Source organism: Oncorhynchus gorbuscha, linkage group LG18 (assembly GCF_021184085.1).
Source record: "Oncorhynchus gorbuscha isolate QuinsamMale2020 ecotype Even-year linkage group LG18, OgorEven_v1.0, whole genome shotgun sequence".
Classification (NCBI taxonomy): domain Eukaryota; kingdom Metazoa; phylum Chordata; class Actinopteri; order Salmoniformes; family Salmonidae; genus Oncorhynchus; species Oncorhynchus gorbuscha.
This window is the reverse complement of record NC_060190.1, coordinates 26,134,269-26,206,357: the sequence shown is the minus strand read 5'-3', so window position 1 is coordinate 26,206,357 and position 72,089 is coordinate 26,134,269. Positions and strand designations below refer to the sequence as shown.

General features: G+C 42.1%; 1 protein-coding gene across 8 annotated transcripts; it reads right to left on the bottom strand.

Annotated features, from left to right (window-relative positions):
• Positions 1–20,855: 20,855 nt before the first annotated feature.
• On the bottom strand, positions 20,856–71,615 carry LOC124002902 (eukaryotic translation initiation factor 4B-like). 8 transcript variants are annotated; one of them, XM_046310724.1, is made up of 13 exons: positions 71,505–71,615; positions 62,750–62,902; positions 62,292–62,497; positions 60,729–60,845; positions 53,432–53,486; positions 52,971–53,123; positions 50,856–51,026; positions 45,510–45,689; positions 44,984–45,236; positions 41,506–41,597; positions 34,556–34,808; positions 22,408–22,480; positions 20,856–21,221 (listed from the first exon to the last, which is right to left on the bottom strand). In XM_046310724.1, exons 1-13 carry the CDS (start codon positions 71,515–71,517, stop codon positions 21,141–21,143), a joined length of 1,800 nt encoding a protein of 599 aa, XP_046166680.1. In that variant the 5' UTR covers positions 71,518–71,615; the 3' UTR covers positions 20,856–21,140. The 8 variants fall into 8 exon arrangements, with proteins under 8 accessions (XP_046166680.1, XP_046166683.1, XP_046166684.1 ...); XM_046310727.1 differs by having other exon boundaries at positions 50,904–51,026; XM_046310728.1 differs by having other exon boundaries at positions 50,916–51,026.
• Between the last annotated feature and the right edge of the window lie 474 nt (positions 71,616–72,089).

Genomic DNA, 72,089 nt, shown 5'->3' with positions numbered 1-72,089 from the left:
CCTCGGAGAGCCAGCTGGCATTCCGCCAAGCCATCAGGAATAACACCCCACAGCAGAGCAGGAAAACAAACACAGTTAACACACGATCAGCCAGCCCCCCCCCCCCCCCCCCCCACTCACTGACTTGAATCTGCTGCAGTAGAGAACTACTCAAACTGTGAGATACACAAACAGACTAGTCTCAAATTAGTCCAATAAACACCCATACACACACACGCAGGGTACGGAGCAACAAGAGGTTGAAATACAAAATGATTGCATCCGACTGCAAGAGAACATACAAAACACACACACACACACACACTCCCCTGGAGTGATGATACACACACAACCTATTGCCTGTCAGCATTCCTAAGGTAAAACATAAACACGCTGAAGGTTGTTTTTAGCAGAGGGGTCTGGGACCCTCCTGTCACTGTCGAGACAGGCCAGAGGGAAGGGGACGGGGACACAGCAGGACCCTCCACACCTGCCACCAAGAGTCCTGTACACAGCAGGGGGCGAAAAGTGTTCTCCACAAAATAAAAATCATATTCAGGACTAGAGGTCGACCGATTATGATTTTTCAATGCGGATACCGATACCAATTATTGGAGGACCAAAAAAAAGCAGATACCGATTAAATTGGCAGCTTTTTTTCATTTATTTGTGTTAATGACAATTACAACAATACTGAATGAACACTTATTTTAACTTAATATAATACATCAATAACATCAATTTAGCCTCAAATAAAATGAAACCTGTTCAATTTGGTTTAAATAATGCAAAAACAAAGTGTTGAAGAAGAAAGTAAAAGTGCAATATGTGCCATGTAAGAAGGCTAACGTTTAAGTTCCTTGCTTAGAACATGAGAACATATGAAAGCTGGTGGTTCATTTTAACATCAGTCTTCAATATTCCCAGGTAAGAAGTTTTAGGTTGTAGTTATTTTATAGGACTATTTTTCTCTATACCATTTGTATTTCATTAACCTTTGACTATTGGATGTTCTTATAGGCACTTTAGTATTGCCAGTGTAACAGTATAGCTTCCGTCCCTCTCCACGCTCCGACCTGGGCTCAAACCAGAAACACATCGACAACAGCCACCCCCGAAGCAGCGTTACCCATGCAGTGCAAGGGGAACAACCACTCCAAGTCTCAGAGCGAGTGACGTTTCAAACGCTATTAGCGCACATCGGTTCACATCGGTTACACCAGCCTAATCTCAGGAGTTGATAGGCTTGAAGTCATAAAAAGCTGCTGGCAAATGCACAAAAGTGCTGTTTGAATGAATGCTTACGAGCCTGCTGCTGCCTACCAGCGCTCAGTCAGCCTGCTCTATCAAATCATAGACTTAGTTATAACATAACACACAGAAATACAAGCCTTAGGTTATTAATATGGTCGAATCCGGAAACTCATCTCGAAAACAAGACATTTATTCTTTCAGTGAAATACGGAACCGTTCTGTATTTTATCTAACGGGTGGCGTCCATAAGTCTAAATATTCCTGTTACATTGTACAACCTTCAATGTTATGTTATAATTACGTAAAATTCTGGCAAATTAGGCGGCCCAAACTGTTGCATATACCCCGACTCTGCGTGCAATGAACGCAAGAGAAGTGACAATTTCACCTGGTTAATATTGCCTGCTAACCTTTCTTTTAGCTAAATATGCAGGTTTAAAAATATATACTTCTGTGTATTGATTTTAAGAAAGGTATTTATTGATGTATATGGTAAGGTACACTTTGGAGCAACGATACGCACCGCATCGATTATATGCAACGCAGGACACGCTAGATAAACTAGTAATATCATCAACCATGTGTAGTTAACTAGTGATTATGATTGATTGATTGTTTTTATTAAGATAAGTTTAATGCTAGCTAGCAACTTTCCATGGCTTACTGCATTCGCGTAACAGGCAGTCTCCTCGTGGAGTGCAATGTAATCAGGTTGTTAGAGCATTGGACTAGTTAACTGTAAGGTTGCAAGATTGAATCCCCGAGCTGACAAGGTAAAAAAAAAAATCTGTCGTTCTGCCCCTGAACGAGGCAGTTAATCCACCTTTCCTAGGCCGTCATTGAAAATAAGAATGTGTTCTGACTTGCCTAGTTAAATAAAGATTAAATAATGGTGTAAAAAAAAAACGGCCAAATCGGTGTCCAAAAATACCGATTTTCGATTGTTATGAAAACTTGAAATCGACCCTAATTAATCGGCCATTCCGATTAATCGGTCAACCTCTGTTCAGGACCACACCTGAGGGGTAGCTAGCTAATTTTGATAAGTAACTAGAGGGTTATTCTACAAATCAGGTTTAAGGAGCTCTAGCGAGGCAACTTTGGTCAACCCTGAGTTCAACTCGGGATAACCAGTCATACAAATGTGGTTCACTTTTTAGTCAGGTAAATTTCTTCAGAACTAACCTGCTCCCGAGCAGGCTCAGCCAACACTAACTCCATTTATTCTGAGTCTGACCTGCAAGTTGAGAACAAATTAAATCAGATTCCCTCTCTCTCGCAACGATTGCATCACTATCCCCTTCATTTCAGGAATACCGATTAAATATTTGATTAATATTATTATTATTTTTAATTAAAATGTTTAAAATACCTAGTACATTATTTATCAATAACAGAATGCATTTGAAACTTCATACAGGTAACACTTAACAATATTCTCTAGGAGCAGTAGTGTCTGGGCTAGAATCTATTGTAGGTTCGCTAAAGTAGAATTTGACACAGGCACAAGGGTTGTATTAAAACATTTTTTTTTAAACTGCACATTTACTGCATAGACATAAATTCATCAACACACATACAGTATAATGGCACAGTAAAAAATGGTCTCAGTCCTAAATTGAAAAGTATCTGTGTGTGTCCAGTTTGTAGGCCTACTACCCGGGTAGAGCACATGTGCATGTTGGAGCTCTTATAGATACCAAGATTGATCCAATTAATAAGTGTGTCCTCAATGAGATGGATTGAAGGAAATACATGCTAGCTCAATGGCTTCAAAAACAAATAAAACTTGGCTTCGCACTCAAGGGCAGATAAATGATATAATATACAATATATTACGCCCTCTAGGGGAATTACAATATATTGAATCAGGAATACCCAAATTCTATACGGGTGGAAATTGTCTGGGTTATATCCTCTCCTTCCGAATCTGAATGCGTCCCTGCATGTACTAGACGTCTTAAGTCGGATTCAACTGGCTTATGTCGGGGGAATGTGTAAAATCAAGGGCTTGGGAGAAAGCTTTGTCTAAACCATTTCGAATAGAATTCATAACTAAGAGTAAGGGGTTACCAAGGGATATGTAAGTCAGCTCTTCGAGAGGATTCATCTCAGCATGGTCATCTTCTGGAGTAGGGTTGACTCTTGCTCGAGGAATTTCATGGACAATGAAGATTGTCGGGTAGCTGATCCCTTTCTGAGCAGACTGAGGGTTGTAGTACTCCACCTCTTCGTAATTTCCACATTGTTGTTCTGCTCATCTTCCTCTTCAGATACTGGACTTTGCAGAGGAGTTGTTAGTTTGGGTCTCTGTTCCAGGTCTTGGTCCTCTTCAACTTAAGCAGACGGTGCAAAGAATCCACAGGGCAAGAGCAGATTGCAGTGTAGCTTCCTCTCCGCAACAGCTTTTCATACCAGACCTGCTGGCTTTCTGTCCTACTCCTACCCGCATGAACTGGTCCTGAACCCAACTGCAGTCCCGCAATGTTATTTTCGGGCGTATGTGAACATTTTTTAAATAGTCTGGGTGGCCATTTGATGAATTCTTCAGCAGTCTCATGGCTTATGGCTGTTAAGGATCCTTTTGAACCTAGACTTGGCACACTGGTACAGCTTGCCGTGCGGTAGCAAAGAGAACAGTCTTTGACTTGGGTAACTCGTCTTTTACAATTTTTTGGGCCTTCCTCTGACACCGCCTAGTATATTGATCCTTGATGTCAAGACGCTTGGCCCCAGTGACGTACTGGGCTTTACGCACTACCCTCTGTAGCACCTTCAGATCGGATGCCGAGCAGTTGCCATACCAGGCGGTGATGCAATCGGTCAGGATACTCTCGATGGTGCAGCTGTAGAACTCTGAGGATCTGGGGATGCATGCCAAATATTTTCAGTCTCTTAAGGGGGAAAAGGTGTTGTAGTCATATCTATAGCCAAGCATAGGCTATAGCCTAGTCTATTTAATTGAGACCACACCTGATCTCGCACATATGGCGACAAGAATGATGAGAGCAGACACTTGTACTTCCTCTTAGGCTATATCCTGTATGCAAAACATAGCACATCTTTAAGCATGACAATTTGCAGGCAGAAACAAATAAATGGGTAATCAATACTTATTCAAAATGAAAAGGTGCAACGCTCGCTCACCATGGTAGCCTATGTGCACATTGCGGATTTTTCTTACAATGATCACATTTTCTAAATGCACCTCGACTCATTGGTTAAGTGCCCTCCACTTCTTTCCATTACCAATATTTATTTAGGGACACTGTAGCCAACAATAGTCTAATCATAATTAATTACATTTCCTTGGAAAGATAACTGCCACGTGACTCTCCTCCCACGCATTTCCAGCCTACATTATTTCATTGAGACTACACATATACCAGGCACACTTGATCTTGCACGCCCAACTAGGAGAGGTAGGCTACTTAGCTTGAAGCAACTAATTGTGTGTGTGTGAATAATGCGCCAAAGATCTGCTTTTAATACAATATGTAGGCTAAAGCATACAAAGCAGAAAAGACTACCGTTTCCAAATAATCTGTTGGACAAAAATATTTTCACCCCAAAATTGTTTATCTGACTGAACACTCCCAACTGCAGCATGAAAAATGCAGTTTTCCCCACAAAAAGGGCTTTATTAGAGACAGAAATACTCAGTTTCATCAGCTGTCTGGTTGGCTGGTCTCAGACAATCCCGCAGGCGAAGAAGCCGGATGTGGAGGTCCTGGGCTGGCATGGTTACACTTGGTCTGCGGTTGTGAGGCCGGTTGGAAGTACTGCTAAATTCTCTAAAATTACGTTTGAGGCGGCTCATGGTAAAGAAATGAACATAAAATGCTCAGGCAACAGCACTGGTGGCCATTCATGCAGTGAGCATGCCAATTGCTCCCTCAACTTGAGACATCTGACATTGCGGTGTGACAAAACGTCACATTTTAGAGTGGCCTTTTAATGTCCCCAAGCACAAAGTGCACCTTGGCAAAGGAGAAAATGCTCACAAACAGGGTTGTAAACAAGTGTGTGTTTAACATTTGAGAGAAATAAAGCTTTTTCTGCGTATGGAACATTTCTGGGAACTTTTACTTCAGCTCATGGAACCAACACCTTACGTGTATATATTTTTTCAGTATACTTCTCCATGACATGCTGAAAAGTGCTGGGCGCATTTGTGACTCCTTGAGGCATCTGATTGAACCCCCAGAATCCAATGGATGCGAAAAGAAGTGTTTGCCTTGCTCCTCCATTTCAACTTGATAGTGTCCCGACTGCAAGCCCATGACAGAGAATCACTTCGAGCCCGTCAGAGCTGATAGGTTTTCCTCTATGTTTGGTAAGGTGAATACATCTGATGGTCTGGTTGTTCAACCTGTAGTTGATGTCAAGAGCTCTTTCAGGGGAAGTCGTACGGCTTGGTAGTCAGACGGAAGGATCTGGGTCTCTGCTTGAAGTTGGATTAGAGAGACCAAGGCGGTGCCTGACTGCAGTTGTGTGACTATAGTCAAGGTCACCCATGGCAAACAATTCAAGGATGGAGCTCAGCTTGCTTGTCGAAAGTGATGGTGCTCTCAGAACCTGTCAGATGCAGTGTTGCACTCAGCAGTGGTGGGAGTGTGAGACACTGTTCTTGAGCTTCGTTTCTGGGTGTTGACAGTGAGGCGAGGGACAAGGGGATGGAGAATTCTGCAATGTTGCGGTTTGCTGACACTGATGTCATGAGCAGTCTCGTTCTTGAGTAGGATTGGTACTTTAAACAATGACGTCCTTGGACTTGACAGGATGTAGCTACAGAAGAGCAGACCACCTGGCATGAGTGGGAGGCTCCACCAGCAGTGGGTACTTTTCTTGTGCAGTCATTCAACACCATCTTCTGTGCTGTTGGAACAGTGACACTCTTCTTGCATTGCAATTTGACTTTACCCACTTCGCTGTTGTCTTTCATCTTCTGTACAGGCTGTTGGAGTGGCGCGCGTATGTGCTCGTCTCTGGCTTGGTACGAGCTCTGCCATCTTTGTCTGCTGTACATGCTTGTACAGGATGTTGGGATGACTAGAGCTAATGTGTTGGTTTTTCCAGGGATGTTCTCGGAAAGAGGATGTTGACCTCGACGTAGCCTAGGTAGGGCACAGCTTGACCTCTGTCCAGGGGGAGAATAGGCTGGGATGGAAGGACTTAGTGAATGTTGTCACTTGTAAGCCTGAATCGAGAAGGGAATTGCTCTGGTTTCCTTTGATAATGACGACAGCCGTCTATCTTGGCCCTACTAAGCCAATGAATTTGTCAGTGTTGTCAGCCTCAGTATGTCCCTCTACTAAAACCTTGTCCCGTTTAAAGAAAGTCATTTATACTTTCATTTATACTGCTTAGCTCGTAGCTTCTTTACTTCTAATCGATAGCAACTGTCATGTCTTTGTCTATGTCGGATTAAGTGATATGACATGCTATTCTATAAAATAATTTATCCGTAATTAATATTACAGGATTGAGCTAATCATGTAAATGTAATTAACTAGAGTCAGGGCACCAAAAAATAATATTTATAGAGCTGTTATCTTACGAACAAACTTAAAGACCTAGTAATATTTTACATCAATAGCAGTCTATATTAATCGTCATCTTAACTCAGTCTCATCTGAAAGTTGTAAATTTGTAGTTATCTGCACAAACCCTGGCTCACAAGTTGAATCAGCAATACAAAATTGGGTTTAATTATTTATTTACTAAATATCTAACTAATCACACAGAATTACACATACTCATAATTAAATCATAACTTGATTGCAAATTACGTCATAAAGGAAAATGTCCCTAGCGGGTGGAACAGATATGACAGCTTGTTACACAAAAGAAAAGGGGCTGAGTTTGAGTGAAAGAGCGGGAAGACTGAGGAACAAAGGGAAGAAGCTGTGCTATCGTAAATACAGTATCTTATGCATTCTAAATTACCGCCCAATTGGAAAAGGAAAATGCAATAAATATTTACTCTGAATAAATATTTACTTTGGTAGGTTGGTGGTAGATGGAAGGCAGTGTTGCCCAACAGAGTCCTTTGAAGAATGTCTCTGCTGGTAAATTGGATACGTTGTAGTAACGTCGTTGTGTGGTAGACTGGACACTGTCTGTTCCTTCCTAACCTGCGTTTGCAGCTGCGGTTGCTAACTCAACGGCTAGGAGGTATCACTTCTGTAGTGAATAAGAGTTCAAAGTTCATACTATTCGCAACCAAAGCTCACGCTGATGTTGGCTTCGTTCTGTAATTATTATCTGAACCATTCTGACAAAGGACCATCGTCCTCACATCCTCAGAACAGAAGGTTATATTGTTGTCCAGGGCTTATATAGGAAGGGAGAGAAGGGCGTGTTTGAAAATATTTATATCCCATGTCCTTCACAGGGGCGGGCCACTGATTGAGCAGAGCCCTATATTATGAAAACTCAAATCTCACATTTCATCCAATCACAAATAATTTCATATTTAAACATTTAAATTGAACAATTCCATGTGAATCTGATAACTCTGATGTTTAGACTTTCCACTGTAGAGTTTGTCATCTTATCATTGATGAGAATGTCTCAGATGACAACCGAACTGACATCATATTCATTAAGTACCACCGCATATGTTCAATTGTTCGGATTACCAGAATATAGTTCATTCCCCCCCACCTTCTGATGTTCCCAGTATCTCTATGTTAACCAAGGGTTTTGCAAATGTAACATCAGTAGGGTAGAGAGAGGGGAAAAAAGGGGGGGAAAGAGGTATTTATGATTGTCATAAACCTACCCCCCAGGCCAACGTCATGACACAACTTTGTTGATGGGGTTGTCACATCTTGGATATGCGGCCAATCTTCACTACACCTGAAGCAAAACCATGCTTTTGGCCGGAGCGTTATGTGGTGTGCCTTAGTCCCTGCTCTTGGCTTTTGGGCTACTCTGGGCTCACAGCTGCTCTACATTTTCAAATCAGCCACCTCACGCTCTCAGTCTCAGAGACATAGGCTTCCAAAACCTCCGAACCCGTGTCTGTAGTGATGCCTCTAGCACTGTGATGCTGTGCCTTACAGGGAACCCAAACCAGCTGCGTGCATGCGCACCATCGTGTATAAATGTATTTTGTCCCCCCACACCAAATGCGATCACGACAAGTAGGTTAAAATATCAAAAACCAATTCTGAACCAATTACATTAATATGGAGAGGTCGAAAAGCATAAAAAATTTACGGCAAGCTAGCTAACTTGCTGCTGCTGCTAGTTAAATTTGTCCTGGGATATAAACATAGAGTTGTTTTACCTGAAACGCACAAGGTCCTCTACTCCGACAATTAATCCACACATAAAACGGTCAACTGAATTGTGTCTAGACATCCCTCCTCCTGCTAGGCTTTTTCTTCTCTTGACTTTATATTGCAATTTGCAACTTTCATAAATTAGGTGCATTACTGCCACTGACCTCGTTTGTCTTTCAGTCATCCACATTGGTATAACCAATGAGGAGATGGCACGTGGGTAGCTGTTTCTATAAACCAATGGGGAGATGGGAAAGGCAGGCCTTGCAGTGCGAAATGCTTGTTGGCGCGTGCAAGCAGTGTGGGTGCAATAATTGAATAAAATATATTTCTACATTTATTTTGTAGTCAGCCTGTTAGACCGCTGCGCCACTTGGGAGGTGTCCTCTTCCATTCTTAACTATAGGAGGAGCTCTGCAAAGTCAGGGGGTGTCTCTGTCTTGATGTCCAGCCGCAGACTAATGAGGAGTGGTCCCAGCAGCCTTGTGTGAACAGTTTCCCCAGCTCAGGGTCAGCCCGTTTCACTTACGTTCTCTTCACAGCAGCACTGAGGAGTACCTGCAGCCTCTGTAAGTGTTTAGACACACTCTCACCTGAGTTCTGGTGGGTTTTCAGGAATCTGGAATATATTTCACTGCTGTCCTCCGAGGCCATAAGTGGACTCCAGTAGCTTCAAATAGGCTCTTGGGGATGCAGAGGAAAACTGCCTCACCAGGTCCAAGGCTGGGGGAAGCAGCATCTCCAGGACCCTCCACTGCTGTATTTAGAGGTGCAATCTTGTAACATCAGTTTGACATGACACCATGTTCCATAGTCAGGTTCAACTGGGGGCTTTGGGTGCTTTGTCTGAGAAGGAACATAGCCATTTGAGTTGGTTCCGTGTTATGGAGGTGTTGTTCGTCATGACATGCTTTACCACAATGCGATGGACTTCAGGTGAGTTGATGACATAATGCAGCTGCACATCAGTCCTGGTTGGGGTTGTTCACCTCCTACCGTGGACTTCATGTCTGAATGAGGGGGTAGCTGGAATGGGGTGGTCTGGGTTTGATCATACCTCTTCTCAGCAGATCATTTCAGTAAGAGTGTGTCGCTATCATGTGGACACTGTCATTGTCAGATGTAGTTAAGTCATAAGAGGTAACTAGGGGCTGGTCAGTGGGCTGTAACTCTACCCATACTGCTTGTAAATAAATATAATTTCAATGTCTGAAATATGTCTGTACCAAACCCCAAAACACCAGCTAAATATGTGCTCTGCTTTCAATTATCCTGGCTAGCTTGCCACAAAATGATGTAACACTTATCACACTATGCTGTAGTGTCTGGGCTAGAATCGATCGTAGTTGACTTTGACAGGCACAAGGGTTGTATTAAAAATGATTTTAAAAATGTCATTTATTAGACACAATCACAAATTCATCAATGCACAAATATAAACAGTAAAAACAGTCTCTGTCCCAAATAGAAAAGTATCAGTGTGTGTTCAGTTTGTAGGCCTACTATCCGGGTAGTGCGTGTGTGAGTGCAGGTTGAAGTGCTTATCTGTATCCAAGATGGATCCAACGAAGAAGTGCACCCTCAAAGTGCTGGGTTGAAGAAGCAAATACAGTGGTGCAGCCTGCATGCGCCAGTCGAGTCAAATGGGTCGTTGGTGGTTAGTTCGCCATTCTTCTTTGAGATCACTGAATCACCTTCGTTCTGGTCTTAGAATCAACCCATACAAACATAAAAATCTGCAGAGAGCACAGGTCTCAGTCAGAATCTCCATAGTTAGTGGTAAAACTTCTCAATTCAATACAAACATTACAATGACTGCCATAAAAACTGGTAGCAACAGTATTGTACAAAAGTCATCAAGTAAATGCTAAAGTAAAGAGCTTAGCACAACATATTTACATACAATAGCATCTCCATTTAAAAATATATATTTTTCAAAATTCACAACATTAATAATAGCATCTCTAATTTAAACACCATTTCAATCAAATTAGCTTAGTTCCATGAGCGAGAAAAAATGACAACACATTCTAGAATGATCACTCAAGAGCTAGCCCCATCAGCAATACAAGTAACTAGACATAATTAACACTTCATATGAGTTAAAAACTACACTTTCTCATTTACACATTTAACTCCAATTGGTTTAAAGTTACAAAACTCAAAATGAACATGACAGTAATATAATTATTCTACAAAACCCTGCTAATGACATGCTAGTGCAATGGATTCTCAGTTAGCATGCTAGTAGAAAACAAGCTCAGTAACTCACCGGAGTACATGATTTTGACAATATTAATAAATCTTCAAACACTGTTCTTGATAAGCACACACTGTGTCTTGAAACAAAACAAACTTAAAAAGTAATATCACTCAAAATTAAATCAAATTGATTTATATAGCCCTTCGTACATCAGCTGATATCTCAAAGTGCTGTACAGAAACCCAGCCTAAAACCCCAAACAGCAAGCAATGCAGGTGTAGAAAACACTTGAGAATTCAGTTTTCGCTCTGGTTAACTCTATGGTATATTACTCTTGCTAGCTCGTGATGGTATCTGACTGGCGCGGTTTCTCACTCACCGCCTGATTGAACATTCTATGATCATTTACAATACTATAGCGCCCCCTAGGGGAATTACAATATTTTGACTAAAGAAAAACCCAAATTTAACACAAGTGGAAATTGTGGGTTTTACAACACAGTAAAACTTTTGTATGGACAAATACAATTATTATTACTACTATGTTCAAATTAGTTTATTGATAGGAGTTGGAAAAAAGGTGTTCATGCATTGATAAGCACACCAGAGATGGCATTAACGATAAGTAATAAAATAGAGATGGTACTATTTCACACCATAGCCTGCTTTATTAGCAATCTAACTTTTCCTTCATTTTGATTTCGGCACAAATGAAAAAAATGTGGCACTGACTTGCCCATTGATTGATGTTTCAGCATTGTAAACAGTGAGGGAAAAAGTATTTGTACGTTTGCCCACTGACAAAGAAATGATCAGTCTATAATTTTAATGGTAGGTTTATTTGAACAGTGAGACAGAATAACAAAAAAATCCAGAAAAACAAATGTCAAAAATGTTAGAAATTGATTTGCACATTAATGAGGTAAATAAGTATTTGACCCCCTCTCGATCAGAAAGATTTCTGGCTCCCAGGAGTCTTTTATACAGATAACGGGCTGAGATTAGGAGCACACTTAAAGGGAGTGCTCCTAATCTCAGTTTGTTACCTGTATAAAAGACCTGTCCACAGAAGCAATCAATCAGATTCCAAACTCTCCACCATGGCCAAGACCAAAGAGCTCTCCAAGGATGTCAGGGACAAGATTGTAGACCTACACAAGGCTGGAATGGGCTACAAGACCATCGTCAAGCAGCTTTGTGAGAAGGTGACAACAGTTGGTGCGATTATTCACAAAAGAACTGTCAATCACCCTCGGCCTGGGGCTCCATGCAAGATCTCAAGAAGTGGCTCAAGAAGAAGCACATTTAGGTCCCGGAGTGGCCTAGCCAGTCTCCAGACCTTAATCCCATAGAAAATCTGTAGGAGCTGAAGGTTTAAGTTGCCAAACGTCACCCTCGAAACCTTAATGACTTGGAGAAGATCTGCAAAGAGGAGTGGGACAAAATTCCTCCTGAGATGTGTGCAAACCAGGTGACCAACTACAAGAAACGTCTGACCTCTGTGATTGCCAACAAGGGTTTTGCCACCAAGTACTAAGTAATGTTTTGCAGAGGGGTCAAATACTTATTTCCCTCATTAAAATGCAAATCAATTTATAACATTTTTGACATGCGTATTTCTGGATTTTTGTGTTGTTATTCTGTCTCTCACTGTTCAAATAAACGTACCATTAAAATTATAGACGGATAATTTGTCAGTGGGCAAACGTACAAAATCAGCAGGGGATCAAATACTTTTCCACCTCACTGTAAATGAAGAATTCAGTGTTTGTCTAGACACATTCGCCATATGCATGCGCAGTTATCCACCGTCTTACTACGGATGAAGACTGAGCTGGAACGTGAAGCTAACTGAAGCTGGTAAACTTTAGAAAACCCTGAGTAGATCAAGCGGTCTTCATAATATAGGATGCCCCACAGAAATGTTAGATTTTCTGGTTAATATATTATTTTAAAAGCTAAACAGATGTGTTTTTCGTTTGTTGAATCAATTAGACCATGCCAATTTCAAACTTACAAAAGAAAAAAGTTATCAAAATATTTAGGCAAGTTAGCTGTCCAAATTATTCTCTTTGTCGTATACAAAAAAAAGGTGAAACAATGGTTTGAGAAATATTTTGAACAATTCCCTACATTCTGCATGAGAATGACCTGTTCTACATAATTTATATCGTTTTAACTGTGGCACAATGCAAACTATGACATCTGTTTATTGTTGATTAATAACAATGGTGTATCGCAGTTTCGCGGCCCACCACAAGGTCCGAGCAAAGCGCCACCCAACCGCTCAAAATTATAAATAAGTCCATGAACAAATGTTGTGCCATGGGGCAGTTTTAAAGCTAATCTCATGCTATGTTACACGTTTTGCCATGAACCAGAGAGACAATTTGCCGTTTTAGAGTTCATGGATACATTGATAGACAACATCAACTTTTCCCCCCACTAATATTTGTCTTAAAATTTACATTTGAACTATATATTTTGATAGACCAAAGTATCCCCAATCACACTGTGTAAAGGAAAAATTGAATTAATTTGTTTTCCATAAAAAGCATTTCATTTTAAACTGTTGTTGAACAATTTTAGAAAGGCCTTTGTTTAATTCTAACATTTGGTTATTCAAATATGTAATACAAATCTCCAAACATATTATTTTGTTTTATAACACACTCCAGGGCTAATTTATTTAGCATTTTGGCATGTTTTACTAGATTTAGAACATTAAACATTTATAAAGCAAACAATCCATCAGCACAGCAAATACTTTAAATTGTTTAAGAGTATGTTGCAGAACAGGGATTAAAATACTTTTTCAGAATAATTAGATCTTAAGGGGGTTAGAGATCAGTGACGGAGTTGACAGATAATGTTTTTTGAGGCAAAAACTTCTAAGTTAAACACAAACATTTGTAAAACATGAATTTGAATATCCCCAATAAAATAAAATAAACATTCCCAGATCTTTCAGCACTCTGACAGAGAGATCATGTTTTACAGAGTTGACAATTTGAATTTCTCTTCATTCAAGTTGTATACACAGAAGCAATGTTGTTTTTCCTCAGTTATTTTACGACTAAACCCTAATTAAATAGAATATGAATTTTGGTTAAAATATTACATCTTGGTGCCTTCTTTGCAAGGCAGTGGAAAACCTGCTTTTTGTGGTTCTGTGTTTGAAGGGGGGGGGGGGGGGTGTACAGAGATGAGTCAGTCACTATTACTACACAGTGAGTGCATGTAACCTATGCGACTTGAGTAGAGTTTTACTCCTGAATTTATTTAGGCTTGCCATAAAAGTATTGAATTCTTAATTTGATGTATTTGTAATACAATTACAGACATTATGGGGTTGTGTGTAGGCAAATTAATATCCATGATTACCTGTTTTTTGAATTTGACAATTGGGATCCTTTGCTCAGTACAAGGGCATTTCCAGGCATACAGTGCTTTTGGAAAGTATTCAGACTCACTTTTTCCACATTTTTTAGACTTACTCTAGAATGGATTAAAATATTGTTTTTCCTCAATCTACAAACAATACAACATAATGACAAAGAAATGTTTGCAAAAGTATTAAATAAAAAAACAGTAATTACATAAGTAGTCAGACCCTTTGCTATGAGACTCTGAAATTGAGTTCAGACGCATCCTGTTTCCATTGATCATCCTTGATGTTTCGACAACTTCATTGGAGTCCACCTTGGGTAAATTTAATTGATTGGACATGATTTGGAAAGGCACACACGTCCATATAAAAAAGGTCCCACAGTTGACAGTGCATCTCAGAGCCATGAGGTCAAAGGAAATGTCCATAGAGCTCCGAGACAGGATTGTGTCGAGGCACAGATCTGGGGAAGGGTACAAAAACATTTCTGCAGCCTTGAAGGTCTCCAAAAACACAGTGACCTCCATCATTCTTAACTGGAAGAAGTTTGGAACCACCAAGACTCTTCCTAGAGCTGGCCGCCTGTCCAAACTGAGCAATCAGGAGAAGGGCCTTGGTCAGGGAGGTGACCAAGAACCAAAATGGTCACTGACAGAGCTCCAGAATTCCTCTGTGTAGAGGGGAGAACCTTCCATTAGTACAACCATCTCTGCAACACTACACCAAATCAGGCCTTTATGGTAGAGTGGTCAGACGGAAGTCATTCCTCTGGAAAAGGCCCATTACAGCCCACTTGGAGTTTGCCAAAAGGCACCTAAAGACTCTCAGACCATGAGAAACAAGATTCTCTGGTCTGTTGAAACAAAGATTACTCTTTGGCTTGATTGCCAAGCGTCACATCTGGAGGAAACCTGGCACAGTCCCTATGGTGAAGCGTGGTTGTGGCAGCATCATGCTGTAGGGATGTTTTTCAGCAGCAGACAGACTAGTCAGGATTAACAGAAAGATGTAGAGAGATCCTTGATGAAAACCTGCTCTAGAGCGCTCAAGACCTCAGACTGGGGCAAAGGTTCACCTTCCAACAGGAACGACCCTAAGCACACAGCCAAGACAATGCAGGAGTGGCTTGAGGACAAGTCTCTGCATGCCCTTAAGTGCCCCAGCCAGAGCCCTGACTTGAACCCGATCAAACATCTCTGGAGAGACCTGAAAATAGCTGTGTAGCAACGCTCCCCATCCAACCTGACAGAGCTTGAGAGGATCTTTAGAGAATGGGAGAAACTCCCCAAATACAGGTGTGGTAAGTTTGTAGTGTCACACCCAAGAAGACTCGAAGGGGGTAATCGCTGCCAAAAGGTGCTTCAACAAAAGTACAAAGTAAAGGATCTGAATTATACAATCATTTGTAAATGTGTTTTTGCTTTGTCATTAAGTGGTATTGTGTGTAGATTTGTTTTCCCCCAAAATCACTTATCAATTTTAGAATAAGGCTGTAACGTAGTCAAGGGGTCTGAATACTTTCTGAATGCACTGTAGACCCAAAAATATAATATAATTATTATTTAAAATATTTTAGAAAATTCCAAAAACAAAATTTCCCTGAAAGTAAATGTTAATCTCAAATAACACAACTATATATAAAGTTTCCCTGTCAGACAAGGATTGTCCCGACTATCAAGAATCCCGAGCTAGTTTCCTGCTAGAAAATGTTGCAGTTTTAAAGCTAATTTCATGTAATAAAAAAACAAAAACACCCAATGTACATGTCAACACAATTAAATATTGAGTATTTAAGTATTTTAAGTATCAATTAAGTACATCCACCAGATGTACTGTAAATACATGACCACATATGTACTGTCATGCACAGGCCCAATTAATCAATCACTTCAAAATGAGAAAATGTCATCTCAGAGTAATCCTTAAATCCTGTCTTGAGCAACAGCTGGACGAAATGTGTTTAACTCGATGGCTTTTAATTGATGTCAATATTGCATCACTGTGTTGAAAAACAAACATCTGCACTGTGATAGGGGATAACGGTGACGAGATTTAGTTCGGTTTAGTGAGTCATTGTTGCCGTTGGCTGCCAAATTCTGTCAGGATTAAGACCCACCTAAAGATCCCTGTTGAATAAGTGATGTGCAAGCATCTTCACGGCTTTGAGTTACATGGAAAATTATCAAAATATGGGAGAAATATTCATTTCTGATTAAATTGGGAATTAGGATGCAGTTTATGAAAACCTTCACACCACATCAACTCTGGTATAAGCAAAAGCTCAAATAACATTTTCAGCCAATTTATTATTCCAAGTAGTTAAGTTAAAAAGGCTCAAAGATTGCAAGTTAAGGTTTCCACTGACACGGCCTGCAACGAAAACATGCGGTATCTCCTTCACTGCAGCCGAGGTGAGTAAGACATTTAAACGTGTTAACCCTCGCAAGGCTGCAGGCCCAGACGGCATCCGTAGGCCGCGCCCTCAGAGCATGCGCAGACCAGCTGGCCGGTGTGTTTACGGACATATTCAATCAATCCCTATACCAGTCTGCTGTTCCCACATGCTTCAAGAGGGCCACCATTGTTCCTGTTCCCAAGAAAGCTAAGGTAACTGAGCTAAACGACTACCGCCCCGTAGCACTCACTTCCGTCATCATGAAGTGCTTTGAGAGACTAGTCAAGGACCATATCACCTCCACCCTACCTGACACCCTAGACCCACTCCAATTTGCTTACCGCCCAAATAGGTCCACAGACGATGCAATCTCAACCACACTGCACACTGCCCTAACCCACCTGGACAAGAGGAATACCTATGTGAGAATGCTGTTCATCGACTACAGCTCGGCATTCAACACCATAGTACCCTCCAAGCTCGTCATCAAGCTCGAGACCCTGGGTCTCGACCCCGCCCTGTGCAACTGGGTACTGGACTTCCTGACGGGCCGCCCCCAGGTGGTAGGGGTAGGCAACAACATCTCCTCCCCGCTGATCCTGTACTCCCTGTTCACCCACGACTGCGTGGCCACGCACGCCTCCAACTCAATCATCAAGTTTGCGGACGACACAACAGTGGTAGGCTTGATTACCAACAACGACGAGACGGCCTACAGGGAGGAGGTGAGGGCCCTCGGAGTGTGGTGTCAGGAAAATAACCTCACACTCAACGTCAACAAAACTAAGGAGATGATTGTGGACTTCAGGAAACAGCAGAGGGAACACCCCCCTATCCACATCGATGGAACAGTAGTGGAGAGGGTAGCAAGTTTTAAGTTCCTCGGCATACACATCACAGACAAACTGAATTGGTCCACTCACACTGACAGCGTCGTGAAGAAGGCGCAGCAGCGCCTCTTCAACCTCAGGAGGCTGAAGAAATTCGGCTTGTCACCAACAGCACTCATAAACTTCTACAGATGCACAATCGAGAGCATCCTGTCGGGCTGTATCACCGCCTGGTACGGCAACTGCTCCGCCCTCAACCGTAAGGCTCTCCAGAGGGTAGTGAGGTCTGCACAATGCATCACCGGGGGCAAACTACCTTCCCTCCAGGACACCTACACCACCCGATGTTACAGGAAGGCCATAAAGATCATCAAGGACATCAACCACCCGAACCACTGCCTGTTCACCCTGCTATCATCCAGAAGGCGAGGTCAGTACAGGTGCATCAAAGCTGGGACCGAGAGACTGAAAAACAGGTTCTATCTCAAGGCCATCAGACTGTTAAACAGCCACCACTAACATTGAGTGGCTGCTGCCAACACACTGTCATTGACACTGACCCAACTCCAGCCACTTTAATAATGGGAATTGATGGCAAATGTAAAGATATCACTAGCCACTTTAAACAATGCTACCTTATATAATGTTACTTACCCTACATTATTCATCTCATATGCATACGTATATACTGTACTCTACATCATCGACTGCATCCTTATGTAATACATGTATCACTAGCCACTAACTATGCCACTTTGTTTACTTTGTCTACATACTCATCTCATATGTATATACTGTACTCGATACCATCTACTGTATGCTGCTCTGTACCATCACTCATTCATATATCCTTATGTACATATTCTTTATCCCCTTACACTGTGTATAAGACAGTAGTTTTGGAATTGTTAGTTAGATTACTTGTTGGTTATCACTGCATTGTCGGAACTAGAAGCACAAGCATTTCGCTACACTCGCATTAACATCTGCTAACCATGTGTATGTGACAAATAAAATTTGATTTGATTACACTGCGAAGACAATAATTAATTGTCATTCCTTATGGACAGTCAGTATGGGCCTTTTTCCAAAGGGATTAAACAAGTATTCTCCCCAAAGCCTATGCATACAACCTCAGAAATCAAAACCCCTTTATGAATAAGAAATATAAAAGCTACTTCTCAAAAACACTACCATGGAAACCCCTCCCAATACATCAACAGATCAGTAGCATTGTATGCTAGCTAAAATTAGCTATGCTACACTTGTAGTAGCATCCTTCGACATCACATCGCCCCATAGCAATGCTAGATTTCCATTGGGGGGCGCTTGTTTTGCGGGGGACACCTGGTTATTGGCCGGTTGGGCGGAGTTCGCACTCGATTTGCAATTGGCAAACACCCCACTCCAAACAGACGGGTCAAAAACAAAATTGCAGGTGGAGAACTTCTGATAATTGATCAACAATGAGGAAAATGGCAGTGTCATGGTGCCATCTGAAAAACTATTCATCATATTTTGATCAGTCTGAATCTCTCCTCTGTCACGCTGTACTTCGTGATGACATTCACAGCTCCCAGGCTCTACAGTACTCAAATACAACAGCAAACTCCTCCTCTGCCGCTTTTGTGGTTCACCATGAGCTAGCTGTGCAAAACAGGCACACCCATTGAGAACCATGTCATCGTTAGTGTTGGCTGTACCAATCAGGGTATTCTGTGACAATATGTACAGTGCATTCGGAAAGTACTCAGAGCTAGATTTTCCCCCCCACATTGTTAAATTACAGTTTATTCTAAAATGTATCAAATCGCCCCCCCCCCCCCCCCTCTCAATCTACACATACCACATAATGACAAAGAAAAGAGTGTTAGAAATGTTCGCAAATTTATTACAAATAAAAAACAAATATTCAATTGACAAATATTTTGATATTTTCCCAGTACTTTGTTGAAGCACCTTTGGCAGCGATTAGACTCAAGTCTTCTTGGATATGACGCTACAAGCTTGGCACACCTTTATTTGGGGAGCTTCTCCCATTCTTCTATGCAGATCTTCTCAAGCGCTGTCAGTTTGGATGGGGAGCGTTACTGCACATCTATTTTCAGGTCTCTCCAGAGATGTTCGATCGGGTTCAAGTCCATGCTCTAGCTGGGCTTCTCAAGGACATTGAGACTTGTCCTGAAGCCACTCCTGCGTTGTCTTGGCTGTGTGCTTAGGGTCGTTGTCCTGTTGGAAGGTGAACCTTAACCCCAGTCTGATGTCCTGAGCGCTCTGGAGCAGGTTTTCATCAAGGATCTCTGTACTTTGCTCTGTTTATCTTTACCTCCATCTTCACTAGCCTCCCAGTCCCTACCGCTGAAAAACATCCCCACAGCCACCACGCTTCACCATAGGGATGGTGCCAGGTTTCCTCCAGACGTGACACTTGGCATTCAGGCAAAACAGTTCAATCTTGGTTTCATCAGACCAGAGAAACTTAAACACTTAACATTAAAACAGTATATTCAGTTAAACGTTAGCCTTCGATGAGTTATTGTTCTCTACTAGTCAGGCAAACATGATATAAAACAAGAACCTTCAAGAAGGCTGTCATGTGCCTTTTATTGAGTGGCTTTTGGCTGGCCACTAATATAAAGGCCTGATTGGTAGAGTGCTGCAGAGATGGTTGGCCTCATGGAAGGTTCTCCCATCTCCACAGAGGAACTCTGGAGCTCTGTCAAGAACCATCAGGTTCTTGGTCACCTCTCTGGCCAAGGCTACTCAATTTGGCAAGGTAGCCTGCTCTAGGAAGTCTTGGTGATGCCAAATGTCTTCCATTTAAGAATGGAGAATGGAGGCCACTGTGTTCTTGGGGACCATTAGTGCTGCAGATATTTTTTGGTACCCTTCCCCAGATCTGTTCCTTGAAACAATCCTGTCTGAGCTTTATGGACAATTCCTTTGACCTCATGGCTTGGTTTTTGTACTGACATGCACTGTCCACTGTGGGACCATTATATAGACAGGTGTGTGCCTTTCCAAATCATGTCCAATCATTATAATTTTTCCACAGGTGAACTCTAAATCAAGTTGTATAAATATCAAGGATGATCAATGGAAACAGGATGCACCTGAGCTAAATTTCAAGTCTCTCAGCAAAGGGTCTGAATACTTACATAAATAAGGTATGGTTTTTATTTTTAATAAATACTAATACGCAAAGATTTCCTAAAAACCTGTTTTTGAATCGTCATTGTGGGCTAGTGTAGATAGCTGAGGACTTGTTATTTATTTAATCCATTTTAGAATAAGGCTGCAACGTAACAAAATGTGGAAAAAGTGAAGGGGTCTGAATACTTTCCGAAGACACTGTACTGTACCTTTATCCTATTCTGTCAGTTAAATACTGGCTTTTTTTTACTGCATATAAGGTCAGGTAGGTCAGCCTGGAAAGTCAGGATCCAGTAACAAACTTCTTCCTATTCCGCTGGGGAGAGGGATGAAACCGAACGAATACCATAAACATAAGCAATCATTTTTTACACCACTTTATTTATTTATTACAATTAATTAAATTATCTTTTCTTGAGTGTCGACTACTCCCCTTACCTTTTCCATTTAAAACAAGTCCAGTATGTGACTACTCTTTTTAGAAACTGAAAAGTCCTGAAGAGAGGGGGTAGGGAAGGGGTCTGGGATGGGTTTTGAGTAAAGAATGAAGGAGTGATGACTTTCCCAGGTGCCTCTACTCCAGGTGAGGAGATGTTCATATTTAATGTGATATTCTGGATTTCCTCTTCTTTCTCCCCTTCTGGTTTTATTCCACACCATTCTCTGAGTCATCTCCTTGCTCTCTGTCCATTAGCAGAGCAGCGTATTTACCGGGTGAGCTGAATTTCTGAAACAAAAAACAAAATAGAGCAGGAGAGATCCTAACATTGCTCACTTGGTCCCACTTTACAATAAAAGTTCTAAATACTTATGCATTTACATGGTACAGTGCAACTACAGGTAACGGATATAACAGTTGTCGTAACATGCTGACCACACCGCTCACGTCGCAAAATAAATTTAAACATACATGCTATTCAATTATAGCGCCAACAAGCGTCTGTGTTGCTAAATTGGAAGTCAGTTCTATTTGTGACGCTGAACGCTGTGCAAGTCCTGCCTCTCCCATCTCCTCGGTTTATAGAAGCAGATACCCACATGCCATCTCCTCATTGGTTATACCCACATGGGTGATGGAAAGATGAACCAAGTTCAGTCAGTCATGGTAACTATGAAAGTTATATGCCAATCGCAATATAAAGTACAAAGAAGAAAAAGCGTGGGAGGAGAGATGACTAGAAACTATTCCGTTGACTGTTTTATGTGTGGATTTATTGTCGGAGTAGAGGACCTTGTGCATTTCAGGTAAAATAAAAACTCAATGTTTATATCCCAGGACAAATTAGCTTGAAACAGTAAGCTAGCTAGCTAAATTGCCATAAATGTTTAATGCTTTTCGACCTGTCCCCAAAGTGATGTAATTGCTTTAGAGTTTGTTTTGATATTTCAACCTACGTTTCGTGATTGCATTTGGTGTGGGGGGACAAAATCAATTTGCACACAATGGCGCTCGGACGGTTTGGGTACAGTCTTAGAACTATATCACACTGCACCTAAACTGTAATTACACTGTACCTGCTATGCATTATATGTATGCATAACTCTTTTGTATATATATACATATTTTAGAAAACGTGTCAAAATGTGACCCATGTTTTTCCTGTTATATGACTTTGCAATAAAAGCCAAAAAGACAGAAGAACAAAAAAGGAAACTGAGGAAAAAGGCTGGTGACGATGAGGGACACTGAAAGGGCGGTTACACGGGCAGTTTCAGTAGAGGACTGAAGCCAATGTGAAGGGATAAATGCGGTAAAGGACTGAAGACTTTCAGTGGAAGATTGATTATTCAGAAACTGAAACTACCCCTGTATCATCAAAACTTTACATGGGAGGTGGGAATTGTGTGTGGGGGTTTGGGGAAAATACACTATGGGGTGTGTCAAGACCACTTTATGTGGCACCAGAACTCACAAGGGTGGGGGACTCTTCGTATTTCTTTGGCTCTGGTGCAGGTCTTGAGTCTCGGCCTCTTCTTTTAGACTTTCTACAAACAGAATAAAGACCAAGATAAACTTCACTGTCCAGCTAAGTCTTGCAGCGGGTCAGAGCCTGTGAGTGCACAAACTGGCACTAGCACACTGCTCAACAGTAGGACACTAAATAATTCCAATTGATCCAATATGATCCACTCATAAGTGGATATGCAGGAGACAACTAATAATATTCACCCTCCCAATCTCTTGAATAACCTCTAAAGGCTGGTTAACAGGTAACACTCGTGTTGGTGACTTAGACTTATGTCCTCAACATGACACATTTCTGTTTAAGGCCCAAACAAGCATTCCTGATTTAACTACTCAACTAAGTCAAGCTCAGGTGTGCTTGTGCGGGGCTAGAACACAAATGTTATAAGTTGGGGATACTGACCAACATCTGTGACAACACCATGAGAACGTATGCAATCTTAACTAGTTCCATCCAGTTTAAAGAAGTGGACAAAAACGTTTCCTCTTGCAACGACACATGCAAGAAAACACCCACATGAACGCACACCTCCATGTCACAAACCTCTATTTCAGTGAGATTTCTTTTTCATGAGGAAAACCAAGGCGAAATCAGCCAGTACTATTACCAAAGATATTTTGGATCGCCAAGTTAGGCACCTTGCAAGCAAATACTAGAATACTAGTGAAATATTTCTAATCATATTTATTATTTGCATGGCGAGCCAACAAGCTAGCAAGAATGCAGAGTGTTGCTGGCAAGGTAACAAGTGAGCTAGCTGCTGCCTCCCGAGTGGCGCAATGGTCTAAGCCACTGCATTGCAGTGCAAGCTGTGCCAGCCACTAGAGATTATGGGTTCGTGTCCAGACTCTGTCGCAGCCGGCCGCGACCGGGAGACCCATGGGGCGGCGCACAATTGGGCCAGCGTCGTCCGGGTTAGGCCGGCAGGGATGTCCTTGTCCCATCACACACTAGCGACTCCTGTGGCGGCCCGGGCGCAGTGCACGCTGACAAGGGCGCCAGGTGTACGGTGTTTCCTCCGACACATTGGTGCGGCTGGTTTCCGGGTTAAGTGGGCATTGTGCCAAGAATCAGTGCGGCTTGGTTGGGTTGTGTTTCGGAGGACGCACGGCTCTCCACCTTCGCCGAGTCCTACCAATTGGATACCACAAAATTGGGGAGAAAAAAAAAGGGAGAAAAGAAATGAACAATTCTCACTAATTAGTCAAACGCACACAAGGTCCTGGAACAAAACTAGTTTGCTAGCTTGCGACCACAGTCAGCATTTTTACATTTTCTTACATTTACACTGACATCGCCAACTACTGTTCTGGAGTGTAAGATGTATACAGTGCATAAAATGCGCTGAGAGTTCGTTGAGTCCCACACTGGAATTAGCGATCTAAACAAAGTCTAAAAGTGTGAATTCTACTCCCCACAAGCATTCACTACAACCCTTACGCGGTTGTTATTTTATCATTAATATTTACATAATACAGTCATGGTAAATTAATGTTCAAAACTTCCAAATGATCATGTTGTGCTTTTGTAGTGAAGACAAGCTAGCCCTGGCTTCTTGTCTCATGCTGTGCAGTCACCTTTGGGAAAGCCATGAGTCGAGGAATAGGCGGTTGCATCCACATTCTCCTCACCGAGAACAGTATTGGGCCCTGGTGAAGGCGCTTCCACTTAGCTAGCAAGCATTTGAGGACCTTTGTTTTGAAGGATAAGGGTAGCAATTGCATTTCTTTTAACTTTCTTCTTTCCCAACAACGGTTGACGCACCAACCATAAACCAACCTTTAGAGGTGCCCTGGCTGCAATACCCTGTCTATTCCACTAATGCCACTCGTTTTGGGCTGACCTGTCTTCCTCCCTTCGTCGGTCTCTGTTGTCCCCCTCTCCTCGGCCATCTGGACTGGGGCTCGCCCTCTCCCCCATGGTGGGCCCCAGTCCAGATGCACACCGTCCACTTTATTCTCGTCTGGAAGGGAGAGCCCAGACAAAATCTGTCAACAGCTTGATAACACCAGGGGTGTGTACATAAGGAACAAAGAGACACATTTTATGGAAAAGAGTGTTATTTCTACTGGATTCAGGTCCTTTGGTGCCTTTTAAATACTACTCTGGGAAAGTAGCAGACACTGCACCCGTACAAGACCAAGCGTTCCCCACTTTGCGTTACAACAGGGCTGCCCAGTTTTGTTCCTGCCGTCTCCTCTTTCCTGGGTTTTGTTTCAACTGACAATTCAGTAAATTAGAGTGATTCCAATTATTCAAAGTTACTTCCGTTGTCCCATCTCATCATCCACATTCATTTGAAATTATTGTGTGTGAGTGAAGTACTGGTGGGCGAGCTTCCACATTGCTTGTCGTCAAACCTCCAGACCAGCTAGCCAATGAAACAAGACAAGAGAACCAACAGGAGAGATTATCCAGGACCAGAATTGGGCAGTGCTACTCTTCAATTCATTTCAGTCAAGACGTGGCCTCCTCGTCCAAATCCACCCAATCGCTCCCATATCCTCTGCTTTAGCTAATCATTATAATAATAATAATATAATAATATGCCATTTAGCAGACGCTTTTATCCAAAGCGACTTACAGTCATGTGTGCATACATTCTACGTATGGGTGGTCCCGGGGATCGAACCCACTACCCTGGCGTTACAAGCGCCATGCTCTACCAACTGAGCTACAGAAGGACCATTAAACTCTAGAAGGGTAGAAGAGCTAGAAGGGGAAACAATCACCAATTTATACGGAACAAAAAAATAAAACGCAACATGTAAAGTATTTCATGAGCTGAAATAAGATCCCAGAAATGTTCAATACGCACAAAAAGCTTATTGTGAACACATTTATTTACATCGCTGTTAGTGAGCATTTCTCTATTGCCAAGATAATCCATCGACCTGACAGGTGTGGCATATCAAGAAACTGATTAAACCGCATGGCAGCTAGCCTAGTGGTTGGAGCGTTGGACTAGTCAGGGAAAGGTTGCAAGATCGAATCCCCGAGCTGACATGGTACAAATCTGTCGTTCTGCCCCTGAACAAGGCAGTTCTTGGTGACAGGGGGGCAGTATTGAGAAGGTTGGATGAATAAGGTGCCCAGAGTAAACTGTTTGCTATTCTGTCCCAGATTCTAATATATGCATATGATTAGTAGTATTGGATAGAAAACTCTGAAGTTTCTAAAACTGTTTGAATGATGTCTGAGTATAACAGAACTCATATGGCATGCGAAAACCTGAGACAAATCCAACCAGGAAGTGGGAAATCTGAGGTTTGTAGTTTCATTTAAGTGATTGTCTATCCAATATGCTGTGTCTATGGGGCCAGATTGCACTTCCCAAGGCTTCCAGCAGATGTCAACAGTCTTTATAAAGTTGTTTGAGGCTTCTATTGTGGAAGGGTGTCGAATAAGAGCGGTTTCAACAAGTGGACTAGGCTGAGGCCAATCAGTTGTTTACCGAGCGGTCACGCGAGCGCACCGTTCCTTCCATTTCCTCTGTAATGAATACGCTATTGTCCGGTTGGAATATTATTGAAGATTTATTATAAAAAGACCCTAAGGATTGATTGTAAACATCTTTTGACAGGTTTCTACAAACTGTAACGGAACTCGTTACTTCTCGTCTGGATTTTGCGCTCGCGCATTGTGCCTTTGGAAACGTGAACAAAACTGAGGTATTTGGACATAAATATGGACGTAATCGAACATTTCTTGTGGAAGTCCTGGGAGTGCATTCCGACGAAGATCAGCAAAGGGAAGTGAAGATTTATAATGCTATTTATGACTTTTGTTGACTCCACAATTTGGCGGATAACTGTATGGCTTGCTTTTGTGGCTGAACGCTGTTCTCAGATTATTGAATATTATGCTTTTGCCATAAAGCTTTTTTGAAATCTTACACAGCAGTTGCATTAAGAACAAGTTTATCTTTAATTCTATGTAAAACATGAATCTTTCAAAGTTTATGAGTATTTCTGTTATTTGCAATTTCTCCGGATGTTTTGGAGGCATTTCTGAACATGGCGCCAATGTAAACTGAGGTTTTTGGATATAAATATGAACTTGATCGAACAAAACATACATGTATTGTGTAACATTGAGTCCTGGGAGTGTCATCTGATGAAGATCGTCAAAGGTTAGTGATTCATTTTATCTATATTTCTGCTTTTTGTGACACCTCTCTTTGGTTGGAAAATGGCTGAATGCTTTCTGTGACTAGTTGCAGACCTAACATAATAATATGTTCTGCTTTCGCCAAAAAGCCTTTTTCAAATCGGACACTGTGGTTGGATTAAAGAGAAGTGTATCTTTAAAATGGTGTAAAATACTTGTATGGTTGAGGAATTGTAGTTATGAGATTTGTTTTGAATTTGGCACCCTGCAATTTCACTGGCTATTGGTGAGGTGGGAAACTAGCGTCCCGAACGATCCCAGAGAGGTTAACCCACTGTTCCAAGGCAGTCATTGAAAATAGGAATTTGTGACTTGCCTAGTTAAATAAAGGTATATATATATATAATTACACAGGTGCACCTTGTGTTGGGGACAATAAAATACCACTAAAATGTACTGTTTTGTCACACAACAGAATGCCACAGATGTTTCAAGTTGAGGGAGAGTGCAATTGTCATGCTGACTGCAGGAATGTCCACCAGAGCTGTTACCGGAGAATTGAATGTTGCTTATGGTAGAGAAATTCTCTTCCATTTGTAAGAATTTGTCAGTACGTCCAACCGGCCTCAACCACGCCAGCCCAAGACTTCCACATGTGGCTTCTTTCACCTGAGGGATCGTCTGAGGAGAGGGGTTTTGATTTGAAATATTACGTTCCCCATTAGCGACAGCTAGTCTTACTGGGGTCGGAAGGGAACGTTGCTGAGGAGTATTTCTGTCTGTAATAAAGCCATTTTGTGGCTGGGTCTGGCTCCCAAGTAGTTGACTTAAATGGGTGTGCCTCTGCACCTACCCAGTCATATGTTCCTTATATAAACTCTTGAACGTGCCGTCCTTGGTCAGCTCTCCCGCTATCTCTCTCAGAATGACCTTCTTGATCCAAATCAGTCAGGTTTCAAGACTAGTCATTCAACTGAGACTGCTCTTCTCTGTATCACGGAGGCGCTCCACACCGCTAAAGCTAACTCTCCTCTGCTCTCATCCTTCTAGACCTATCGGCTGCCTTCGATACTGTGAACCATCAGATCCTCCTCTCCACCCTCTCAGAGTTGGGCATCTCCGGCGCGGCCCACGCTTGGATTGCGTCCTACCCGACAGGTCGCTCCTACCAGGTGGCGTGGCGAGAATCTGTCTCCTCACCACGCGCTCTCACCACTGGTGTCCCCCAGGGCTCTGTTCTAGGCCCTCTCCTATTCTCGCTATACACCAAGTCACTTGGCTCTGTCATAACCTCACATGGTCTCTCCTATCATTGCTATGCAGACGACACACAATTAATCTTCTCCTTTCCCCCTTCTGATGACCAGGTGGCGAATCGCATCTCTGCATGTCTGGCAGACATATCAGTGTGGATGACGGATCACCACCTCAAGCTGAACTTCGGCAAGACGGAGCTGCTCTTCCTCCCGGGGAAGGACTGCCCGTTCCATGATCTCGCCATCACGGTTGACAATTCCATTGTGTCCTCCTCCCAGAGCGCTAAGAACCTTGGCGTGATCCTGGACAACACCCTGTCGTTCTCAACTAACATCAAGGCGGTGGCCCGTTCCTGTAGGTTCATGCTCTACAACATCCGCAGAGTACGACCCTGCCTCACACAGGAAGCGGCGCAGGTCCTAATCCAGGCACTTGTCATCTCCCGTCTGGATTACTGCAACTCGCTGTTGGCTGGGCTCCCTGCCTGTGCCATTAAACCCCTACAACTCATCCAGAACGCCGCAGCCCGTCTAGTATTCAACCTTCCCAAGTTCTCTCACGTCACCCCGCTCCTCCGCTCTCTCCACTGGCTTCCAGTTGAAGCTCGCATCCGCTACAAGACCATGGTGTTTGCCTACGGAGCTGTGAGGGGAACGGCACCTCAGTACCTCCAGGCTCTGATCAGGCCCTACACCCAAATAAGGGCACTGCATTCATCCACCTCTGGCCTGCTCGCCTCCCTACCACTGAGGAAGTACAGTTCCCGCTCAGCCCAGTCAAAACTGTTCGCTGCTCTGGCTCCCCAATGGTGGAACAAACTCCCTCACGACGCCAGGACAGCGGAGTCAATCACCACCTTCCGGAGACACCTGAAACCCCACCTCTTTAAGGAATACCTAGGATAGGATAAAGTAATCCTTCTCACCCCCCTTAAAATATTTAGATGCACTATTGTAAAGTGGCTGTTCCACTGGATGTCATAAGGTGAATGCACCAATTTGTAAGTCGCTCTGGATAAGAGCATCTGCTAAATGACTTAAATGTAATGTAAATGTAAATGTAAACTGTAACTCAGAGAAAAGGTGCAATTGTTGCATGGTGCGTTTATATTTTTGTTCAGTATATTTTAGAATTGGAACATGATCAGGGCTAGACATTAACGCTTGTCCCGGACAAGGGTTAAAACTATTTCTTGACAATAAGAATATAGATTTAAGTTGTCCAAATGGACAATTAAAGAAAATTAAAAAATTACCTAGATCAGAAATGGATCAGAGGCCAACATTGGAATAAAACTCAAATCTATTGTTCATGTATATAAATAAAAAAGCCTACACAGAGTGTAGGTGATATGCATATTGGCTACTTTAATGAGACTTAACATAACTATAGGCAAGTTTGACAAATATATAGGACAATTAACATTAATGTCTAAAGGCTTGATTCTGTCAACATAAACATTTACTACATTTTGTTACAGCCTTATTCTAAAATGGATTAAAGTTTTTCCCCCTCATCACTACACACAATAACCCATAATGACAAAGCATAAACAGGTTTAAAGAAATATTCTCAAATGTTTGCTTTGGCAGCAATTAAAGCCTCAAGTCTTCTTGGGTATGATGCTACAATCTTGGCACAACTATATTTGGAGAGTTACTCCCATTCTCCTCTGAAGATCCTCTCAAGCGCTGTCAGGTTAGATGGGGTGCATTGCTGCACAAATTCTCTCAGGTCTCTCCAGAGATGTTCGATCGGTCTTCAAGTCCGGGCTCTGGCTGGGCCACTCAAGGTCATTGAGACTTGTCCCCAAGCCACCCCTGCGTTGTCTTGGCTGTGTGCTTAGGATGGTTGTCCTGTTGGAAGGTGAATATTTGCCTCAGTCTGAGGTCCTGAGCAGGTTTTCGTCAAGGATCTATGTACTTTGCTCAGTTCATCTTTCCCTCAATTCTGACTAGTCTCCCAGTCCCTGCCGCTGAAAAACACACACAAAATGATGCTGCCAACATTATGCTTCACCGTAGGGATGGTGCCAGGTTTCCAGACGTGACGCTTGGCATTCGGGCGAAAGAGTTCAATCTTGGTTTCATCAGACCAGAGAATCTCGTTTCTCATAGTTAAGATTCCTTCAGAAAAACTCTAAGCGGGCTGTCATGTGCTTTTTACTGAGGAATGGCTTCCATCTGGCCACTCTACTATAAAGACCTGATTGGAGAGATGGTTGTCCTTCTGGAATGTTCTCCCATCTCCACAGAGGAACTCTGGAGCGTGCCCCGATTGCTAAGCTTAGCCAGGCAGCCAGCTCTAGGAAGTCTGGTTCCAAACTTCTTTGGAAGTTTGAGCTCTACAGACAATTCCCTTGACCTTATAGCTTGGTTTTTGCTCTGACAGGCAATGCTTATGTAAATAAGGTGTTTTCTATTTTTATACATTTGCAAAAATGTTTACACCCGTTTTCGTTTCACCATTATTGGGTGTTGTGGAGATGGAGGAAAAACATGTATTCAATCCATTTTAGAATAAGACTGACATAACAAAATGTGGAAAAGGTGAAGGGGTCTGAATACTTTCCGAATGCACCGTATAACGCACATTTCTATGATAATTTTGTTGGATCACCAAAAAAGTTACATATTCCAGCTTAATTTTTTTTTAAGCCTGGAGGTTTATGTCATTTTTATTAAGCACGTCTTAGCTTGGTTCAATCAAAGTAGCCTAGCCTAAGCAAAACAACCACAGAAATGAGGGAATTATTTTAACACTAAATATGACATTGTAACGAGCATTTTTCTCATGTTCTATCAGTTTTCAAAAATCAATGTTTATTTGTCCAGCAGCCAAAGGCATAATCCTAAACTGTATTTGAATACTCATACTAACCGCGCTAACCGTACTATTTGTGACGTGAATTGAGTATATAGTATGCTTATTGGTCATAGTGTGGATATAGTTAGTATGCCATAAGTTCCCAGATGTCGTACAAAATGTCCCCCAAAAATAAATTATACATGTAGCGGACAATATTTCCATGCCTTTAGGGTCCATAATGCAATTCTTCCGAAAATGGCGTGGCTTCAAAACATTTTCAGATTTGAAGAAAATGGTGGAAAATATGCAGCTGAAGTCTGAAGAGATCGAATACAAATTAATTGCTTTAACTAATTATGACAAATGTTAAGAACATGTTGAGCAATGTAATTAAGTAATGACATCAAATAAGTTACATGATATGTTGGCTGACAATTTGTTCGCTACGCTATCCTTACGAACCGTATAGAATTACAGCAGTATGTACCGTTAGCTAGTTTGTATGTTAGCTAGTTCCCTAACGTTAGTTGGCTACTAACACATTGAACTTGCTAGGCAGTATATTAACTAACCCAACGTTTATGGACTTAATTATTCACAGCTAAGTGGTAGTCGTCCTGCGTGTCAATGGATATTGTTCATTTTGGCTATCCACTCCGATTTCAGAGCACTCTCGCGCAGAATACCTGATGAATTTACCAACGCTCAACACCCATTGAATACAGCCGGTGTCAGTAAAAGTTGGACTTTTTAATAAAAAATGAAAAAAATTGTTGCCAGCAGCACAGTTAGTCACCTACGATCTGTATAACATGAACACAGCCTAATCAGCTCTGCTAGGGCGAGTAAAACTGTCAGTGAGGTGTTCTCTCATTTGTGTCTGGAAGTAGCTAGCTAACGTTAGACAGTTCACTTGGGTGCTTTACTGCCGTTGAATGCTTTACTCCAGTGTCCAGTGTGAACACCCCGAGAGTGAATCACTGAATTTACAGACAATCTGACAACGCTCTGGATTTACGAACGCCCAGAACGCACGCCGGCACTCCAGATTGAATTTATGAACACACCCAAAATCGTAACATTTTTAGCTTTTCATTTGTTATGCTAGCAAGCTAGCAAGTGCTTGCAGAGCAAAATCATCCATTTCCAGTAGACAGGCGAAGCACTAGTACACAACTGAAAAGATGCCGTTTATTTACAGTATTCTAAAATGTACTAATAGTATATAGTATATACTCATTAAGTATGCAGTATGTTAGTAAGGGTATTCGAAATCAGCTCGTCATTGTCGCAATGCATGCTAGTTGATGCATCTTTAGATCTCCTTTCTAATTTCTAACGGGTATTTTCATCTGTCACCTGAAACCGCTAAGGCATATGCGGTGGGCTTTTGATTAGTGTTTTCCCGTTAATAGCATTTTGGAACATTCATGCATAGCCCAAAGCCATGTGCGTATTGTTGAGCTTATAATATGAAGAAATAAAACTAACATTTTAGCGTTCCATCAGCCTCATTGCTTTTTAAATGTTTTAATGTGCTCCCAGAACTGTCCCAGAGAGTTATGAACCGTAGACATATTTATAGAGACGACCTTAATTTTCAGCCGTGGAAGGAATTATTTTATAAAGACAAAAACGATCTGGTTGTGCTTATGTTACAATATTTTATAGGCCACCAAGGCTACGTTTTACTTTAGTCCAATTCTGATATTTTTTTCCACCAATTGGTCTTTGGCTAATCAGTTCAGCTCTGAAAAATATCAGATGTTAAAAGATCTGATATGAATGGTCAAAAGATCAATTGGTGGTAAAAATATCAGAATTGGGCTGCCTGTGTAAACGCAACCAATGAGTGGCGAACCATTGCCTGGCTACCCAAGACTCCTTGCTCTGGCTAAACGCTAAACCCATAGACGTTTGTTTCTTCTCCTTAATGAGTCTAGATCTGAGAACATCCCCGGCCAGTCACCGAATGTGAACATATTCGTGGCTGTCTGATTGGTCCAGTAAACAATGGGTTGGGCCAGACCCAGAACACACTTGGGCAAAGCGGTAGTTTGAACATTCGGCTTTGATACTCTGATTGGTTAGAGCAGATCCAATAGCTGACGCCCCTCGTTAGCGTCACCAGAAACAGCTTCAATGATGGCAGTCTCAGACCAAAGTATGTAGCGAACGACAGAGCAGCAGAATAATTTAATGTACGTTGTCAGGCTATGCCAACCATTCTCCAGGAGAGCCTTAGAGGCAGTGTTGTATTTTGAGACAGGCTTGAATATGCCAAGAAGCCAATAGGTCGAGTGTAGCCTACATTTTTGTCTGATTCTGTGTTAAATCTTATTGTTGTTGAAACAAGTGACTAGGGCTTTTGGACAAGAAAAACAAAAACAAAAATATATATATATAAAATAATTCCTACTTGTCCAAAGGACAAGTGCATATAAAAGTCAATGTCAAGTCCTGGTGATGTTGTAAAATATAATTATCCAGCAGTGATTGAACGGTGAGGGGGTGAATAGAACCCAAAAGTGTCAATCACACTCAGAATCTCTTAGAGTAGGACCGAAAGGCCTAGTCGGTCCCCTCTGGGATTTGATTAGGACAAAGTCTCCATTTCTCCTTTGGAAGGAACTTCTAATACAACACACAAGCACAAGGTCTTTGATGTCTCTGAGAGTCTTACCCTTATTCGATCCTTTCATTTGTAGAACGCAAGCTGAAAAGAGATGGGTCATTGAGACGTTTAACTAACTAGCTTGCAACAAAACAATCCTAAACTACTCTTAGACACACCTCTGGCGAAAAGCAATCCCGTATCCAGGAGCGTAATCATAGCCTCAAGTGCATTACCATAACGCACATTTTCCTATTCATGAAAATCGCAAATGAAATGAAATAAATATATTCAAACACAAGCTTAGCCTTTTGTTAACAACACTGTCATCTCAGATTTTCAAAATAGTCGTTACAGCCAACGCTAGACAAGCATTTGTGTAAGTTTATCATGGCATAATGCTCTGCACTGCTGGCAGCAGGCAACATTTTCACGTAAATAAGAAAAGCAACCAAATTAAATCATTTACCTTTGAAGAACTTCAGATGCTTTCACTCAGGAGACTCCCAGTTAGATAGTAAAATGTTCCTTTTTTCCTAAAATAATATTTTTGTAGGCGGAAAAGGTCCCGTTTGTTAATCAGTTTTGGCTGAGAAATCGACCGAAAAATAACTATAATGGCAAACTTTTTTCAAAATTTGCTCCATAATATCGACAGAAACACGGCAAACATTGTTTAGGATCCATCCTCAAGGTGTTTTTAACATATCTATTCGATAATATATCCGTCGAGGCAGTTGGTTTCTCATAAGAAGCGATTGGAAAAATGGCTACCTCAGTATTTTATGCAAGGTTTTCTGCGGGAGACAACATGCCATATATGGTTCCTTACAGCCATTGTTCAAGGGAAATGCCTAAAAAGACATCACAATGCTGTAGACACCTTGGGGAATGCGTGGAAAACGGAAGGTCATTCATAGCTCATTCACAGTCATATTAGGAGTCATTGGCATGAGGCGGTTTCAAAAAATGTGGCACTTCCTGATTGGATTTTTATCTGGGTTTCGCCTGTAACATCAGTTCTGTGGCATTCACAGACAATATCTTTGCAGTTTTGGAAAAGTCATAGTTTTCTTTACAAAGCTGTCAATTATATGCATAGTCGAGCATCTTTTCGTGACAAAATATCTTGTTTAAAACGGGAAAGTTTTTCATCCAAAAATTAAAATAGCACCCCCTATAGCGAAGAGGTTAAAATAGACAGGCTTTTGGTAATGGATGTGACATCAATATGAGACATAATTGGCCACTTCATTATCTAGAGATACTATACAATATAGAAGACGTATAAGAACATGTTCTGACCTCAGTTTGGGAGGTGCCGTGTCACTGGTAGAGAAAGGGGCGCATCCCTCGCTGGACCCGGTACTCAATGCAGGCCGCTTGGCCCAGACACTATCCTTAGGTGGCGGTGCAGGCATCACCTTGAGGGGCTCCTTGGATGAGAAGGTGGAAGAGTTGGCAGAAGAGGGGCGAGCCACAGGAGAGGGAGGGTCGTCCTCCTTACCGCTGAATACTTCGTTCTCCACTGAGCGCTCGCTCTCTCTGCGCCGTGAGGCTGTGGTAAAGATGGGATGCTGTGATTTTAGTTTGGTGAAGAGACATGCAAAGCAAGACCATACACAGTATTCAAATACAGTTGAAGTTTACATGCACTTAGGTTAGAGTCATTTCAACTACTCCACAAATTTCTTGCTAAACTATAGTTTTGGCAAGTCGGTTAGGACTTTGTGCATGACAAGTTATTTTTCCAACAATTGTTTACAGACAGATTATTTAACTTATAAAACTCACTGTATCACAATTCCAGTGGGTCAGAAGTTTACATACACTAAGTTGACTGTGCCTTTAAACAGCTTTTAGAAGCTTCTGATAGGCTAATTGACATCATTTGAGTCAATTGGAGGTGTACCTGCGGATGTATTTCAAGGCCTTACCTTCAAACTCAGTGCCTCTTTGCTTGACATCATGGGAAAATAAAAATAAATCAGCCAAGACCTCAGAAAACAAATTGTAGACCCCTACAAATCTGGTTCATCCTTGGGAGCAATTTCCAAACGCCTGAAGGTACCACGTCCATCTGTATAAACAATAGTATGCAAGTATAAACACTATGGGACCAAGCAGTCATACACTGTTCAGGAAGGAGAAGCGTTCTGTCTCCTAGAGATGAACGTGCTTTGATGCAAAAAGTACAAATCGATTCCAGAACAGCAGCAAAGGCCTTTGTGAAGATGCTGGAGTTAAGATACAAAAGTATCTATATCGACATAACCTGAAAGGCCGCATAGCAAGAAAGAAGCCACTGATCCTAAATCGCCATTAAAAAGCTAGACTACGGGTTGCAACTGCATACGGGGACAAAGATGGTACTTTTCCTCTGGTCTGATGAAACGAAAATAGATCCGTTTGGCCATAATGACCATTGTTATGTTTGTAGGAAAAAGGGGGTGGCTTGCAAGCTGAAGAACACCATTCCAACCGTGAAGCACGGGGGTGGCAGCATCATGTTGTGGGGGTGCTTTGCTGCAGGAGGAACTGGTGCACTTCAAAATAGATGGCATCATGAGGGAAATTATGTGGATATATTGAAGCAACATCTCATGACATCAGTCAGGAAGTTTAAGCTTGGTCGCAAATGGGTCTTCCAAATGAACAATGACCCCAAGCATACTTCCAAAGTTGTGGCAAAATGGCTTAAGGACAACAAAGTGAAGGTATTGGAGTGGCCATAACAAAGCCCTGACTTCAATCCCATAGAACATTTGTAGGCAGAACTGAAAAAGCGTGTGCGAGCAAGGAGGCCTACAGTTACCCCGATTCAGTTACACCAGCTCTGTCAGGAGGAAATGGGCCAAAATTCCCCAACTTATTATTTTACTAGGATTAAATGTTAGGAATTGTGAAAAACTGAGTTTAAATGTATTTGGCTAAGTTGTATGTAAACTTCCGACTTCCAACTGTATATACACAGTATGCATATATATGGGTATACACACTCACAGTACACACAGCATACACACAACCATTCAAAAGTTTGGGTTCACTTAGAAATGTACTTGTTTTTGAAAGGAAAACACTTTTTTGTCCATTAAAATAACATCAAATTGCTCAGAAATACAGTGTAGACATTGTTATTGTAGCTGGAAATGGCAGATTTTTTAATGGAATATCGACATTTGCGTAGAGGCCCATTATCAGCAACCATCACTCCTGTGTTCCAATGGCACATTGTGTTAGCTAATCCAAGTTGATCATTTTAAAAAGGCGAATTGATCATTACAAAGCCCTTTTGCAATTATGTTAGCACAGCTGAAAAATCTGTTGTAATAAAGCAACAAAACTGGTCTTCTTTAGAATAGTTGAATATCTGGAGCATCAGCATGTGTGGGTTCGATTACAGGCTCAAAATGGCCAGAAACAAAGACCTTTCTCCTAAAACTCATTAGTCTATCCTTGTTCTGAGAAATGAAGGGTATTCCATGCGAGAAATTGCCAATAAACATAAGATCTCGTACAACGCTGTGTACTACTCCCTTCACAGTGCAAACTGGCTCTTATTCAGACATTTGGAACACAAATCATAACATTTGAAACTATATAAATATAATATATACAAAAATAACCAAAATATCAAAAAGTAGTAACAAAGCCAAATAGAAACAAATTGTATATAAATACATATAATGAGAATCAAATGACAATATTACCCTATTGCTAACAAATAAAACTAAATTGTACAAATCCTATATCACACAAATAGAATAACACATTTAAGAGAACCTGATTATTACACTATTGCACTTCAAACAAGAAACAAACTAAATTGCACAACTAATTGCATTAGTACTATACAAAGTTAGAGGTGCTCTATTTGATAGATTCCCCCGCTCCCCCTACCTCGGGCTTCCAGTGGGGAGACCGTAGGTCAACCTACCCCACCCCCTCCCCATCTCATACTTCTGAGTGGGAGACCTTCCCAGGCAGTAGCCTGCCTAGATCACAACTTAGAATCAGGGCGCCCACTCCGATAAGGTTAATTGACCCACATTCCCACACTGTGACATGATATCATTAACGCGACGTGCAAATATCTCCATTCTGAATAAAAAAGAATCATTGTGTGAGGGTGCCCCCATGCCGCCTATGCCTAAATCCACCACTGGTATGTGTAACTTTAACTGTCTTGTCCAGAAGGGCCCGTACAGATCCAAACGAGACAACGGCAGTCAAGAGAGCCATTTGATCATTTTCACCAGAGTTGAGCGTGGCGTTCAGCTTGGTGTGGGCCAATCAGAAGTCATCAAAGCGGCTAATAGGCTAGTCATGGAAATAAAATGACAAATAAAAATTTGTGAAGGATAGGCAACGAACAAGAGCCAACAGGTAGGCTGCTACTTAGTGGATTCAGAAAGTACTCAACCCTAGACTTTTTGCAAATTTTTTGTGTTAAAGCATGAATTACAAATGGATACAATTTTGATTTTTGGTCACTGACCTACACACAATACCCCATATTTTCAAAGTGGAATTATTTAAAAATGTAAAGCTGAAATGTCTTGAGTCAATTAGTATTCAACTCCTTTTATGACAAGCCTAAATAAGTTCAGGAGTAAAAATGTGCTTAACAAATCAAATATGCAATAATAGTATTTAACATAGATAATTGTAAGGTACCTCAGCCGAGCAGTGAATTTCAAACCCGTATTCAACCACAAAGACCAGTGAGGTTTTCCAATGCCTCGCAAAGGGCACCTATTGGCAAAAATTTAAAAAGCAGACATTGAAAAATATATTTAATTCCTTTTGAATTCAAGCTGTAACAACAAAATGTGGAATAGGTGAAGGGGTATGAATACTTTCTGAAGGCATTAATATTCTGAAGAGTTATTTATAACTGTACAATGAGAAAACACATGCACTGCAGCCTCAATTAGCCTAGCTAGCTAACTAATATTAGCTAGTTTAACTAGCGACTCCCGGTTTGAAGCCGTTAAGACAAGTACTACGTAATCATATTTATTGATAAATAACCAAGCTATAGCAGCTATTAGTCTTCTAAAGTGCAAGTCTACTTGCCGTTTCTCTTCTCTCCCTCCCAATGTCACTCGCTCACAGTACGTCCATTCCCCCTCCTTCTAGAGAGGCTCATCTTCTGTTGCGCTTTATCAGCTCCGGTTAATAAAGGAGCTTTAAAAAAAAAAGTACTTTAGGGTTCTGGATCCAAACAGGTCTATACGGGTTTAGTTGTTCTCAGGTCCAATCGGAAAAGGTTTCTATATTTAAAAAAAGCTCAATTATGCATATTCGGTCCGGGTGGGAAAGCCCCAGGTCCATTTCGGGATGGGTCCAACTTTTTGGACCAGTGTAGACCTCTATTACCAGTATGCCAATATTTTTTCCATGGCAAAAATGACAAAAAGCAGACCAAACTCCCAAACTGCTTTATGTAATATATTGTGCGTTATGGCTTGGGGGGGGGAAAATAAATATGACTGGATGACAAGACAGTTGTTTGTTTCCAACATTACGGCCATTTTCTTAAATCAGTTACATCCGCTTCATGTTTTGTCACAAGGGTTGGGCGAAATTTGTGGGGACCTCTTCTACGATATACTACTCCAAATATGGCGATATCCGATAATCATTTTGTGCCGTTAATGACAAAATTATTTGAGACTGCCATTTCTGTGGTATTTAACTAAGCAACACAGTTAAGAACAAATTCATATTTGTTGCGGTCATCCCCCTCTTCAAAGGGGGGGACACTCTTGACCCAAACTGCTACAGACCTATATCTATCCTACCATGCCTTTCTAAGGTCTTCGAAAGCCAAGTCAACAAACAGATTACCGACCATTTCGAATCTCACCATACCTTCTCTGCTATGCAATCTGGTTTCAGAGCTGGTCATGGGTGCACCTCAGCCACGCTCAAGGTCCTAAACGATATCTTAACCGCCATCGATAAGAAACATTACTGTGCAGCCGTATTCATTGATCTGGCCAAGGCTTTCGACTCTGTCAACCACCACGTCCTCATTGGCAGACTCGACAGCCTTGGTTTCTCAAATGATTGCCTCGCCTGGTTCACCAACTACTTCTCTAATAGAATTCAGTGTGTCAAATCGGAGGGTCTGCTGTCCGGACCTCTGGCAGTCTCTATGGGGGTGCCCGAGGGTTCAATTCTTGGACTGACTCTCTTCTCTGTATACATCAATGAGGTCGCTCTTGCTGCTGGTGAGTCCCTGATCCACCTCTTACGCAGACGACACCATTCTGTATACTTCCGGCCCTTCTTTGGACACTGTGTTAACAACCCTCCAGGCAAGCTTCAATGCCATACAACTCTCCTTCCGTGGCCTCCAATTGCTCTTAAATACAAGTAAAACTAAATGCATGCTCTTCAACCGATCGCTACCTGCACCTACCCGCCTGTCCAACATCACTACTCTGGACGGCTCGGACTTAGAATACGTGGACAACTACAAATACTTAGGTGTCTGGTTAGACTGTAAACTCTCCTTCCAGACCCATATCAAACATCTCCAATCCAAAGTTAAATCTAGAATTGGCTTCCTATTTCGCAACAAAGCATCCTTCACTCATGCTGCCAAACATACCCTTGTAAAACTGACCATCCTACCAATCCTCGACTTTGGCGATGTCATTTACAAAATAGCCTCCAATACCCTACTCAACAAATTGGATGCAGTCTATCACAGAGCAATCCGTTTTGTCACCAAAGCCCCATATACTACCCACCATTGCGACCTGTACGCTCTCGTTGCCTGGCCCTCGCTTCATACTCGTCGCCAAACCCACTGGCTCCATGTCATCTACAAGACCCTGCTAGTTAAAGTCCCCCCTTATCTCAGCTCGCTGGTCACCATAGCATCTCCCACCTGTAGCACACGCTCCAGCAGGTATATCTCTAGTCACCCCCAAAACCAATTCTTTCTTTGGCCGCCTCTCCTTCCAGTTCTCTGCTGCCAATGACTGGAACGAACTACAAAAATCTCTGAAACTGGAAACACTCATCTCCCTCACTAGCTTTAAGCACCAACTGTCAGAGCATCTTTCAGATTACTGCACCTGTACATAGCCCACCTATAATTTAGCCCAAACAACTACCTCTTTCCCAACTGTATTTAATTTATTTATTTATTTTGCTCCTTTGCACCCCATTATTTTTATTTCTACTTTGCACATCCTTCCATTGCAAAACTACCATTCCAGTGTTTTACTTGCTATATTGTATTTACTTTGCCACCATGGCCTTTTTTGCCTTTACCTCCCTTCTCACCTAATTTGCTCACATTGTATATAGACTTGTTTATACTGTATTATTGACTGTATGTTTGTTTTACTATATGTGTAACTCTGTGTCGTTGTATCTGTCGAACTGCTTTGCTTTATCTTGGCCAGGTCGCAATTGTAAATGAGAACTTGTTCTCAACTTGCCTACCTGGTTAAATAAAGGTGAAATAAAAAATAAAAAAATATTTACAATGACTGCCCACCAAAAAGGCCTCCTGCGAGGATGGGGGCAGGGACAAAATAAAATATTAACAATATTATAGTCACATTCTCATTAAATAAATCATTGGTGGCAAAAAAATAAAATAAGGCTTAGTTAATTAATTTAGAATTTTCAACATATTGATACAGCCTAACTGATAAAACCGCAGTTTTGATTTGTAAAATTCAAATAGAGTAATCTTGCACGTCACAATATATCGTCTTGCATTTTAATTTAGTCACATCAGCCCAACCCTACTTGCCACGGTACTAATGAGCATTGCGATACTATAACTCAGTATTTGAATTATTCAAGGCTGTCAATCATTTTATACCCCAATGTATCACAGGAGGCTGGTGGCACCTAAGTTGGGGTGGATAGGCTCGTGGTAATGGCTGGAGCGGAATAAGACTAATGGTATTAAATACATGGTTTCCATGTGTTTGGTGCCATTCCTTTTGCGCCGTTCTAGCCATTATTATGAGCCGTCCACCGCTCAGCAACATTCACTGGACTGTATATACTATAGATATGCATTTCCTGAAATACTGCTGAAAAAGAGTGACTGTTTAAAGGGACCACTAGTCTGAAAACAAATATATACAGTGACAATACATTGAATATTGTGGGTAAAACTTAAACCTGATCATCTAAAAGTGCTTACACCACAAGCGAAGAGACTACAAAGAGAACCGCATTGAACTCAGAAGAAGCAAAATAAGCTTGACCCTCACCTCTCCCTCCAGAGGTACTTCCGGGATGTGATGACTCACTTCCTGTGCGGGACAGCTCAGAGGGTGGCTCCTCATTCCTCCAGCTTGGGTCCCTGAGGACAGAAGAGAAAGGTTGAGTAAATACTTTAAGACGATATGAATAATATCAATAACATGCTGACTAGACCAGGCACGTCCGTGTGTGGGTCGACAAAAATCAACATGCTCACCAAACGCGATCTGGACACGTGTTGAAATATCAAAACGAAATCTAAACCAACAATATTCATTTGGGGACAAGTATAAACATTTAACTAACTAGCTTGCTGTTGCTAGCTAATTTGTCCTGGGATATAAAAACATTGGGATGTTATTGTACCTGAACAAGGTCATTTTTATCTGGATCTTATCTGGATCCCATTTTTGGTTCACACAAAATCATGTGTTCTTTATTCCAACAACTAATCCACAGATAGTTGGTTTCTAGGTTTCCCCTTAAGGTGCATTACCGGCACCAACTGGACGTTAATCTTTCAATCACACAAGTGGGTATATGCTCCTAAAAACCAATGAGGAGATGGGTGAGGTGGGACTTGCATCACATCAAGCATCAAAAAAAGAAACAAGTTCGATTTTAGCGCCTGACTACGCAGACAGTTGATGCACACAAGAGGTTTGTATGAAATGATTGACATAATAATGTATGTGTCAATTTATTTTGCAATGCTCACGCAATGCGGCTGGTGTGGTCAGCATGTTAGTTTTAGGAATGACCCACAAACATGAAAATACACAGTACCAGTCAAAGGTTGACACCAACTCGTTCCATGTTTTTTTTTTTACTACTTCCTACATTGTAGAATAATAGCGAAGACATCAAAACTATGAAATAACACATATGGAATCATGTAGTAACCAAAAACGTGTTAAACAAATAAAAATATTTTATATTTGAGATACTTCACGGTAGCCACCCGTTGCCTTGACAGCTATGCACAATCTTGGCATTCTCTCAACCAGCTTCAAGAAGTAGCCACTTGGAATGCATTTAAATTAACACGTGTGCCTTGCTAAAAGTTCATTTGTGGAATTTCTTTCCTTCTTAATGTGTTTGAGCCAATCAGTTGTGTTGTGACATGGTAGGGGTGGTATACAGAAGATGGCCTTTTACCAAATAAGGCTATGTCCATATTATGGCAAGAACAGCTCAAATAAGCAAAGAGAAACAGCAGTCCATCATTACATACAGGTCAGTCAAAGTGAAACATTTAAATTACTTTGAAAGTTTCTTCAAGTGCAGTTGCAAAAACCATCAAGCGCTATGATGAAACTGGCTATCATGAGGACCGCCACAGGAAAAAAAGACCCAGAGGTACCTCTGCTGCAGAGGTTAAGTTCATTAGAGTTAACTGTACATCAGATTGCAGCCCAAATAAATGCTTCACAGAGTTCCAGTAACAGACATCAACATAAACTATTCAGAGGAGACTGCAGCAATTCGACCACGAAGGCCTGATTCACGTAAAGAAACCACTACTAAAGGACACCAATAAGAGGAAGACACTTGCTTGGGCCAAGAAACATGAGCAATGGACATTAGACTGACAGAAATCTGTCATTTGGTCTGATTAGTAGGAAAACGGATGATCTCCGCATGTGTAGTTCCCACCGTGAAGCATTGAGGTGTGATGGTGCTTTGCTGGTGACACAGTCAGTGATTTATTTCGAATTCAAGCCACACTTAACCAGCACAGCTAAAACAGCATTCTGCAGCAATATGCCATCCCATCTGCTCTTACATAAATAGATTTGGATTTTTTTTAACACTGTTTGGGTTACTACATGATTCCATGTGTGTTATTTCATAGTGTTTAGGTCTTCACTATTATTCTACAATGTAGAACACTTGATTAAGTAGGTGACCAAACTTGACTGATACTGTGTGTGACATACAAAACAACAAAAAGAAACGTCCCTTTTTCAGGACCCCGTCTTTCAAAGATAATTTGTAAAAAATTCACAGATCTTCAATTGTAAAGGGTTTAAACACTTTATTAAAACACTTTACCATGCTTGTTCAATGAACCATAAAGAATTAATGAACATTAATGAGCACCTGTGGAACGGTCGTTAAGACACTAACAGCTTACAGACGGTAGGCAATTAAGGTCACAGTTATGAAAACATAGGACACTAAAGAGGCCTTTCTACTGACTCTGAAAAACACAGAAAGAAAGATGCCCAGGGTCCCTGCTCATCTGCGTGAACGTGCCTTAGGCATGCTGTAAGGAGGCATGAGTACTGCAGATGTGACTAGGGCAATAAATTGCAATGTCCGAACTGAGACGCCTAAGACAGGGAGACATGATGGACAGCTGATCGTCCTCGCAGTGGCAGACCACATGTAACACCTACACAGGATCGGTACATCCAAACATCACTCCTGCAGGACAGGTACAGGATGGCGTCGCTGGACCAGACAGGACTGACAAAAAAGTGCTGTTCACTGACGAATCGCGGTCTTGTCTCACCAGGGGTGATGGTCTGATTCTCGTTTATCGGAATGAGCGTTAGACAGAAGCCTGTACTCTGTGGAGGGCCTGTCAGGGTCTGGAGCAGTGTGTCAGCATCATCGGACTGAGCTTGTTGTCATTGCAGGCAATCTCAACGCTATGCGTTACAGGGAAGACATCCTCCTCCCTCATGTGGTACCCTTCCTGCAGGCTCATCCTGACATGACCCTGTAGCATGACAATGCCACCAGCAATACTGCTCGTTCTGTGCGTGATTTCCTGTAAGACAGGAATATCAGTGCTCTGCTATGGCCAGCATAGAGCCCGGATCTCAATCCCATTGAGCATGTCTGGGACCTGTTGGATCTGAGGGTGAGGGCTAGGGCCATTCCCTCCAGAAATGTCCGGGAACTTGCAGGTGCCTTGGTGGAAGAGTGGGGTGACATCTCACAGCAAGAACTGGTGCAGTCCATGAGGAGGAGATGCACTGCAGTACTTAATGCAACTGGTGGCCACACCAGACACTGACGGTTACTTTTGATTTTGACCCCCCCCCCCCCCCCGTTCAGGGACACATTATTCCATTTGTTAGTCACATGTCTGTAGAACTTGTTCAGTTTATGTCTCGGTTGTTGAATCTTATGTTCATACAAAAATTAAGTTTGCTGAAAAGAAACGCAGTTGACAGTGAGAGGATGTTTCTTTTTTTGTTGAGTTTATAACACACACAATTCAGGGAAAGGTTGTTTCCAGAGGTCCCATGACCAAATTACCAATAAACAGCTGCTGTAGCTATTACAAAATGTGTAATAATTTAGAGCTGAAAACATTAAATATGGGCACAAAATCTGAGTTATAATGCTGTTTATGTTGCACCAGATTACTCTTGCATAGTGTTTTGCTTACCATAAAAATCACTCAAGAACTCTACCAGACTCACGCTCAATTCAGCTCTGCCGCTTCCTGCTATACCCACAACCCCTTACCTGTCTCTGTCGCGAGGTTTCCTATCGAAGCCCTTGGACTGGTCCTCTTCCAGCTGCCTCTGGAGCTTCTCCTCTACCTCCCGCTCCTTAGCCGCTGTGTCCACGGGCTTGGCCGCTCCAAAGATGGAGGCTCGACCAGAGCTGCGGGCAGCTGCCGGAGCAGCTGGGGGAGCCCCACCGCTGCCGGCCTGCTGCTCCTCCTTGGCCATGCTGCGCGGCTTCAGGACCAGCTTGGGCCTCTCGGTGGGACCACCTGGTTGTGCGTAGTGGGGAGAGAGATGGGTTACATTGTGTATATTTAACCTTAATTTGAACCTTGGCATAATCCCCAAGGGAGTCCTGTTCATAGTGAGATGTAATATAGCACTGCTAATTATTTAAAGGGGATCTAGGCAGGGAACCTGAGGGAAGGGTGGTGTCAGTGGGGGTAGCAGGATGGACATGTGGTTACAGGGTTGAATAACACAGAATAATAAACTGTAATAAATAAACTATTGAGAACAATTTGAGGGTAGTTTACTCTCACCTCTCTCCTCGCGCCCTTCGTCCTGCCTCTCGTACCGGCCCTCCCGGTCTCCGCCGTAGCGATCCCGGGACCCATAGCGGCTACCACTACCTCCGCCACTCTGATCGTCATCGTCACGGCGGTACCCACTGCCGAAGGCACGGCGCCCTCCGTCATCCCTATCCCTGCGGGAGCCAAAGGCTGCGGTAGAGTAGAGGGAGTACAAGCGCCAAGACTTAGTCGCTTTATCCATACCGCTGTCTAACTGAAATATGAGGGCAACACAGGGAAGCACTTCTTCTGTTTAGTTATGGGGTTATATACAGACAGTACAGTCAAAAGTTTGGACACTTATTCTACGGATTCTTTATTTTTACTACTTTATTTTAGAAAGAACTTCCAGAAAGGAACTTTTAACAAGGCACACCTGTTAATTGAAATGCATTTCAGGTGACTACCTCATGAAGCTGGTTGAGAGAATGCAAAGAGTGTGCAAAGCTGTCAAGGCAAAGGGTGGCTACTTTGAAGAATCTCAAATATATTTTGATTTGTTTAACACTTTTTTGGTTACTACATGATTCCATGTCTGTTATTTCATAGTTTTGATGTCTTCACTTTCATTCTACAATGCAGCAAAAACAAAATATAGAAAAACCCAGGAATGAGTAGGTGTCCCAACTTTTGACTGGTACTGTACAGCTCATGAAGGCACACAAATATACACGTGATGGCTGCTTAAAAAGCTGTTCACAGAAGAAAAAAAATGGAGCTGCCGTATTTAAGAAACAGCTTGATTTTAGCACAAGAATGCACATGTGGCACACTGGCACCATGTCACATTTACAAAACCTTTGTAAACCTTAGTGAAATGCTTACTTAACTGCATTATTGGTTAAGGGCTTGTAAGACAAATAAGAGTTAGGAGAATATTTACAAAATAAACTAAAGTAAAAATAAAAATAAATGTAACAATAAAATAACAATAACGAGGCTATATACAGGGCACACCATTACCCAGTCAATGTGCGGGAGTACAGGTTTGTCGAGGTAATTTAGTTAATATGTACATGTAGGTAGGGGTAAAGTGACTACGCATAGATAAACAGCGAGTAGCAGTAGCCTATAAAATGCAAATAGTCCAGGTAGCCATTTGATTAGCTGTTCAGCAGTCTTATGGCTTGGGGGTTTAAGAAGCCTTTTGGACCTAGACTTTGTGCTCCAGAACTGCTTGCCGTGCGGTAGTAGAGAGAACAGTCTACGATTAGGTTGTTTGAGTCCTTGGCAAATTGTAGGGCCTTCCTGACACCACCTGGTATAGAGGTCCCGGATGGCAGGAAGCTTGGCACAGTGATGTACTGGGCTATACGCACTACCCTGTTTTTGCACCTCGTGGAGTTTGGGAAAGTCTGATTTAACCATTGGGAGTTAGCCAGCTAACTAGCAATTAGCATTAGCGGCTAATACGATCCATTTTAGGCACAACTTTTCCAGAATATTCATGACAAACAAGCTGTTTGCAGACAGTAAGACGCAAACAAATAGACGATCAACGGAAAACAGAAAAACTGACATTACATACACCACTCTCGCGTATCACATTTAACAAACCAAAACAGTGAAATAGCATTAGATGGTAAAGTAAAAAACAAAACCGGTCCTTGCATAGATACCGATACATACAGGGTTCATATAGATTGACTTTTAATTAAGTTTCCATGGCCAACAATTGGCAGTGTCAATGTACGTATAAAAAAAGCTCTCTGTTCACATGTAACATCTCCCGTTTCTTGTTGAGAAAGGCACTTAACCCCGCCCCCAAAAGTAAAATACCTGTTAGGCAACTGTATAAAACATGTGGTCAACCCTGAGCCTGGAGACCTGCTGGGTGCACAGGCTTTTGAATAAGCAACTGCTCGAACACAGAGACAGTTTATCAAGGTCCGATTGAGAAGCTAGGTCATTTTGCAGGGCTCTGGCAGTGCTCCTCCTGCTCCTCTTTGCACAAAGGCGGAGGGAGCGGTCACGCTGCTGGGTTGTTGCCCTCATACGGCCTCCTCCACGTCTCCTGGTGTACTGGCCTGTCTCCTGGTAGCGCCTCCATGCTCTGGACACTACGCTGACATACACAGCAAACCTTCTTGCCACAGCTCGCATTGATGTCCCATCCTGGATGAGCTGCACTACCTGAGCCACTTGTGTGGGTTTGTAGACTCAGTCTCATGCTACCACTAGAGTGAAAGCACCGCCAGCATTCAAAAGTGACCAAAACATCTGCCAGGAAGCATAGGAACCGAGAAGTCGTCTGTGGTCACCACCTGTAGAACCACTCCTTTATTGGGGGTGTCTTGCTAATTGCCTATAATTTCCAAATGTTGTCTATTCCATTTGCACAACAGCATGTGAAATATATGGTCTATCAGTGTTGCTTCCTAAGTGGACAGTTTGATTTCACAGAAGTGTGATTGACTTGGAGTTACATTGTGTTGTTTAAGTGTTCCCTTTATTTTTTTGAGCAGTGTATGTAAAGAAAAAGTATTTAATAAGAATATTTCATTCATTTAGATCTTGGATGTGTTATTTTTGTGTTCCCTTTATTTTTTTGAGGGGTGTATAATAATCAATAATTTTGCTCTTTATTTAGCCATCTTACATATAAATCCTTATTTGTTAATCAAAAATTGTGAATAACTCACCACAGGTAAATGAGAAGGGTGTGCTTGAAAGGATGCACATAACTCTGCAATGTTGGGTTGTATTGGGGAGAGCGTTTTAAATAATGTTCCACACACAGTCTGTGCCTGTATTTCGTTTTCATGCTAGTGAGAGCTGAGAATCCACTCTCACATAGGTACGTGTTTGCAAAGGGAATCAGTGTCTTAGCAGTACGATTTGCCAAGGAAAGAAACTGATCGCAGCCCTATTCTGAAATATTTTAGTGGCTTCTGATTAAATTACATTTTCACTAAACAGCTTGTTGCAATTTCGATGAGGCACTCTTGTTCAGATATCAGCAAGAGGACTGGAGGGCCGGCATGAAAGGGATAACGAATCCAGTTGTGTGTGTCGTCGGTTTTGGGAAAGTACCTGCGTAATTGCGCAACGATGGAAAGACCTGTGTTGTCCTTGATAATGTAGACAAAAAAAGAGCAACTTCTTAATCATAGTCTCAATTTTGTCCCGCACATTGAATATAGCTGCAGAGAGTCCCTGTAATCCTACATTCAGATGATTCAGGCAAGAAAAAACATCACCCAGACAGGCCAGTCTTGTGAGAAACTAGTCATCATGCAAGCGGTCAGACAAGTGAAAATGACAGCCAGTAAACTAAGCTCATCTCTCAATATTCTTTTATTTTTTTAAAGTGTCAATACTTTGCCTCTTGATAACCAGCGCAACTCTGTATGTTGTAAAAGCGTTACATGGTCGCTGCCCATATCATTGCATAATGCAGAAAATCGACGAGAGCTCAGGGGCCTTGCTTTTAACTTCTTGGTGACAGGCGGCAGTATTTTCACGTGCGGATGAAATGCATGCCCAAATTCAACTGCCTGCTACTCACCCCCAGAATACAAGATATGCATATTATTAGTAGATTTGGATAGAAACAATCTGAAGTTTCTTAAAACTGTTTGAATCATGTCTGAGTATAACAAAACTTATTTAGCAGGCGAAACCCAGAGGACAAACATTCAGATTTCTTTTGGTTTTTGAGGTCACTCTCTTCAATGGGTTTTCAATGGGAATCCAAATTTCGAAGGGACCTTCTAGCAGTTCCTATCGCTTCCACTGGATGTCAGTCTTTAGAGATTGGTTGAGGTTATTCCTTTATGTAATTTAGAAGTATGACATCTTGAACGAAGGTCACTTGAAGTGTCCTGTTAGATAGAGGCGCGATAGAAAGCTAGCTAGTTTGTTTTCCTCCTGTACTGAACACAGATCATCCAGTCTTCAATTTTATTGATTATTTACGTTAAAAAATACCTAAAGTTTTAGTACAAATGTAGTTTGAGTTTACAGGTAACTTTTGAGATATTTTGTAGTCACATTGCGCAAGTTGGAACCGGTTTTTCTCTGGATCAAACGCGCCAAATAAAATATAAAACGGACATTTTGGATATAGATCGACGGAATTAATCGAACAAAAGAAGGACCATTTGTGATGTTTATGGGAGATATTGGAGTGCCAACAAAAGAAGCTCGTCAAAGGTAAGGCATGAATTATATTTTTATTTCTGCGTTGTGCGTCACGCGCCTGTAGGGTTGAAATATGCTTTCTCTCTGATTACGGAGGTGCTATCCTCATATAATAGCATCGTTTGCTTTCACGGAAAAGCCTTTTTGAAATCTGACATGTTGCATCTGTGATTTAATGAAAGTTTGATTTTTATAGTAATTTTATAAATTTGGCGCTCTGCATTTTCCCTGGCTTTTGGCCAGGTGGGACGCTAGCATCCCACATATCCCAGAGAGGTTAACAAAGTTAACCATTTTCATTGTAGTGTCCAAAATGTCTTTCAAGCTGTCAGGTATTCCCTTGGCAGCAAGAGCCTCTTCAGTGGATGCTTTACCACTCCACTATGTCTCCGTCATGGCTTTTGCACCATCAGTACAGATACCAACACATCTTGACCACCAAAGTCCATTTGATGTCACAAAGCTGTCCAGTACTTTAAAAATATCCTCTCCGGTTGTCCTGGTTTCCAGAAGAGGATGTCTTCCTTAATTGACCCCCCCCAGAAACGTAACGGACATATACCAGGAGCTGTGCCAGGCCCGCAACGTCTGGTGACTCTTCATCAATTACTATTTGATGATGAGATTGTCTGTATAGTTTTTTTCACATTTTCCCACAGCATGGAAGTATAAAGTCCTCAATAGTATGGGGTTTGCCTGTCCTTGCCACTCGGTAGCTCACCATATAAGACGCTTCTAGCCCCTTCTTATTAATGGTATCTGTTGCTTTTATACACGTCTTACTACTCAAAAATCATCTTAACTCTCGCTCAAAAACTCCCGTGGCTTATTTTTCAAATTGGGATGTTTCATTTCTAAATGTCTGCACAAGTGAAGGTTTCCCGATTGAGAGTAACAGTTAATGTGATTGGATGTTAATTATTTGACCAGGCTACCTGTATTTGACATTGTGTTGTTATTTTGTTATTTTGCTCAACACTAGATGGTTTAATTGTATTTTTGGCAGTAAAACGAGGCTACTCTGGTGAGAGAGAGAAACATAACCAAATGTATAGCCCTGTTGGAAAATCTAAATGTGAAGATTTTTTTTGAATTTTATATTTTGAAAGGTGAATCACATTTTTAAATGGCATACCCCCGAAGGCATTGCACGTACGCCCAGTTTGGGAGTACCTGGTCTAGATTGATGACGATCCGTTAAGTTTTGAGCAATGGTTTCACCTCCGTTCTCACCTCCCCGGTCGTCATAGCGGTCTCTGCCGCCAAAGCCGCGGTCCCGGTCGCCGAAGCCACGGTCGTTGTCCCTTCGCAGCCCGTCACGGTCTCCGTAGCGGTCGCGTGACCCTGAGAGGAAAACGAAGGAGTTAAATGGGACTATGAAAGGGATGCAAATCAAGTAACACAAATGCAAATCAAATCTCTTGAGATCAAGAAACATCAAGAAAAAATGTCAAAAGGATGCAATTCTTTTCACACAGTGCAAGATAACAGGAACTATGTGGACGGCATAAAACATACCCATTCGTGCTTGACATTGCAAATAAAAAGTGTAGCATGAAAAAAAAAGCATGACGTAGCATGACGCTTTGAGACAATGGTAACTCACCACCTGGATTTGGTTTTATGTAGCAAAATTTGAAATAGTTTTTTTTTTACATTGGAAAAAAGTAGACACTAAAAGCTACAAAATGGTATATCATACAGTGCATTTTTGACAATGGGGAAAGTCATTCTGCTTTGAAAGTTGATAAACTTGTAATTTCACTTCAGAGAAAATTGCCTTTGAATATTTTGGGATCTACACCCATTCAGCATCGTTCACATCCTCCTTAGCCCCACCCACCCCGTTTCGCTCTCGGAGCGTTCATAACGCACAACTGACGCTCTGGCCAATGATTTGTTTACCTCTGGATAACATGACAGCCTAACCAGCTCTGCTGGCAACAATTTCATTACGCTTTTTTGCTGACACCGGCCATATTCAACGGGTGTTGTACCCTTTTCGGCGTTGTCATGACCGCAATTTCAGGTGGATTTCTCAACAAAACGTGAACAAGGAGGTATTTCGGCTATAAAAATAATCTTTATTGAACAAAATGAACATTTGCTGTTTAACTGGGAGTCTCGTGAGTGAAAACATCCGAAGCTCAAAGGTAAACTATTTAATTTGATTGCTTTTCTGATTTGTGACAGAGCTTCCTGCTGCTAGCTGGATATAATGCTATGCTAGGCTATCGATAAACTTACAAATGCTTGTCTTGCTTTGGCTGTAAAGCATAATTTCAAAATCTGAGATGACAGGGTGATTAAAAAAAAAGCTGTGTTTCACTATATTTCACTTGTGATTTCATGAATATGAACATTTTCTAGTAAGATTTTTTTGTCCGTTGCGTTATGCTAATTACTGTAGTTGATGACAATTCTCCTGGATCCGGGAGGGGTAGTTCTAAGTTAAGACATGAACCTAGCAAGCTAAACAACGTGTAAGATTACACACGTCACGTAATGTTCGCTAATGAGCCAGCCAGCTAACGTTAGCTTGTTAAAACAACAATGAATATAGTGGCACATAAAGAATGCCACGTTTGCCCTTAGTTTAAAGATGTAATCTGGAGCCAGGTGTTTTTGCCATCTCTTTAGCTATCATACTCTAATTCCACCGATTTCAAAACTCAACCCTCCAGAAAGTGGAGAGCAACACATGCAGCTCCACTACACAATTTGTTTTTAAACCCGCGTTCGACAGGATTACCAACACAGACTGTAATAGAAGCACTCTATATGGCAGACCAATCCAAACTTCTCTCTCGGCATGTCCAGCCCACTCATCTCAGCCAATCATGGCTAGTGGGAAGGTTGCTGGCTTTTTCTGTGGCTTTACCAGGCTCGTAATTAACACATTTTATTCATATTTAAAGATGGAATACAAGTTTGTTAAGGCACATGAAAGTTGCCATGTTCCAGAATGTATTTCTGTCAAAGTAATGCATTTTGATGAAAAAAAACGTTGGTTTTACTCAAATGTCTCTCCTGTGAAGTCGTGACTTGCAACATTTGCTTAGTTTCCTGAAACGGGTCACAAAGGACATTAGAAGGTCTGCCCCAGCATATATTTAGCGACACTGCCTTTTCTGTCCTTCCTTGGTGAACCCGTGCTTACATGCTTGCAAAAGCTAAGCTGTGAGGTATTGCCCTCACAATTTTAGCAGGCTGCTTTAAAAGAAGCTTGCTGAGTGCATTCATAGTCTATAGATATGTGGCTCTTTTAGCTTAGAGGGAAACTCTTACCAAAGGCGGATTCCTCTCTCTTTGGGGGTCCATCATCAGCGTCTGCAGTGGGCCGGGCCCTCCAGTCATCACTGTCTGTCTTCTCGGGGCCTGCCATGTCTCCCATGCGGCCCATCCGGTCTCGTCCACCCATCTGACCATTGTCTCTCCCTTCTGGCCATTCAAGGTTAGGGATCAAAATGATAAAAGCCCACACAGTAAATGCTCCACCCAAATGCTTTAGTCGTACACCACAACAGATGAAGTTTGGGCTACAATGGCCTTCAGCAGTGGTTTTTGGCCAGGCACTGGTAGGGAACTGTGGAATGTGCATGAATTGACCTCCTGACACATATGGTTTGCAAGATAGATTAAGATTAAACCAAATCCTGGACCGAAAAGCATTTTCAATATTTAATTGAAAATACTAAATCAGTGCACCATTAATTCAGAAGGAAGGTCATGGGTTGTGTGTAACTTACCCTTGTCATTGGACTGATCTGCAATATCCACCCGGATCCTGCGGTTTCCCAGGTTCTATTAGGTCAGAGGCAGGAAACAAACTCAGACATGCAAGTCATTACCAGTAATGTGGCCTAAATGACCAACTAATCTCCTTTCAATAATAGCATGTTCCAGCATCATAGATTGAATACTATTTACCAGTCACTAACAGTTAAATTCCATATATTCCATATATTATATCTTGAGCACTCAAAGTAATTTCACTAATGATTCATGGAAAGCTCAAACTAATAAATCAACAGCACATTGTTTATTTTTATCTACAGTTATAGTTGGAAGTTCACATACAACTTAGCCAAATACATTTAAACTCAAGTTTCACAACTCCTGACATTGAATCCTAGTACAAATTCCCCGTCTTAGGTCAGTTAGGATCACCACTTTAATTTTAAGAATGTGAAAATGTCAGAATAATAGTATCGAGATTTATTTATTTCAGATTTGATTTCTTTCACCACATTCCCAGTGGGTCAGAAGTTTACATACACTCAATTAGTATTTGGTAGCGTTGCCTTTAAATTGCGTAACTTGGGTCAAACGTTTTGGGTAGCCTTCCACAAGCTTCCCACAATAAGTCGGGTGACTTTTGGCCCATTCTGCCTGACAGAGCTGGTGTGACTGAGTCAGGTTTGTAGGCCTCCTTGCTCGCACACACTTTTTCAGTTCTGCACACAACTTTACTATGAGATTGAGGTCAGGGCATTGTGATGGCCACTCCAATACCTTGACTTCCATTTTGCCACAACTTTGGAAGTGTGCTTGGGGTCATCGTCCATTTTGGAAGACCCATTTGCGACCAAGCTTTAACTTCCTGACTGATGTCTTGAGATGTTGCTTCAATATATCCACATAATTTTCCTGCCTCATGATACCATCCATTTTGTGAAGTGCACCAGTCCCTCCTGCAGCAAAGCACCCCAACAACAAGATGCTGCACCCCTGTGCTTCACGGTTGGGATGGTGTTCTTCAGCTTGCAAGCCTCCCCCTTTTCCTCCAATCATAACGATGGTCATTATGGCCAAACAGTTCTATTTTTGTTTCATCAGACCAGAGGACAAAAATTACGATATTTGTCCCCATGTGCAGTTGCAAACTGTAGTCTGGCTTGTTTTAAATGGAGGTTTTGGAGCAGTGGCTTCTTCCTTGCTGAGTGGCCTTTCACGTTATGTCGATATAGGACTTGTTTTACTGTGGATATAGATACTTTTGTACCCGTTTCCTCCAGCATCTTCACAAGGTCCTTTGCTGTTGTTCTGGGATTGATTAGCACTTTTTGCACAGTCAACTTAGTGTATGTAAACGTCTGACCCACTGGAATTGTGATACCGTGAATTATAAGTGAAATAATGTGTCTGTAAACAATTGTTGGAAAAATTACTTGTGTCATGCACAAAGTAGATGTCCTAACTGACTTGCCAAAACTATAGTTTGTTAACAAGACATTTTTTGAGTGGTTGAAAAACAAGTTAATGATGCCAAACTAAGTGCATGTAAACTTTCGACTTCAACTGTATGTCCCTTGAAGTAAACTATAGACAAGTTTGGTTGTTAAGCAACAAAACCTGAGCATGCGCAACTATGGGGCAAAACAGACGAGCTGGCTTAGATTGTTGACAACATGTAAACTATATTTTGTCTCTTACTGAAAACAAATACATTTGAACAATGAGCACTTTTGTCTCAAATACATCACAGTTGTTGGTTAGTATTGACATGAAATCTGCCATAACAAGACATGGTATCAAGAACAAGATTAAACGAGTCACTTTACAATTCCCCACATGGCAGTTTGTCATTGTTGGTAGCTATGTGGCTATCCAGAATCACAACTCAGACTTCTGACCCATTGAAGTGTGTGTATGATTTGTGACATTGTCAACTAACCCAAACTATTACCAAAACTGAATGGATGTTGTGATTGATATAATCAAATGTACAGTGGGGCAAAAAAGTATTTAGTCAGCCACCAATTGTGCAAGTTCTCCCACTTAAAAAGATGAGGCCTGTCCATTAATCACGGTACTCCATTCTGCTTGTTTGTTTTATCTGTCGGCCCCGTTGCCTAGTCAATGCCATTTTACCTGCTGTTGTTATGCTAGCTGATTAGCTGTTGTCTCACCCACTGTTTTAGCTAGCTTTCCCAATTCAACACCTGTGATTACTGTATGCCTCGCTGTATGTCTCTCTCAAATGTCAATATGCCTTGTATACTGTTGCTCAGGTTAGTTATCATTGTTTTAGTTCACTATGGAGCCCCTAGTCCCACTCCTCATACCCCTGATACCTCCTTTGTCCCACCTCCCACATATGCGGTGACCTCACCCATTACAACAGGCATGTCCAGAGATAAAACCTCTCTCCATCACCAAGTGCCTGGGCTTACCTCCGCCATACCCGCACCCCACCATACCCCTGTCTGCGCATTATGCCCCGAAACCTGCTCCTCTAATTCTCTGTCCCCAACGCTCTAGGCGACCAGTTTTGATAGCCCTTAGCAGCACCCTCATACTACTCCTTCTCTGTTCCGCGGATGATGTATGCATGTCAACATCAGAAGCCTCATCAGAAGCCTCCTCCCTAAGTTTGTTTTACTCAGTGCTTTAGCACACTCTGCTAACCCTGATGTCCTTTCCGTGTCTGAATCCTGGCTCAGGAAGGCCACCAAAAATTCAGAGATTTCCATACCCAACTATAACATCTTCCGTCAAGATAGAACTGCTAAAGGGGGAGGAGTTGCAGTCTACTGCAGAGAACGCCTGCAAAGTAATGTCATACTTTCCAGGTCCATACCCAAACAGTTCGAACTACTAATTCTGAAAATTACTCTCTCCAGAAATAAGTCTCTCACTGTTGCCGCCTGCTACCGACCCCCCTCAGCTCCCAGCTGTGCCCTGGACAACATTTGTGAATTGATTGCCCCCCATCTAGCTTCAGAGTTTGTTCTGTTAGGTGAACCTAAACTGGGATATGCTTAACACCCCGGCAGTCCTACAATCTAAGCTAGATGCCCTCAATCTCACACAAATCATCAAGGAACCCACCAGGTACAACCCTAACTCTGTAAGCAAGGGCACCCTCAGACGTCATCCTGACCAACTGGCCCTCCAAATACACCTCCGCTCTCTTCAACCAGCATCTCAGCGACCACTGCCTCATTGCCTGTATTCGCTACAGTGCCGCAGTCAAACGACCACCCCTCATCACTGTCAAACGCTCCCTAAAACACTTCTGTGAGCAGGCCTATCTAATCGACCTGGCCCGGGTATCCTGGAAGGACACTGACCTCATCCCGTCAGTTGAGGATGCCTGGTCATTCTTTAAGAGTAACTTCCTCACCATTTTAGATAAGCATGCTCCGTTCAAAAAATGCAGAACTAAGAACAGATACAGCCCTTGGTTCACTCCAGACCTGACTGCCCTCGACCAGCACAAAAACATCCTGTGGCGGACTGCAATAGCATCGAACAGTCCCGCGATATGCAACTGTTCAGGGAAGTCAGGAACCAATACACGCAGTCAGTCAGGAAAGCTAAGGCCAGCTTCTTCAGGCAGAAGTTTGCATCCTGTAGCTCCAACTCCAAAACATTCTGGGACACTGTGAAGTCCATGGAGAACAAGAGCACCTCCTCCCACCGCTGCCCACTGCACTGAGGCTAGGGAACACGGTCACCACCGACAAATCCATGATTATCGAAAACTTCAACAAGCATTTCTCAACGGCTGGCCATGCCTTCCGCCTGGCTACTCCTACCTCGGCCAACAGCTCCGGCCCCCCCGCAGCTCCTTGCCCAAGCCTCTCCAGGTTCTCCTTTACCCAAATCCAGATAGATGTTCTGAAAGAGCTGCAAAACCTGGACCCGTATAAATCAGCTGGGCTTGACAATCTGGACCCTCCATTTCTGAAACTATCCGCCGTCATTGTCGCAACCCCTATTACCAGCCTGTTCAACCTCTCTTTCATATCGTCTGAGATCCCCAAGGATTGGAAAGCTGCCGCAGACATCCCCCTCTTCAAAGGGGGAGACACCCTGGACCCAAACTGTTACAAACCTATATCCATCCTGCCCTGCCTATCTAAGGTCTTCGAAAGCCAAGTCAACAAACAGGTCACTGACCATCTCGAATCCCACCGTACCTTCTCCGCTATGCAATCTGGTTTCCGAGCCGGTCACGGGTGCACCTCAGCCACACTCAAGGTACTAAACGACATCATAACCGCCATCGATAAAAGACAGTACTGTGCAGCTGTCTTCATCGACCTTGCCAAGGCTTTCGACTCTGTCAATCACCATATTCTTATCGGCAGACTCAGTAGCCTCGGTTTTTTGGATGACTGCCTTGCCTGGTTCACCAATTACTTTGCAGACAGAGTTCAGTGTGTCAAATCGGAGGGCATGTTGTCCGGTCCTCTGGCAGTCTCTATGGGGGTGCCACAGGGTTCAATTCTCGGGCCGACTCTTTTCTCTGTGTATATCAATGATGTTGCTCTTGCTGCGGGAGATTCCCTGATCCACCTCTACGCAGACGACACCATTGTATACACTTTCGGCCCGTCATTGGACACTGTGCTATCTAACCTCCAAACGAGCTTCAATGCCATACAACACTCCTTCCGTGGCCTCCAACTGCTCTTAAACGTTAGTAAAACCAAATGCATGCTTTTCAACCGATCGCTGCCTGCACCCGCATGCCCGACTAGCATCACCACACTGGATGGTTCCGACCTTGAATATGTGGACAACTATAAGTACCTAGGTGTCTGGCTAGACTGCAAACTCTCCTTCCAGACCCATATCAAACATCTCCAACCGAAAATCAAATCAAGAACCGGCTTTCTATTCCGCAACAAAGCCTCCTTCACTCACGCTGCCAAGCTTACCCTAGTAAAACTGACTATCCTACCGATCCTCGACTTCGGCGACGTCATCTACACAACACTTCCAACACTCTACTCAGCAAACTGGATGCAGTTTATCACAGTGCCATCCGTTTTGTTACTAAAGCACCTTATACTACCCACCACTGCGACTTGTATGCTCTAGTCGGCTGGCCCTCGCTACATATTCGTCGCCAGACCCACTGGCTTCAGGTCATCTACAAGGCCATGCTAGGCAAAGCTCCGCCTTATCTCAGCTCACTGGTCACGATGGCAACACACATCCGTAGCACGCGCTCCAGCAGGTGTATCTCATTGATCATCCCTAAAGGCAACACCTCATTCGGCCGCCTTTCGTTCCAGTACTCTGCTGCCTGTGACTGAAACGAATTGCAAAAATCGCCGAGGTTGGAGACTTATCTCCCTCACCAACTTCAAACATCAGCTAGCTGAGCAGCTAACCGATCGCTGCAGCTGTACATAATCTATTGGTAAATAGCACACCCATTTTCACTTACCTCATCACCACAGTTTTTATTTATTTACTTTTCGGCTCTTTTGCACACCAATACCTGTACATGATCATTTATCACTTCAGTGTTAATCTGCAATATTGTAATTATTCGCCTACCTCCTCATGCCTTTTGCACACATTGTATATAGACTCCCTTTTTTTTCTCTGTGTTATTGACTTGTTAATTATTTACTCCATGTGTAACTCTGTGTTGTCTGTTCACACTGCTATGCTTTATCTTGGCCAAGTCGCAGTTGCAAATGAGAACCTGTTCTCAACTAGCCTACCTGGTTAAATAAACGTGAAATAAATCAAAATAAATTAAAATTAAAATTCTCATCATAGTTACACTTAAAACTGTTACAGACAAAATGAGAAGAAAAAAATCCAGAAAATCACATTGTAAAATGTTTTATTTCTTTATTTGCAAAATATGGTGGAATATAAGTATTTGGTCACCTACAAATAAGCAAGATTTCTCACATAAGCAAGGCTCTCACAGACCTGTAACTTCTTAAAGAGGCTCCTCTGTCCTCCATTCGTTACCTGTATTAAGAGACACCTGTCCAGAACCTCAGTCACACTCCAAACTCCACTATGGCCAAGACCAAAGAGCTGTCAAAGGACAACAGAAACAAAATTGTAGATCTGCACCAGGCTGGGAAGACTGAATCTGCAATAGGTAAGCAGCTTGGTTTGAAGAAATCAACTGTGGGAGAAATTAGGAAATGGAAGACATACAAGACCACTGATAATCTCCCTCGATCTGGGGCTCCACGCAAGTTCTCACCCCGTGGGGTCAAAAGTATCTCAAGAACGGTGAGCAAAAATCCCAGAACCACACAGGGGGACCTAGTGAATGACCTGCAGAGAGCTGGGACCAAAGTAACAAAGCCTACCATCAGTAACACACTACCCCGCCAGGGACTCAAATCCTGCAGTGCCAGACGTGTCCCCCTGCTTAAGCCAGAACATGTCCAGGCCCGTCTGAAGTTTGCTAGAGAGCATTTGGATGATCCAGAAGAAGATTAGGAGAATGCTGAGTTGCATCCAAAGTACACCATACCTACTGTGAAGCATTGCTGTGGAAACATCAAGCTTTGGGGCAGTTTTTCCTGCAAAGGGACCAGGAGGACTGATCCGTGTAAAGGAAAGAATGAATGGGGCCATGTATAATGAGATTGAGTGAAAACCTCCTTCCATCAGCAAGAGCATTGAAGATGAAACATGGCTGGGTCTTTCAGCATGACAATGATCCCAAACACACTGCCCGGGCAATGAAGGAGTGGCTTCGTAAGAAGCATTTCAAGGTCCTGGAGTGGCCTAGCCAGTCTCCAGATCTCAACCCCATAGAAAATCTTTGGAGGGAGTTGAAAGTCCGTTTTGCTCAGCAACAGCCCCAAAACATCACTGCTCTAGAGGAGATCTACATGGAAGAATGGGCCAAAATATCAGCAAGTGTGTGTGAAAACCTTGCGAAGACTTACAGAAAACGTTTGACCTCTGTCATTGCCAACAAAGGGTACTTTTGTTATTGACCAAATACTTATTTTTCACCATAATTTGCAGATACATTCATTAAAAATCCTACAATGTGATTTTCTGGATTTTTTTTCTTATTTTGTCTGTCATAGTTGAAGTGTACCTATGATGAAAATTACAGGCCTATCATCTTTTTAAGTGGGAGAACTTGCACACTTGGTGGCAGACTAAATACTTTTTTGCCCCACTGTATATGTGATGAATCTTAATTAGAGACAGACATTTGGTTCATCATGCTCATCATTGATCTCATTGTTCCTAGATCAGGGACCTCGAATTAAGACCCTCAATCCTTTCTCTCCTCAGTGTGTTGTTTCTTACCTCCTCGTTGAGAGTCAGCGCCCTCAAGAGGGAGTCCACGTCGTCAAACTCTGCGTAGCCAAAGCCCTTCAGCCTCTCTGGGTTACTGGGCTCCCGTGGCAAGCGCACCGCACTTATCTGAGAACAGAGGGGAGACGTGGACCAGTGAGAAGGTGAGAGAGTGCTAATGGAGAACTGCACTGGTCTGAGGTCAGAAATAAGACAGACGAGTGAATGCGAGAGGAACTCCACGACAGTCTCAGAAGAGGGGAAATACTGCAGTGACATAAAATGAATGGGTATATCATTGGTATGGTACAGGTAGAGTCAACGTGCGGGGACAACGGTGTTCGAGGTAATATGTACCTTGTAGAGTTATTAAAGTGACTATGCACAGATGATAACAGAGAAGCAGCAGTGGGGTGGGGGGAGGCAAAACAGATAGTGAGGGTAGGCATTTGATTAGATGTCCAGGAGTCTTATGGCTTGGGTGTAGAAGCTGTTTAGAAACCTCTTGGACCTAGACTTGGGGCTTAAGTACCTGCTTGACATGTGGTAGCAGAGAGAACAGTCTATGACTAGGGTGGCTGGAGTCTGAATTTTAAGGGCCTTCCTCTGACATCGCCTGGTACAGAGGTCCAGGATGGCCGGAAGCCATCACTGACCCCAATGACGTACTGGGCCGTACACACTACCCTCTGTAGTGCCTTGCGGTCGGAAGCCGAGCAGTTGCCATAACAGGAAGTGATTCAACCCTCGATAGCACAGCTGTCAAACTTTTTGGTTTTGTTGTGCACACTTCATGACTGTCCTAGTGTGCTTGGACCACGTTAGTTTGTTGGTGATGTGGACGCCAAGGAACATGAAGCTCTCAACCTGCTCTCCTACAGCCCTGTCGATGAGAATAGGGGAATGCTAGGTCCTCTTTTTCCTGTAGTCCACAATCATCTCCTTTATCTTGATCACATTGAGGGAGAGGTTGTTATCCTTGCACGGCAGTCAGGTCTCTGACCTTCTCCCCACAGGCTGTATCATCGTTGCCTGATCACTGTTGTGTCATCGGCAAACTTAAAGGAGTTGGAGTCATGCCTGGCCATGCAGTCATAATAACGATTAAGTCGAATTACACAATTACAGATTCATAAGCTTCCTATTCAATCTGCAGCCTATGGCTGCCTGAATAAATAAACTAAGTTAATCAAGAACTTATAAGCTTAATGTTAAGTGCTAAGCTTATATCACACTACAATTTATGTGTGTTAATATGTACAGTAGGTGTAATAATCCAAGCTATTATCATATGTAGCCTATAACAATGTTGGGAAAATATTTAAATTAGTTCTATACTCAGTTAGCACAGCATGTATGCATTCATATGTTCTCATTTTAGAAGGGATGTTGTTTTTACAAAGTTTTTGAAAATCGCAATTCATTATCGCAAGTTAAATATCAGGCCCAATAAATTCACAATTAGATATTTTGTCCAAATCGTGTAGCCCTAGGTATGACCAACATTTTTGCGCCACTTTGTGCATACTGAGCATGACACATTTTGTCCCCATTTAATAACAGCTGAGTACATACCGCTAGGCCCCGGAAGAAGTCCTTGATAGATTCCTCTGAGACGTCGTAGGGCAGGTTGCCCAGGAAGGCTGTGTAGGGGGGGCTGCGGGGGAGGCGTGAGCGGTCCACATTGGGCTCACGGGCCGACCGTGGCGCTGTGGGCAGTATGTTACGGTCTATTGCGGGGGCCCGGTAACTGTCCTCCCCTGTGTGCCAGGAGGTGGACACTGAGGGAGAGAATGAGGGAGAATTTCCAGAGACATATGGATTTCAATGGATAGGTGAGATATTACAGAAAAATTGTGTGAAACAACAAGACATGACTCCCAATGGAACATGACAGAGAAGCATGTTAGCTCTTTACAAAACATTTCACAGATCTGAGACATCCTGTACATTGCCTTTTGAAACCCTGGAAAGTTTGTTCCTTTGGATGTGCCCCCATATGAATATTCGTCAAGAATCAAGTTGTCCCTCACCATCTCCTTCCAGGTCATCGGTCTCATCAGCCCAGCTGGTGGACTTGGCGTAGCTGGGTTGCGGTGGTGGAGCGTTGCCCCCACTCCCACTGTCCTCTGCGAGGAAGTCAGTGAGTGTCAGAGTCTTCCCCTTCTTATTCCCCTTTTTCTTAGCTGGAAAGAGATAGAGTTGAGACATAAGTGGACTGCATTGAAGTGAAATGAACACAGGTGAACTCTCCAAAAACAACCCCTAATCACTGCCTGCCTTCTGCGTTCTCATCTGAATGGTCTGGATTAGTGTGGTTGTCAGTCCGTTTCTGCTTTTTGAGAACTCCTTGTTGAACCGTCATGTCAAACATTGGCAAGAGGGCAAACAGATCTGGGATCAGGCCAGATCTGGATGGGGGCATGGGGCATGGGGCGGCGCACAATTGGCCCAGCATCGTCCGAGTAAGGGGAGGGTTTGACTGGAAGGGATGACCTTGTCCCCGCACACTAGCGACTCCTGTGGCAGGCCGGGTGCAGTGCACGCCAACACGGCGGCCAGGTGTACGGTGTGTTCCTACAACACATTGGTGAGGCTGGCTTGCGGGTTAAGTGGGCATTGTGTTAAGAAGCATTGCAGCTTGGTTGGGTTGTGTTTCGGAGGATGCATGGCTCTCCACCTTCGCCTCTCCCGAGTCCGTACGGGACTTCCAGCGATGAGCCAAGAATATAACTACCAATTGGATACCACAGAATAGGGGAGAATAAGGGGTATAAAATATTTTTTTTTAACTACTAGCAGCCCATCCCCTTGTTTCACAAACCACAAAGACACAGTATCCATATGGAGCTAATGGAAATGCTGGATAAACTGAAGTGCATCGTTTTCACATACTGCCATTGACACTCTCTGAAAAAAGGAAAATAGCCAATTGGTTGAGAAAAGGGCTCAAACCGCCGTTCTTGCCGACAGCGGCGCACAAACAATTGCTCAATTTGAACCGCTGTTGTGGATCGCTCTGGTCCAGCAGCATTTCAGATAAGGGAGCAACATTGCGCTGACCATGATAAGGAAACAGTGTGTGTGTGTGTGTGTGTGTGTGTGTGTGTGTGTGTGTGTGTGTGTGTGTGTGTGTGTGTGTGTGTCTAATGGGCCTTGATAGTGTGTGTGTGTGTGGGGCCAGATGAGCCTTGGCACGACTCACCCATTCTAAAACAGGGAGTGGTCTCTATCGCTGAATATTAACCGCCACTAAGTTGCAAAGTTCCAAAACAAACTGGGCATCACAGACAAGTGCTTTTACAACTCAAATTACAAGTAGGCATTAGAGAAGGCCGCAACACAAAATGTCAGTTTCTCCTGTTTGCAGAAATTGAGTTTGATTGTTTTTCAAGGGAAAGGTCACTTCAGAAAGTATTCAGACCCCTTGACTTTTTCCACATGTTGCTGTGTTACAGCCTGAATTTGAAATGGATTAAATTGAGATTTTGTCACTGGCCTAGTACACACACAACATCCCATGATGTCAAAGTGGAATTGTTTTTTGAAATTATTTACAAATTGAAAATGAAAATCTGAAATGTTTTGAGTCAATAAGTATTCAACCCCTTTGCTATGGCCAGTCTAAATAAGTACAGGAGTAAAACATTGCTTAGTCACATAAGTTTTTTTTTTTTATTAAAAAAAACATGATTATTGAAATGACTACCTTGTTTCTGTACCCCACACATACAGCTAATTGTAAGGTCCCTTAGTCGAGCAGTGAATTTCAAACAGATTTAACCACAAAGACCAGGGAGGTTTTCCAACGCTTCACAAAGATGGGTAAAAAAAAGCACACATTGATATCCATTTGAGCATGGTGAAGTTATTAATTACACTTTGGATAGTGTACCAATACACCCAGTTACTACAAAGACACAGGCATCCTTCTGAAGGATTTCACCATGAGGCCAACGGTGACTTTAAAAACAGCTACTGAGTGTAATTGCAGTGCAAAGAGAAGGCTGAGGATGGATCAACAACAATGTAGTTACTCCACAATACTAACCTAATTGACAGAGTGAAAATGAAGCCTGTACAGCTAAAAAAAATATATTCCAAAACATGTATCCTGTTTGCAACACAAAGTAATACTGCAAAAAATTATGCAGTACCTTACTATGTCCCACTCTCCATATTTTCAAGCATAGTAGTGGCTGCAGCATGTTATGAGTAAGCTTGTAATCATTAAGGACTGGGGAGTTTTTCAGGATGAAAAAAGAAACAGAATTAAGGTAAGCACAGGCAAAATCCTAGACAATCCCCTGGTTCAGTCTGCTTTACCCCAGACACTGGGAGATGAATTTACCTTTCAGCGGGACAATAACCAAAAACACAATGCCAAATATACACTGGAGTTGCTTGCCAAGACGACATTGGATGTTTCTGAGTGGCCTACTTACAGTTTTGAATAAAATCAATGGCACAACTTGAACATAGCTGTCCAACTATGATCAACAACCAACTTGACAGCGCTAGAAGAAATGTGAAAATAATAAAATGTGCAAATTTTGTAAGAATTTGTTGTGCAAAGCTCTTAGACTTACGCAGAAAGACTCACAGCTGTAAATCGCTGCCAAAGGTGATTCTAACATGTATTGACTCAGTGGGAATACTTTGTAAATTAGATTTCTGTATTTCATTTTCAATACATTTGCAAAACATGTTCCCACTATTATGGGGTTTTGTACGTAGATGGGTGAGGGAAAAAATATATTTAATACATTTTTAATTCAGGGTGTAACGACAAAATGTGGAATAAGTCCAGGGGTATGACTACTTTCTGAAGGTACATTAGGCGTGTGTGTGAGACACTCATCAAAATGTGATTTGTGGCCCAGAAATGGTTGACTACTGGTTATAGGGTTGTCAATGGACCCAGCTCTTCTGATGGAGCAGGTTTGGGCTGTTTATTTTGGTTTGAAGCAGACTGAGAAAAACTAATTAGGGCTGGCAGCTTAATTGTGAAAATCCCAGCTGTCAGGAAATTCTTTTCACACACTACAGAGCATCACAGCCCATTTATAATTGGCATCTAGTCAGTGGGTCACACACTGTTTACAATGGATGATGACACCAGTGCAATGAGTAGCAACAAATACAATAAATGCACACTTTAATTGTATTAGTTAGTTATGAGCTTTATCCATCCTGGCAACTAGCTACTGTAGCTTTATTAAATCCTAGCAAACAGCCTACAGGCCTATGTGCAAGGTATTGTATCATTATTATGAATTATCTGAAACCAACTTAAGGATAGTCCCGGTCAGTATTAAATAGAACGTTGCGGCCCCGCCCACCTGTGCGGATAACAACTTGGTTACCCCATTGGCTCACAGCAAACACTTGACATTTATCAAATACACTTGTCTGCTTGTTTTAGTCAATTACAAAAACTACATTTAAATAAAACATTACGTTTCAACACTCCCAAGTGTTCTCACTAATTAGAAGAACATAATATTGTAGGGCTTCCCTCATGCCCCTTATCATGATGGCGCTACGGTTAGCGACGCGAGTGCTAACTAGCTACCAACCAGAAAATGAAGCTGACCAACACAGACTGTAAAACTACAAGTAGTGAGTCGACTTACAAACAGACTATACTAAACAAGTCAAACGTCTTACCTGTGATTAAATGTTTTCCACACACACAACCATGTGTAGCCTACTTGGACACCGGATCACCACAATTACCCACCCTTCTACATACACTGAATAGCCTGAAGCAACAGGGCTCTTCACACAGCCTCCATTTCCCAAGTGGGAGCATTGCAAACCGTAGGTCGGGATTTTTGACCTGGTTACACCACAGCAGCTTTTCCCATGTCTTATAATTGTTAAATAAAAATCTACAACAAAGTTTGCTCTTTTACAATGGGGGTTAATGGGGGAAAAATGTCCCCAATTTGTGAGCGTGGTCAAGGGGAATTCCTTCTTATGACATGAATACAGACTCAGTGTATAGCCAGTGAGTCATTCTTGCCAATCTATGTAGTAAGCTAGCTAGCCCCATTGCCAATGTAGCCATCATGCCAAAGCTCGCTAACTAGTTATACAAATCCATTTAGATCTAGATGGTTCGTAGCTATTTATCAACACAAATTAAGCTCACTAGCTAGTTACTAACCCATATGTAAACCCTTACTGGTTTTAGCGCATATTGATGATAGTATCTTTTGGACGGGGCAGTATTATTAACAGACCCAACGTTCATCCTGAAAGTTCAAACTGTTTTGGAAATGAGGAACGTAGCGATCTATCAGCGATACAAAAAAATGTTAAATTTCTACACACACTTATAGGGTTAGTGATCCCACACAACCATATCTCAATGTTACAGCGAATGTTTACGGAAAACAGAAGACAGTCGACTACCTCTGCTAACTAGGTATCTGCGCCAATTCACCTTTAAACAGAACATGTAAGATCCATGGACTATAAGGAGTAACGTTAGGCTCCTTTAGTCCAATATTGGGCCAGCTACCTACCTATTGTCATTACACCCACTTGCTTATGGCGTCAGCATGCTTCAGTTTGGCTGGCGCCTTGCCAGTGTGCTTGCATACTCCCTTTCTCTTGAAAAACTAGAAAAAAGTGCCAATAGTACCGTTTGTCCATTTTGAGATGCCGTGGCCAGTATACATTCATCAAAATATCATTAATCTAAGATAACTCAAGAAATCTGTCAAATCATACGTTTTTGCAGAGGATATCTTCGTGGCACAATTTTACATATAACTAAGATGTTTGGGGCAGTATTTCTCAGTGAAAAAATGTTGACAAATCCCTACAGTTGACCAATCACCGAAGGGGCTTAACCTCTTGAATGTAGAGGGCAGTATTTTGATGTTTGGATGAAAAACGTACCCAAATGAAACTGCCTATTTCTCAGGCCCAGAATCTAGAATATGCATATTGTCAGAATAGGATAGAAAACACTAAAGTTTCCAAAACTGTCAAAATATTGTCTGTGAGTATAACAGAACTGATATCGCAAGCGAAAACCTGAGGAAAATCCAACCAGGAAGTGCTGTTTTTCCTGAAACCTCTGTTCCATTGCATGCCTTCCCTCCATTTAAAGGGATATTAACCAGATTCCTTTTCCTATGGCTTCCACATGGTGTGAACAGTCTTTAGACATGGTTTCAGGCTTTTATTCTGAAAAATGAGCGAGAAAGATCACATTGCGTAATTGGATGGCTGGGTGCCAGCAGAGTTTTACATTCGTGAGCAGCTTGGAGAAGACATTTTCTCTCACTCCTATTGAAAAAGCAACGGTCCGGTTGAAATATTATCGATTATTTATTGTAAAAACAACCCGAGGATTGATTATAAAAAACGTTTGACATGTTTTTTACAAACTTTACAGATACTATTTGGAATTTTTGTCTGCCCCGTCATGACAGCTTGAGCCTGTGGATTTCTGAACATAACGCGCCAACCAAATGGAGGTTTTTGGATAAAAATACATCTTTATGGAACAAAAGGAACATTTATTGTGTAACTGGGAGTCTCGTGAGTGCAAACATCCGAAGATCAAAGGTAATCGATTAATTTTATTGCTTTTGTGACCAATCTACTTTGCTGCTAGCTGTTTGTAATGTTTTGTCTGCTGAGATGTCCTAACATAAACGCTTGGATAGCTTTCGCCGAAAAGCTTTTTTGGAATCTGACACGCCAGGTGGATTAACAACAAGCTACGCTGTGATTTGCTATATTGCACTTGTGATTTCATGAAAATGTTATATTTTTAGTAATTTAATTTGAATTTGGCGGTCTGCAAAATGATCCCGCTGACGGGATGGGTGTGCCAAGAATTTAAGACTTCTACTGCCAACTTCGGCTTGTCTCGAGAAAAACATGTTGTGCCCGAACAACTGGAAGAACCTTTGTTTGAAGACCAAAACATCACAAAACGTCAAACTGGTCCAAACTGTTTTGGCTGGGAAGCATGCAGGCACCTTTCGGCAGAAAAAGACTGCTGATGGGGTAAACTGCTCGAGTTAAAGTGGAACTGACAGAATTTTAGCAAGATTAAATCTGAATCAAATCTGTTTATATAGACTGCCCAGGAAGACTATGACACCTTTTTTGTAAGCACTTAGATATGGTCATTTTCATAAATTCATAGAATGTTTGGGAATGTCTGTAGTAAGGCATTTCTGAAAACTCTATAGCAATAGAGTTGGAAAACGGCCATTCGTTTGGACAATTAATTAACACTGCAGTAAATAAAAACCAAATGTTAAAAAATCTGTCTTGTCCAGGACCGAAGACTATGCAGACCTGTGTGCCATATCCAATCAGAGCTATAGTAGGCCTATTAGCAAATAAGTCACATGGGCCTGCCATAATTCACTTTGAACTAGACTGTGTTTACAGGCAGTAGCAACATCGTTACTTTAGATCATTAGAACACATTTGCCAAAAAATACACCTGAATAGATTTCTGCAAATATGTAAACACCACAGGAGTCCTCTTACATTTGAGAACTTCACAGTCCTATTGAGTAAACAACCATGAAAAATGTAGGCCCTCTCTCCCCCAGTTGCATATAGCACATCAACAAGATCAACAACTAATGCTAGCCTGAGCGAGATGAGCCAAAATCAAATGAGGGAACATTCGATAAACCCTCAAACTTTTTCAGCTAGTTGGCCATCAAAATTGCACTGATAAACGATGGGGAACAGTAGCCTGCTTGTCCTTCTGCAGCTTGCCAGCCAATGCCAGAACCCAGGAAGAGCTTGGTAGCAGCTAATGGGGATCCATAATAAATACAATTGCATACTTGTCCCAACCCATGTTTTGACAACTGAATGAGAACTTGCCTGCACGCCCATATGATCGACGCCAAATACATCTGACAACTAAGAGATATGCTAACTGTGGATAAGTCGCTTCGCATATAGCTATAGCGAAGCGATTCAAATGTCTTGCTAGCTAACCAAATGACATCCGCATCTCTAGCTGTAGCCAACGAAAAACGATGTGAAGGGGGAAAAGGTTAGTCGTTCTCTTCTCCCACTCCTCCAATGACATGACATCCTCCCGGCAGCTAAATAGCTAACATTAGGCTCCGCGTTTTTTGCTTGCTAAATAAACAGCTAGCCACATAAATACGCTAGCCCAGGGGTGTCAAACTCAAGCACACGGGCAATATTGAAAAAAAAATATATTTTTTTTTGCGGGCCAGACATACTTTATTTTACAAAAACTTGCAACCCTAATTGGCCATTGCTTTATTCGAAAAGGTGTGGATGCTTTCAGGATGCTGTATATAGTATTAACATATTAAAACAAAATAAACTTTATTAGTCCAGCCCCGTCCATGCTAGGCGAAGATTTGGCTCGTGTAGGCCTTCATTGTAAAATAGGAATTTGTTCTTAACTGACTTGGTTAGTTTAATAAAGGTTAAGGCCTAGTGGCTATGATATAATCAAATATTAAAAAGTTGGAGACGCCACTGATGGTTAGTACGAGTGTCCGGTGTTGTGCCGAAAATCTCCCACTGCCAGACCCCCACCCATTTCCTTAATATTTGTGGCCAGAGTCAAATATTTTCTATAGCACAAACTTCCCGTTAGAATAGGTAACCGAAATGAATAATTAATGTATGTGTCATATTAAACATAGTGGGAGTACAATGTTGGTCTGCAATAAACATTTCAGAACAACTATGGCTGAATTATTATCTTTACACTTTCAAAAATACTTGTTGAATAAGACATGGGAGAGATGATGCATTTTGGCAAAGAGATTTATTTATAGACTAATACAAAATCAGTAGCGGATTTAGGTACGGGCGAAATGTGCAGCATCTTGCCAAGCCCTGGTGCGGGCGGGGACTGGCTGCACCGGGCGCCATACAAACTAGAACCGCCACATACACTTGAAACAAATAGCCAACCCAAAAACTGCAGACAAGATCAGTGACATGTAGGCTAAACTAACAACGGAGTTTAGAGCAGAAATCTCAACTAGCAAGCAATTCGCAGCAATGAAATACGCGAAATGGGGGGAGAATTCTGGCACAACACCGGAAACTGTCGTACTTCACCCATCGGATACCAAAAATCATCTCTAATACAGGGACCCAAAATGCGCACGTGGGGAATTTATTGGGTTTGTTTTTGTTTGATGTTTTTGTAAATAGAATTAAGAAAGAATGAGAATTATGATTTTGTAATAGTATGAATGGTATTGATTGTAAGTCGCTCTGGATAAGAGCGTCTGCTAAATGACTTAAATGTAAATGTAAATGTAAACTAAACCCTACTCCAAGAAATTCGCCTGCGCCTCCAGCAATAGCGTAGATTGTCTGTGCACACAGTAAATCGTCCACTATCTAACGTTAGACACAGTGTGACCATTCTTTCAGTAACGTTAGTTGTTTATGTATAACATCATAACATAACGACCTGCTTAACAATATATAACAAAAGCGAAAGACGACCTCAAGTCAACTTGCGACACGTTACATAAACATTTAAAAAAAACACCGGTGGGACAAAATTATTCAATTTGCAAATCGCTGCCTCGCGTAACCATAGCTAGCTTTAACGTTACATCCCTTGGCCGGCCAGATGGTCTTTATCCCTCAGAAACAGTCATTTGATAACATTATACACATAGGACATTGACACAACAAGGTGTAAACACCGGTCAAACAATATGTGCTAGTTGTGCGGAGCTGATACACTCTGAAATTTCCCAACTCGTTTACCCACATAAACCTCACCTGCCGCCGCCATGTTGGAGAGCGAGTTCGTACCAGATTCCCGGATGAAGGCGTCAGAAGTTTATTAACAAGAACGCGCATCTTTGGTTTCGAGCCTCAAATCCTTCCCGCCTTGCCCATGTAATTTATTTTCTATAATAAACTGGGTGGTTCGAGCCCTGAATGCTGATTGACTGACAACCGTGGTATATCAGACCGTATACCACGGGTATGACAAAACATTTGTTTTTACTGCTCTAATTACATTGATAACCAGTTTATAACAGCAATAACGCACCTCAGGGGTTTGTGGTATGTGGCCAATATACCACGGCTAACGGCTGTATCCAGGCACTCCGCAATGCGTCGTGCGTAAGAACAGCCCTTAGCCATGGTTTATTGGCCATATACCACACTCCCTCATGCCTTATTGCTTAATTAGACCTATTTTATATTCAAATATTATGTTATAGTTTGTATGCCCACATGGCCAATTTTAGGCATCTCAAAGCAGTTTCATACCATTTGGATTCTTTGTTGTTGTTTATAGATAGGCAGGATATGTGTTTTACGTGTTGTTGCATAGGCCTACTATGTCTATTTTTC

Coding starts and splice junctions, on each gene's coding strand:
- LOC124002902 (XM_046310724.1), bottom strand. Junction 45,237..45,509: donor CGAAGGGCGCGAGGAGAGAG/GTGAGAGTAAAC, acceptor ACGCACAACCAG/GTGGTCCCACCGAGAGGCCC. Junction 34,809..41,505: donor AAGTACCTCTGGAGGGAGAG/GTGAGGGTCAAG, acceptor TCTTTACCACAG/CCTCACGGCGCAGAGAGAGC.